This window comes from Erigeron canadensis, chromosome 6, assembly GCF_010389155.1.
Source record: "Erigeron canadensis isolate Cc75 chromosome 6, C_canadensis_v1, whole genome shotgun sequence".
NCBI lineage: Eukaryota > Viridiplantae > Streptophyta > Magnoliopsida > Asterales > Asteraceae > Erigeron > Erigeron canadensis.
In genome coordinates, this window is record NC_057766.1 from 39419561 (window position 1) to 39491649 (window position 72089).

The 72089-nt window shown below is 32.4% G+C and overlaps 6 protein-coding genes and 2 long non-coding RNA genes across 11 annotated transcripts; 5 read left to right on the top strand and 3 right to left on the bottom strand.

The window, feature by feature from the left end:
• Positions 1-10037: 10037 nt before the first annotated feature.
• LOC122603118 lies at positions 10038-10969 on the top strand. The gene is made up of 2 exons (XR_006324432.1): positions 10038-10565; positions 10727-10969. It is a non-coding gene; the product is annotated as an uncharacterized LOC122603118 (long non-coding RNA).
• A 189-nt stretch (positions 10970-11158) lies between these two features.
• Positions 11159-16664, bottom strand: LOC122603117 (DNA-directed RNA polymerases IV and V subunit 2-like). The gene is made up of 8 exons (XM_043775736.1): positions 16500-16664; positions 15571-16002; positions 15244-15453; positions 14234-15111; positions 13481-13772; positions 12406-13401; positions 11918-12189; positions 11159-11839 (listed from the first exon to the last, which is right to left on the bottom strand). Exons 2-8 carry the CDS (start codon positions 16000-16002, stop codon positions 11338-11340), a joined length of 3582 nt encoding a protein of 1193 aa, XP_043631671.1. The 5' UTR covers positions 16500-16664; the 3' UTR covers positions 11159-11337.
• Positions 16665-24017: 7353 nt separating this feature from the next.
• Positions 24018-30453, top strand: LOC122603086 (protein disulfide isomerase-like 1-4). The gene is made up of 12 exons (XM_043775700.1): positions 24018-24661; positions 24856-24985; positions 25465-25630; positions 25705-25823; positions 27175-27255; positions 28094-28180; positions 28259-28333; positions 28447-28515; positions 29571-29651; positions 29738-29872; positions 29943-29999; positions 30086-30453. Exons 1-12 carry the CDS (start codon positions 24084-24086, stop codon positions 30272-30274), a joined length of 1767 nt encoding a protein of 588 aa, XP_043631635.1. The 5' UTR covers positions 24018-24083; the 3' UTR covers positions 30275-30453.
• Positions 30454-30686: 233 nt separating this feature from the next.
• On the top strand, positions 30687-31151 carry LOC122604871 (classical arabinogalactan protein 5-like). The gene has a single exon (XM_043777734.1). The coding sequence runs from the start codon at positions 30687-30689 to the stop codon at positions 31149-31151; it is 465 nt and encodes a 154-aa protein (XP_043633669.1).
• A 2671-nt stretch (positions 31152-33822) lies between these two features.
• On the top strand, positions 33823-35969 carry LOC122603670 (V-type proton ATPase subunit G-like). Of its 2 annotated transcripts, none has more exons than XM_043776439.1 (4): positions 33823-33950; positions 34973-35068; positions 35218-35318; positions 35680-35969. In XM_043776439.1, exons 2-4 carry the CDS (start codon positions 34978-34980, stop codon positions 35821-35823), a joined length of 336 nt encoding a protein of 111 aa, XP_043632374.1. In that variant the 5' UTR covers positions 33823-33950; positions 34973-34977; the 3' UTR covers positions 35824-35969. The 2 variants fall into 2 exon arrangements, with proteins under 2 accessions (XP_043632374.1, XP_043632375.1); XM_043776440.1 differs by having other exon boundaries at positions 33823-33946.
• On the bottom strand, positions 35924-38590 carry LOC122604872 (tyrosine-specific transport protein-like; the record flags this gene model as incomplete). Its single annotated transcript, XM_043777735.1, has 8 exons — positions 35924-36315; positions 36392-36538; positions 36618-36765; positions 36851-37010; positions 37096-37233; positions 37433-37826; positions 37998-38217; positions 38349-38590. Coding segments are annotated over 8 exons (1641 nt in total), but the record flags the coding sequence as incomplete, so codon positions are not given.
• Positions 38591-45847: 7257 nt separating this feature from the next.
• Positions 45848-49654, top strand: LOC122603705 (patatin-like protein 6). Of its 3 annotated transcripts, none has more exons than XR_006324490.1 (3): positions 45848-47162; positions 47914-48659; positions 48928-49654. XR_006324490.1 is itself a non-coding variant. In XM_043776481.1 (3 exons), exons 1-2 carry the CDS (start codon positions 46047-46049, stop codon positions 48169-48171), a joined length of 1374 nt encoding a protein of 457 aa, XP_043632416.1. In that variant the 5' UTR covers positions 45848-46046; the 3' UTR covers positions 48172-48207; positions 48928-49654. The 3 variants fall into 3 exon arrangements, 2 of the variants coding, with proteins under 2 accessions (XP_043632416.1, XP_043632415.1); XM_043776481.1 differs by having other exon boundaries at positions 47914-48207; XM_043776480.1 differs by having other exon boundaries at positions 47914-49654.
• A 12358-nt stretch (positions 49655-62012) lies between these two features.
• On the bottom strand, positions 62013-65851 carry LOC122606031. The gene is made up of 3 exons (XR_006324785.1): positions 65705-65851; positions 65212-65317; positions 62013-62643 (listed from the first exon to the last, which is right to left on the bottom strand). It is a non-coding gene; the product is annotated as an uncharacterized LOC122606031 (long non-coding RNA).
• Positions 65852-72089: the final 6238 nt, after the last annotated feature.

The following is a 72089-nucleotide window of genomic DNA, read 5'->3' on the forward strand; positions in this document are numbered from 1 at the left end:
TTGTGAATTACATGCTTGTATAGTTTACTCCACAACTTTGTATATTGTGCTAGCGCAGTGGTTGAAACATAGGCAAAAGTCTTCCTGTTTGGGATGAGAGTTCGAACCAGAGGGAACATGATTTTATCTCTAATTTAGTGTCGTGCTTTCGGGACGACTAGTTATTGATTTTTCCTCTGCTGGATATTGAAAGGTGAAAAGTATATAAAACTAGCTTAAGCTATATATTCTTCGTTGTGATTATTTATCCATATCATGTATCTATATATAAAAAATTTCCTTGACACATGTTAAAATGAAAATATGAGATTAACCAAAGAGAAATGAGGGTGGACACATGTCAACACCTCTATATGATGAAGTAGACAGACATTGTAAAAATTTAAAACACATTATGGTTCAAATCCAATGAATAAGATTATATTTTGAAGATGCCAATGAGTATACATTACTGTTAAATGTCAAAGCTATCTCGTGTTTTATATACGAGTAAATTGGATTTGACTTTGCAAACAATCTATATTCATAGTCATATTCATGATTATTTTCTTAGAAATGAGAGTGACTTTTCAACCATAAAAGTATTCATGTCAACACCTTGATAACGTCTAAAACTAATGTTCCCAATATAAAAAAACAAACCGGCATTATTCTTTCCAGCCAATTGTGTACGTCATTAATATTCCAATCATACTTAAAACCGCCCTAAGGGACGGATATGACAACTATATATATAAAAAGAGATACATAATTAAGCTCAAAACAAACAATCTAATGGCACCAGTCACAACTTTAGTGCACATCCTCGTTAATTCAATCACTTCAATCTACCACATTGCGCTTCAATATTCTTCATACGCTACATATAATCCGCATCGAAATGTTTACCTTCATGGTTATGGCCACCCATTTTAAGATCACTATTGTTACGGGTGACTCGTTTGTTATGCAATCGATCAAATGCATATCTTGATACATACCGGGATCAAGAGTTAATATATCTACAATGGGTTGATCTTCAAATTCCAGGTTTATGACAAGTAGTTTAATTTACAATACTTGTTTGTACATAAAGTGTACAGTTTTATTGTATTATATTCATACACAAAACTATTTACGGAGTAATTTTAATCCTCAATTTTATTTTATTTTTAATTATTGTATATCAAAAGACTTTCACTGACTAGATAAACACCAAGTCTTCGATGAAAAGTTGGAGCATCCACATTGCATCAAAGTCTTCAATTCGTTACTTGTTCTTAAATATATACGAGTATTTTTTATATTCATTTTGAAATTTTCTTTAAAAAGCAATTACTCAATTCTTCTCCAACGCAAATAACTTGTTAGAAAGTTATTTCTAAGTAAAATATGTACAAACATAAATGAAATACTAGATAGAAAACTACTCGTAATAGTTTACTAACCATTAAAGTTTGCTGGCACAAGCCACCCTTTCTACCTTTCTCAAAAACGAAAAAAGGTTTTTCTTTCCAATGCCTCTAAAGTATTTGAAATTTTTTTAGATAAAAATAAAAAAGTCTTGGAAGATCTTGCATTGAAGATGCTTAAAAGTTACCGGTTAATACTAGTTATGTGCAGTGACGGATCCATAAATTTTAAAGGATAGGGGCCAAAATTGTTTTTTACGAAATTATAAGTTTTTGATTAGGTTTTCTTTTGTTTTTTTAGCTTTTGTGCAGGGGCATAAAGTATTATTTGGTTAAAATCTAGTGTTAATTTATTTATTTTTCACTTTGTGCTTTGATTGTGGGTGGGCCTATCCCCCTAATTTGCTTGTTGATCCGCCAATGGTTATGGGGTGTAAACAAGAAGACACAGTCTGTGAGCTACCCAAAATTGACTCGCAAGTTATTCGAAATCAACTTGGTCAAAGTCGAGCCGAGCTCGAGCTACTCGAGTAGACTTTTGAGTCGAGCTCAAGCATCAAAATAGCCTACTCGAAAAGCTTGCGAGCTTAATCAGGCTTGTGATATTTACAATTTTACCCTTGAAATAACTACTATCCTACCAAGTCGAGCTTAATTAAATCGAGCTTGAAATGGTCGAGCTTATAACATTAATATGATTTAAAACTTAGTATAATACTTAATCAAGTCGAGCCGAATCGAGCTTGAAAGTATCTTTTCGGGAGACGAGCTCAAGCTTGATCTTAAAAATAAAGGCACGATCGCGCTCGAGTCGAACTTCGAGTTTTATAATCCAGTCGAGCATGAACTTAACAGTATGTCGGTTTAACTCGGTTCGACTAGACCCTAAAATCTCTCCTAAATCTATTCTTTCAAGAATTTAATTATGTACTTTTAATGACTTTTGCATAAAAAGTTTGCAAATAACTTTTTCCAACTTTTAATGAAAACCTTATTATTGATGAGTCTCTAACAAACATCACGGTTATGTATTGCACTTTCTTTATATCTTTCTGATAATCTTTTGAATATAATGGATGCATAATAATTTATTTTTATTTTTTTTAAACGACATTCTAATCTACTTTTACTTCTAAATTAGACGTATGCTTGGGATAAAACCCAGGATTCCCGAAAAATCTGTATTAATCTACCCCTACAAATGTGAAAAGTGGGACTCGAACCCAGGTGAATCCCCAAAGTCAAAGACCTTATCGATGGGTCACCAACCCCATTGGCATGGATGCATAATTTATTTTATAATCTCATCTTTTGATTCAAACAAATATCATGATAAAAGAGTTACACGTATTTGAAAATGAGCAATGCTCTCTTCAGTTTTTATCTTTTGGCAATCCTCTCTAGTTCGTTGAGAAAACCGGTCTTCGGGTATCATGATCATATAAGTAGAAAAATGTTAGAAGAATGTATCAATTTTCATTAGTATATTGAAAATACTTTATATTGCTCCGTATTATGTTTTGTATTTTACTTTGTCAGACTAGATTTCATTTTTATTTTCATTTTCAAATATAGTCATTTTTATTAGGTCTCATGTCGACAACTTAATAATTCATTCATCCACTAGTGAAGTTATAAATCCATACCAGAGCCCACATTTTTCTTAAAGCAAAGGGACCTTATATATATTATATATAACCGGCCCAAAACAATCTAAGTTCCACACACACATATCATATACATACACATATTTACTTGTTCGAGCTCTCAAATATATGATACCAATCACTAACTACTTGTTCATCATGATCTCCTCGATATATGCATTATATTTCTTTACTCGACAACACCCTTTTGGAGCCATAAATCATTCCTATATAGATCTTTTGGACCGACTTAATGCTATGATATGTCCGCTGGGGTGCCAGCCCGTGCTAGTTCCAAACTTTTGTCTACCTCGATCATCTTGATCTTGATATCTGGAATTTTAGTCGTATGGGTTGATTTTGCAATTTTATCTTTAGTGATGTAATGTGTTAAAGATCCGTATGAAAGAGGTACGTCTATAATATATTGTAAGGATAACCCATCAATCCGTCATTTTAGAGACATTGTTGTGAGTTCAAGTTTCACAATTGAGATAAGTTGTTTAACTGTCAAAAAAAGTAACAAACTTTCTTCTCCAAATTGTTAAGTTTTACCCGAATTACAATACATGCACTCTTAAGAGTTATATAAACATTTATATTGGAACGGACTATTTTACCCTTTTTCCAATTTTGATATTTAACCCAATTATTTTCAATGTTGTGTATGGACAATAATTGTTGTGTATGCATGTATGGCCATATGGGTCTACTATTATGGAATATTTGATATACGGAGTATTATAATTAATATGACTTTATAAAATGTTTCGGTATATCATTTTCAAAAACTTGATAACTTCTGTTTTATTTTTTAGATTTCTTTAGTTCTGAGAATTTTAAAATTTGAATTTTTATACTTATTATTTGATTTTAAATAAGCTTTTCTCGATCGTTTGGTGAAATAAAAAAAATTACCAAATAAATCAAAATCACCCACCATGAGAAAGATCCACGTCCGCAACTCTCAAAATGTTAATTAAAAAGAAAAAAAAAACAAACATCTTAGTTTAATTACCTGAGTCTCTTACATATCTATATCTATATGTATACTATCTATACTATATTATAAAGCAAATAAGCTTAGTCTAAAGTTTTAATTTCAACATTTACTTTCCTAAAATATCTCTTCTATCTATTCTATATTTATCTAAAATAATTATAATACCATTTTCTCTCCTCAAATCTCAACCGCTCATTTTTTTCTCTCCTCCACAAATCATTTTATTCCTCTAATTCATTCAAAGTCTTTTATCTCAAAAATTATATGGGTGTTCTTAAAATTTCATGCTCTTTTATTAGAGAGGTCATTTGATATAGTTTCGACGAATTTTTAAATCCAATGGCGGAGCCCGTCAGGTAGATCACCCTTTCATCGCCATCACCTCCATACTGCCACAACACGCGGGTACATTTCTCTCGTATCTATTGAAACGTAGTAATCTATAACATAACTAAAAGAGGGGGTTGGGGTACACTTGGCACCCCTAATCCCCCTCATTTAACATAATCATTCATCCTTATTAATCCTAAAATTTTTTAATATTAATCTAAATTAATTTACACTTTTTGGTTTCTCCATCACCAATTTACACTTTATCCCCAATCTAAAATAACTAATTTACATTTTTTGGTTTCCCATCACCAATTTACACTTTATCCCCAATCTAAAATAACTAATTTACATTTTTTGGTTTCCCATCACCAATTTACACTTTAGCCCAATTTAAAAATAAATAACTTACACTTTTTGATTTTCCATCACCAATTTACACTTTAACCCAATTTAAAAATAATTAATTATACTTTTGGGTTTTTCATCATCAACTTACACTTAAAAATAATTAATTTATACTTTTTGGTTTTCCATCACCAATTTACAATTTCACCCAATTTAAAAATAATTAATTTACACTTTTCGTTTCTATTGATAAACTATAATATAACTCACGTACGACAACAAAAAAAAAAGATACGATCAACTACAAAAGGGTTTTTCTTTTCATATTCGCTGCACATAATTAATCATTATTATTATATTTTAACATTGAATTTTTATGTTATCATTATTATTATTATTAATTTTAATTTTGTAATTTTGTTGTGCATTATAGGTTCATTATAGCTTCTTTTTCAACAACAAAAAATATAACCACATTAGTTCATCTTGAATATCTTAAGCAACACATGTTAACAATCATTTAGGAATCCGTGTTGTGCATGTATGGACTGTTTCGGAGTGGAACAACCCGAAGAAAATCAAAACGTTCGAGATGGTCTTTGTTGATGAATTGGTATATATTTTTTAAAATTATATAATTTACACTTTTAGAATATAAGAAACTGTAAATTTTTATTTAACTAAAGTTATAAAAAAAAAGGGTAAACTTGAATTAATATTTATATGGTTAATTTTCGTATGTTTCTTCTTTAGCTTTCGTATTGATTAAGTTGTGATATATGACTTAACTAATCTAAATATTATATATTAAATTTTGTATTTGTAACATATATTAACTCTTAGGGTTTACGATTATATCTTTCTATAACCTTTTAGATATAAAGTCTAAATTTGTTATGAGCATGTTTCTGATTACTTTAATATATTGACTTTGATTATTTTGATATCGTTTTGAAAGTAGCTCATTAATGGTGTATACTTTAGATTTACGATTATATCTTTCTATAAGCTTTTAGATAAAAAGTTGAATTTTGCTATGAGTAAGATTATGATTATTTTAACATTTCGACTATGATTATTTTAAATCTGTTTTGAAACTAGCTCATTAATGGTGTAATTTTTTTGCCGCTAGGGGAAAATGCTACATATTGAGATGGTATCGAATGTTTTAGTATGATTATTTAACATGGTGGAACAATTCATCATTTTAGTTTGTGTATGACAGATATACTTCGGATCTTATGAAAAGTATGATATCAATTTTAAATAATACCTTTAGACAAAACCCTTTGATCTACATTATGTTCAGGATTTAACACAACAAGAGATTGCTTTGCAAGTTGATTTCGATATATCGATTTAATATATTTGAATTCTAATTTTTTAGCTTTGATTAATATATTTTAAGACTACTCGTTCATTGGCTGATACCAGCGACGGATCCATACATTTGGGCTTGTGGAAGCTAAAAAGGAAAGTTCATCGGCCCATCGCATGGGTTTTTATTCTTCTCGAGTAATCCTATATACGATGTAATTTCTTATGTAATTAGAGTATTAGACACCATGATTAAAATTATTATTATACATATGAAAGGTAATTACAAAGAAACAAAGTCCTACAAAACTTTATGATCAATACTTTTTTATAATAAAAATAATAAATTAAACTTTTTATTGCCATATCATCATGACACTTAAAAATTTAACCCTTTTATATGATCAATACTTTTATACACAAATATAATAATTTTAAAAATCAAAGGAATCTCAATGAACGTTATTGGGAGTTAACAATATAAAGGAGATGCCTATGAATATACATTGCAAACTAATCACCCGTCTGTTTAAAAACAAAGCTATCTGATGTTTGACTTTGCATACAGAGTAAGTAACAATTATTATTCATGATTATTTTTTTCAATAGTGACAGTGGCTTTTCAACTATATATAGAAATATTCATTATGTCAACATCTTCATAACTTCTAACACGTACTAACGTTCACAATCTACCAATATAAAAAAAAAACCCGGATTGTTCTTTATATATTTTCTTTATATATGATACATATATAATCCACATCGAGATGTTTATATATATTAATAATTAGTTGACATTGAACAACGAACATTATATAACACTTAAAAGTAATTAAACTAGTCTATTTTCAGTTAATCTACTTGGGAATATTAGTTAGCATCAAACGTAATTGGATTATTCTATTATCGGACAAAAGAAAATTAGTGGAGTATGGAACAAAGCACAACCAAAGTGGCCGTCAAGGCAGTGAAACATAATGGGAAAACTGTCCCAAAAAAATGATGACGTCATCCCCAGCTGGAAACAAGGCCATTAAATTATTAGCCAATTTCAGTTAAAGACCACGATTCTAAACATGACATATTATTTGGTTTTTTTTTATTTTGAGGCTGGATCTATATTTTTCTTAGCTTCTATTGCTGGAATACGTGCCGATAAAACTTGTCGATGCTCCTAACATTATATATCACCCTTTCCGGTGAGATCGGAAACCCCTTTTTGGGATTTTCGGTGGTTGCCGGCAAAAAACGTTCACTTTTAACGGCCAAAACTTTGTTTGGCTTGTGCAAGGGTGTAGTTGGCTATTTGACTACTTGTTGGTTCGGGTTTTCGGTGACCCCTTTTTTGGGGTTTTCGGTTTAATCGATATGTTTCCTATTGCTTTGTTGGTTCGGTTTTCCGGCGAGCCCTTTTTTGGGTTTTCCGGTTTAACTGTTGTTGTTGCTGCTGCTTACGGCGGTTTGTTTTTCGCCCTTTCTTGGGTTTCCGGTTAGACTGTTGTTGTTTATATGTATATTTATGTATATTTATCTTTTTACATTGTCGTTAATTATATGTTTGTGATTAGCTTGGTAGTGTTAACTTAGCGGTAGCATTGCCGGTTTTTTCCTTGGTAGCGTTGCCAAATTTTGTTCCATTAAAGCAATAGGTAGTCAGAAAAAAGTAGTTTTTTGTCGATGATGGTATCGCTGAACAGTTTTAGGTTGCCGGTGTTACGGGTCAATGATGATATAAATGTTCGTAAAAATGGGACTCGGATGATCCGAGGCGTATCTTGGCGGGGTAAACCTTCAGGTTAGCAGCCATGGCATCTCCGACTTCCGAAATTCCCGACCCCCAAATTCTAAGTCCAAGTTTTATTTTTTACAAAAAACGGTCACTTTTTTAGTTTTCCGGCAACTTCGATTAAAAATTCCAGTTACCTTTTATTGTTTTCAAATTGGCAAGTTTGGCTAGTTTTCTTTGCTGCACCACTTGTTTTGGCTACTTTTGGCTAGTTTTTTGTTATTTTTTGGCAACGACACGTGACGAATTGCGATTCGTCGATAATTTGTCAAACTTGTCAATTTGTCAAAACTTTGGCACTACACCCTTGCCCCTTAGGCCTCTCCCATCCCTCGTCCACCCCACCGTCAACCACCTCATCGACGAAGATGAGGTTAGCATGGCCCTCATCCACGGCTATTCTTCAACCGCCATCGATCTATCGATGAGTGAAGACGAGTTAAAGGAAGCGTCTGTGTGTAACCGTTTGAAATATTTATTTATTTAACTTTTTCAAACTAACGACTAGTAAAAAAAAACTCACCTTATTTAAACCACCATTTCAACCATTCTCTCATCCACTCCATTTGAATCAAAAAATACACACAAACACATACAAATTTAAAAACAATCCATCATATCATAAAATAAAAATGTGAAGTTTTTGACGAAGATTCAACATCATACATTCGTAGGTACACAATAGATCCGAAAATGTTGAGCACATTTGTTGCTTTTTTGGAAGATGAAGAAAGAGAAACCGAGAGCTCCACACGGATGAACATACCAAGAGAACCAAGAAGGGTCATACCCAGATACCACGCCAAAGTAGCAACCCGTTTATTTAATCATTACTTCACCCCGGAACCCGTCTATCCTCCTGATTTTTCGAATGCCCAATAAAATATTTCTCCGTAATAATGTAAAACTTGTCTTTTATTTATGTATCGTGTTGTTTTTTGGTTTTCTTTAATTGTAATGTGTTTTAATTTTATGAATGTAATGTTTTAATTATAATAAAAGTAAGTTTATTTTCTGTAGGGATAAATATAAATATAATATAAAAAAATAAAAAAATTTGGAAGAAATGAGTAAGAGGTGATTTAAGAGAAAGAAAAATTGATGTGACAGTGAAGATGAGGTTAAGGTTTAGAAAGACCTTATACAAAAAAGAAAAAGGAAGAGAAAAGAAAGAAAGAAAAAAGAAAGTAAACATGTGTATATAGTATACTACATCCTTACTAAAATTTTTTGGAAAATTATTTATCCTCCTAACAAGTTAGCCTACAAATTCTCTTAATAGCTTTAAATGGTGACATATGGATACCACTAATTCTCTAGTCTAATCACCCCCTGATTTTTTCACATGTCCTCATCTAAAAGTTAGAAGGATTTTCAAGCTATTATATTAGGAGGATTAATCATTTCCTAAATTTATCTTACCTACCTTATAAAGTATTTGGCCCTCCTATTTTCTCAAAAAAGAACTTGATTTACCCAAATTAGTCATCTAATTTATTTACTTATTTAAATATCTCACATAATATATCTATAGTACCTTTAATAAAGTTATTTACAACATATATCCCTTAACCCTTAAAACAATTACAATAACTTATTTTATATCAATTACTTTTATATTAATAATAATCACGCCATAGAGCCACCGCCACCAACACCCGTTGCCGCCATCATCACTACCGCACCGCCGCATCACGCGGGTATATGACTAGTATATATACAAAGTAAATTACTTTTTCTCTTTTTAATTTTTCTACCTTTAAAATACCAAAAATACCTTTACTCATATAAGTAAACATTATTCATGAGTTTATTGAAGATCTAATATACATTTAATAACACTAACTACAATATCTATTTTTAAATTTTTAAAATAAATACACTACCTTTTTAAATCAATAAATTACACTGCTCATTGTCAATACCAATCGCCGTCATCACCACTTTGCCGCTACCTTCATTGCCTTCGTATTGTGCAGACATTCATCAATGTGTGAAATACTTTTTACCATATGTATTGAATCATGTGTATATATCATATCCATAATCTCGAAAGCTGTATAAACTTAATCTAGTTATAGTTCAAATTACTAAAGTGTTCAAAGTGCTATAAACATGGGATAATGTTTTTTTTCAATGAGTTTTTTTTTTTTTTTTTTTTACGTTAATACGTATGAAAAAAGAAGTTTTCTTTACGTTAAAAGGATAAAAGATTAACCCCGGAATGACTGAGTCATTTTAGAATCGTTGTAATGGTCTAATTAGTTAGGTTTGTCCATGGCCGGTTCCAGCCATTTCCAAATTATACTTGGGACAAAATTTGAAGTTAAGACTTCTTGTAAATCAACATTATCATTGGACCAAATTCGTGTTGGTTTAAAAATGAAAAGATTCAGTGAGCTACTATATTATATTAGTCGAGGTGTGCTGCCACGGATGCATATTCATGTCGATAACTTCATTATTGAAAAACCAAAACTTTCCACAATAATAAATTTGAAGTAGACCCTACTTATTCGTTCCCACCTTTTGTTAAAATCAATCCAAACCAGTGAACCACATGTAATACATTAGTACCACCACAATATATAAGTCAGTTTCAAGAGTCAAAAACACTTGTTGAAGCTGCTTCTCAAGAATGACACCAATCACCAGATTGTTGTTCATCATCATCTCTTCAGTTTCTTCAATCTATCGCATTGTTCGACAGCACCCTCTTCAAGTTTCCTACAGTCCTCTTGGTAATATATATCTTCATTTTGGTAATTCTTCCGAATAGTTTGAATCAAGGTTCATTTGGTTTGGAAAACCGGATTTGTAATCTTTTGTACGTCTTACATAATTATGAGTGTGGACATTGTTAGTTCTTCGCTGTTGTTTGATATATGTCTTGGTTGAATAGGACGGATATTACGGAGGCACATCATCAACATAATCATCAACACATGACCAAATTTCTCAAAAGTTCAATGGTTTATATAGTATGTATACTCTAGCTGTGCAGTTCATATATTGTATCTAAATATATACCCAAGTTGCCATGGGCTGCTGGAAGTTCCATAACTGGAATCAACTACTTTAGCAACCCTGTTTATGATGTATGTTTATACAAAAATGAGATGATAAACTTTGCTCTGTTTTTTCATCTCCACATTCTTTGTGTTTTTGGCTATTGATCTGTATCAACCAATCATTTGCTACTAGTTATCGATCAGCTATATTTTTAAGAGACTGGACATACAGAAACTTCATCGAAATAAAAGACAAAATGATATACAAATAACAAACAGAATGACATGGGATACAACCATCATCAAAGCGATAAACATTTAACTTCAGCATAAGGCATGTACCGTTAACCATTAAGTGCATAGAATGACCAGTACCGGTAGAACCAGCAACAGTTAGGACCAAGGATCCATTTATCGAAAACCAGACCAGATAACATGAGCCTAGTAAAACTAACTACAGGTACAACAATATTATCCCTAATTTATACATCACGAAAATCATTCAGCAAAGCTCTGATCCGAACTCAATAGCGATTCCCATACTAAAAAGCTCCTGCCAAATTAACTTGGCTCCATAAGGCACGTTCACCTTGACAACATCTTCGACGGAATCACAGAACCGGCAGTATGGCCCACGAATCTTGGGTCCACGTGGGACCGCTCTCTGAATCACACTTGCCATGTTTTTGCATTTCCTACAGATGTGCATATGTGAAGCATCACAGAGTGAGTAGAGGCGTTCAAACAAGTTAGCAGTTGAGCCATGGGCTATGACACAGTCCCTCTCCATCTCCCCGAACTTGATCCCACCAAAACGCTTACGGTCTGCCACCGGTTGTCGTGTGAGAGAATGAACGGGCCCAACATTACGGAACTTGACCTTGTCCTCAGACATGTGGACCAGCTTCTGGTAAAATGTGGGGCCCATGAACACCATAGACTCAACCATTTCACCCGTTCGTCCATCGTAAACTCTCTCATTGCCCCATCTTGAAAACCCACACCTGCAAATCAGATAACACTAAGCATTTCTTTTAAGTTATATTAAAATGCAGCTGAAAGACAAATCAGCCTTTTTATACCTGTGAAGTTGGTTGGTTATGGCGTCAACAGAAGGAGTGGAGAAAGGGGTGGCGTATTTCAGTGAGCCACCCAACGCAATCCCCTTACCCAACGCAGCCTCCAGCAGCTGTCCTGGAGTCTGTCGAGAAGGAAATGCGTGTGGGTTTATAACAACATCTGGAACTATTCCTTCAATGGTGAAAGGAAAGTTTTCCTGAGACTCCAAAAAGCCCAAGACGCCCTTTTGCCCATGCATGCTTGAAAACTTGTCTCCAAGATTTGGTGAACGTACCTATAAGAAGTGATAAATCGTAAGCATATGTTTATGTGAACTTCAGTTTGCCATTTTACCTTATATGAACATTACGATGTATTACAAACAAAATTAGATGATACTGATCTAGATCCACAGGACGCCAATGGTAGTTGCCACTGAAGGGTATTTTGGACATTTGAGTAAAGCCATATCCACTGTTTATGAAATGTTGGAACACATGGAGAAAATTACCTGTCTCAGGGATACTGTGGCAAAGTTTTTACCATCATCATTGGCGGATAATACAACTTTTTGTACTGATCCACCTTCACCTTGCCTCAGTTTGATGCTATGATCACCCCCTGATTCAGCATACTTCCCTATGATTATGTCACCACTTTGTAAGCGAACACCTGCCTCTGGAAGTCCATCTTCCTCTAGGTTATCAACAGGGCCAATTTTACTTAGAATTTTGCCGAAGTTTATATGGTCATCTGACTTTCCCTTCTTCCCAAACGAATCCTTGTTAAAAACATCTGCCTTGTAGCTTCTAACATGTTCTGATCTAAACATACCACGCTCTAGTGAAGCACGATTCATCACCAACGAATCCTCTTGGTTGTAACCAAGGTGCACATTTACAGCAACAATAGCACATTGGCCATTGTAATATTCATCTCTTGACTGCGTTCTTTGACCATTATCATATTTGGGTGTTCCAAGGCAATTGGAAAGAACCGTTTGACAAAGAGGCTTTTGGGGATAAAATAGATTATGTGTGAGGGTATCAGCTCTAATGTTTGGATTTGTGGTTGAATATCCAATGGCTTGTTGAGAATGTTTCTGAGCCTGGAAAAGGACTCGTTTTCCGTGGTCATGATTTGTAAAAGGAATTATTCCACAGCTTATACTTAAAAGGAATGACATATCAAGCTCACAATGTGTGTAAACAGGTGATTTTTTCCCAAAAGGATCTTTTGCTCTTCTAGATGTGTCAGATCCCATAGAAAAACCAAGCTCAGGGTGGAAGAGGTATCTAACTCCCCATGCTGTATAGCAATCCTCTTCCTCTTCAGTCCCAATGAGCTCAATAATTCCATGGTCCAAAAGAGTTTGAAAAGAATATTCCACACCCTTTAAAAATCTAATGTTTTTTAAATTCTTAATGAATAAAAGAGGTCGCATAAGCCTTCCAGCATCAGAGAATATACGCACTTCCATATTCTTGTCGTCTCGTCTAATCTCCACCTACATAACAAAAAATCAATTAGCTTCATTATATACACTACACACAGTCACACACTAACAAGATGAAGAGAGTTAGAACCTGATAATGCACCTCCTGTCGGCGCCGCTTGCTTCTGATATGATCAACGAGTGAAGCAGCATCATCACATATTCCAACCCAGACTCCATTGACAAAGACTTTGTATTTTCTACCAAGTGAAGTTGAAGTATCGTCAGCCAATTCTTCCATTCCGGACTGTATCAATATGTCACGGATATTCACTTGAATGTTGGTGCTCACAAGACCAGCACTAGAGAAATTTTTTACCAAACCACAGTTTTCTCCATCTGGAGTGGTCATAAAACAGACTCTTCCCCACTGTGAAGGATGCCTGCATCCAACAACTTCTGTCAGCAAAGCTTAACCTTGATCAAAGAGTTATAGTATACAAGCATTTTACATAATAAGGTAACAAACTTCTGCTTGATTTCGGGTGTCACACTTTGTTTTTGCCAATAAAAAGGCTTGAACTTCAAAGAGTTTCAGTTATGGTAATCTGACCCAGTTACCCGATCAAAACGATGGCATGTCCGCGAATTTGGCCTTGGCCATTTTAAGATAATTTTTATGTAGCCCTCAAAAACCTACTCAACTCCTCGATTCCCTATTTTGAAAAGTTTTGATTATTCGACTCATGTTTTGAATGAAATAGAGTGTTACCCAAAATAGAAATCAGACTAAGGTTAGTTACTTTTTCATGTGATAGCCCTAACATAGAAAACTGAAACAGAAAACTATATGCCGCGCAAAAGAGAGGCAGTAAAGTTAAGCCAAAAAACAGAATTTACTTACGGATATCTAGCATCTGCAACTTTCCTTGTGTACTGAACCTGTTGACGTGTTCTCCTCATATCAGCCATCATCTGCAAAGGATTGGCCCTCCGAAGCTGGGCCACCACACCCGAGATTCTTTCCATACGTTTATAGGGATGTACCCAAGCGCCGGTAGAGAACGCCCTTGAAAGACCATTAGTCACAACAGATGCATCCAAATAGTGCTCAATCGGGTGTAAAGGACGATCTCCCCAAAGATCTCTTTGCAAAGCTTTGGTCATTCGCCTTACAGCATGTTTCAAGTGAACTCGCATCTCTCTCTCAATTAACTCACCTGCCAACTCCACTCTCTTGCTTCTAAAACTGTCTCTATCATCGACTTTCCTACGACCCGTATAACCTTCCAACAGACATTTCACCATGTACCCTAGATACCTAGCTTTAAGATTAAACCCATGAAGATTGGGAAATAACATTTCTTCTATGAATTCTTGATAGGTTTTTTTGGGTTGATAGGTCCATTTTTGTTTAAGTGCATCTGAGAGATGTTTAAAAGCTTTACCTCTGTCCCTGAAATCCTTAAACTTTTGGTCCGCATCATAAATTGATGCAAGAAGTGTATTGAGAATGGTATTATCTTTAGTATCGGTATCAATCAACTCGATCACTTGCTTGTCTGTGGTTACATCAAGAGCAAAGAATAACATCCATATAGGAATCTCCACCGAGTTAAACAAATACACTGTAATGACTTTTCCTCCACCTCTAATATGAGTGTCGACAAGCTTTACGTAGACCCTTTCACTTGCCATAGACGACCGATATTTGACTGTCCAGATTGGATTGTTGACCAGCCAAAGTCTCTTCAAACACATTTTTTCTTGGGCAATAAACGTCTGTAATAACCCCAGAAAAGATATATGACATGATCCAATTAGTATTTATAATGATCCTAAATTTATTCATGATATGTATGAATCATCATCAACAACGCAAAAAATTTGTCAAAAGAAGAGATATCTTGCTACCTTTTCAGCTCCCTTGATCAAGAAATATCCTCCATGGTCAAAATCACAATCGCCATTCTTCATTTCACTCATCCAGCACAAGTCAGACTTGACCATCACGGGCAATCTGCCAATTGTGATAGCTTTACTATCATCCATTAATACCTTCTTTGTAACATGCTCTTTTCCAGTTTCCAGGGTCAGGCTTTCATCTAACTCCTGAGTGTATATCTGGGTGACCACAAGACCAAGATTTGCTTAATATGTCACACATATAAGTTAACAGAAATAACAACCAGACCTGTATTACACACAAAAAACAACTTAAGGTAAAACAGGGCTAGGAACCTGAAAGTCAATATGAACGCTCATCCGCGCAGAATAGGTAATATGTTGAAGGCGAGCATGTTTGGGCAAGAGCATCAGGAACTCGGTATGAGTTTCATTTGAAAAGCTTTCACTTGGCCTAAACATCGGCCTCTCTAAAGTGACCTTTCCAAGCTTGATGGTGGCATACCTTGGTGCCGTTTCAGTTCCAGATGGGTCAATGCCGGGCTGAACATTGATCTCCCCCAAAGAATCAAACAGATTTTGAATTCCAGTACTGATAAAGTAATTGTAAGAGTTAATCTGGTGACTTAATAGACCATACTGTCTGAAGAAAGACGCCGATGCTTTTTTACAAAAACTATCTAAAAACTCCTCATTCAGACCATGCTGTCTGAAATAAGACGTCAACTCTGATTCCACAAGACCCTTCTCGCTACAATATGCATCCATCTGTATCAATATATACCACTTTAATCAAAAAAAACCCTTGCTACTAGAAAACACGAGAGGCGTCCCAATCTGTACGAATGAAACAAATTCTGCAGGCAGTTAAAAAGGAAGAGCACGATACATCCAACAATTACGCTATTCAAGAAAAGTCGCGAAAAGTAAGTAAGTAACAACTAACAAGTATTCGGGTGTGTCTGATGCACCATTTTTACACTTTGATGAACCAAAAAACATGTTGCACCAATATATAAAGGAATATATATATATATATATAAAGCTTCATCAAACAATAAGACTAATGAGACTTTTTTTTTTATATCGAGAACCACACGCTTATGTATATGATCATGATGCTACTATAACTTAAAACTATAAGTAAATAATAGATAATAATTAAGTAAAAAACAGTAAAAGGGAAAATTGAAACTGCAGCAGTTAATATTACAAGCAATAAATGAATGATGAAATTGAATCCGAATAGAGAAAAGAATGCTTACAGTAGGAAGGAAAATGTACCTATCACCTTCCGGTGAAGTTTTCCCCCAAATTTGTGCGAATAATAATTGACGGATGGATGGGGAATTAGGTGCTCGAGAATCGAAAAAGTGAGAGAGTGAAGCAAAGCAGGGTTGTAGTAGAGTGTGAGTGATCCTTCGAATTGTGTAGCTTCACACTTTTCGAAAGATATTAAAACTATGTATAGTTTTACACAAACCAACGATATTATAAAAAATGGTTTCATACAACTTTTAGAGAAACAAAAAAATACGATCACGAAAATACAACTTAAGAAACAAACGATATGATCGTCGTGAGAAAACCAAAACCTTCACATGACCTTATAATAATTTATTAACAGTTTTCAGAATTAACTTAAAATCAAATATTACGTTTCTAAGCTAAAACTTTTCTTCCAATTTATATTCACGACCTTATTATAAGAAATAGGGTAGTCCGGGCTATATACGCTAAATTTAAACAAGTTTTAAATGTTTACAAGATTCTCCAAATAATAAAACTTAAAAACACATACCTGTGCAACTAGATGAGAAATAAAAACGGCTGAAAAACTCTTAAAATGGGGTTTAAGATATTTCAAAGGATATATTTTTACCTAATACTCCTTAAAATACTTCACGACGACACTGCTACTAACCAACATAAATTATCGTTATCACGCAAATATCCATGTTATAAATTATCGTCGCTCCAACATGCAAGTACCATACTACTCCCAATTAAAACGTTTTTAGTTTTTTATAACCAAAAACTAAACTATCATCATTAGTAACAAAACATATATCCCTTGAATTTCATTCTCATACAAGGAAATTGGGGAAGTAAGATACATATCATGATATCAATGTTCACGACTTGCTAAATACATTAAAGTTAATTAGGACAATTGCAGTCTCCATCACAACACTTGCAAATATTGTCACAACATTGCGGTACGCCAATTCGACAAAACATATTGCAAATATCATGATCAGGATCACAAGGCGAGCCTTCTTGGACTGTTCCCATGAAATTAAAACCATCATTTTTGGATTGTGTATGTTGATTCACGATCAATGATCCCTTTTCTGTAAAAATTATAAAACAAATTATAAACCTATAAAGTATTTTTTTTTATATTTCATTGATACAAACTCAAAAACATGTTATTAACTAAACATACGAATAGTACCATGTACAAAAACCAATAGCATAACGAAAAACATCATCTTAAAATAAGCTCGTACCATGTCAAATGGTTTATCTTGAAAATTCCCAAGAAAAGCAAATATATAACCATCGATATATATAACCGTGATATAAATTTATAACGTTAACATCAATTTAATCTTTATATTTAATCTATATCTTTATTGTTATTAATTATTATTGTTAACAAAATTTTTATTAAATTTTCATAAAAGTTACATTATAATAATGATACTAGTATTCGTACTAGTATTGGCTATGTCTTTAATATACCATAATAATATACAAAGATACAATATCATAATACGATAATACCTTTCGTAGAACAACATATTATATTATGGGAAAAGTGAGTATGGGGTTGTTCCCCATTTAAGCTTAGATGGGGAACCTCTCACATACAAATATTTTATTATTTGTTTGAATTTAAAACAAATACATGACCCCATGATTTTCATGATTATAAAAACTAAATGTGAGGAGTTCCCCATATAAATTTAGATGAAGGACAATCTCATACTCATTTTCCCTTTATATTATATACACTATAATAATGTACAATTGTACAAATACATTACCATTCAAAATACAATACATTATGGTATATTACGATATGATACAATATCATATGATATGTTACCATAAAAATATAACATTTTTAAAAATAAAGCATTGTTTGTTTTTAATATAAATAATATAGATAATTCCACAGTTATTAGTCTTGTACGATACACACGTTATGTCTCGTACAAGTCATATCAAAACTCGAATAAAAAGTAACGTATCGGTTAGTGTCTCAAACTAAATTTTGACTCGGTTCATTACAACACGGTACGTATCACTACGATACAAGACATTTCGATAAAAAGATAACATTAATTTTGTCATAAATACTTTTAATACAGTGTATTTATTATGAATAAGCATTTAATAACACTTGACAAAATCAAAACTTACTAGATTGGTGTCGCACAATGCAGCAGCGGTAATGACGACGGTGATGGTGTGGTTATTAACGTAAAAGTAATTTCATTGTCGCCGGAGATGTGATGAATTGTTGCGTGGAATATTAAAGAGGGGGGGTGAGGGGGATGAATTTTGAGTTAGGGTTTTTGCTATGTGTTTCTGCGCGAGGGAGAGATAGAGGTTAATTTTTTTTAAGACAGTTTAGTCACAATCCATAAAATAAAAATAAAAATGTATTAAAATAGAGGGTAAATATATCATTTCAGGTTCTTAAAATTAAAAAAGAGAAAAAGAAGTTTGTTTTATAAATAAGTATAGATATAAATAAGCATCCTATTTAAAAGTCTTAGAATTTTCTATTATGGTGGAAATAATTATAATCTTTGTGCATCTAATAACACTTGACTAATCAAAACTCAATACTTTCATTCATATTGAATTTTTACATTGAGTATTTGAGACTACAAGTTTTTTTCTAAATCTCATTTTTGACCTATTAAATCTCAATCTTCCAAAAGTCAACATTTTTCATTAAGACTGATACCAGTGACTCTTTACACGTACGTGGCAGATGGCAATTGGTGAACTTTTATTAGTGGGCATGGAATGGACAATTAAAGTCATATATAATCCGCCACGTTAGATAACAAAAAAGTAATACTCCACAAAATGCTGTTTGCAATTTCCCCCGTATATATGCTTCATAACCAGTTTCGGTCCCTTGTCTTTGAGAGGTCTTGATTTTACTTGCAATTTGTTTGGTGTCAGCAATTTAAAAAAAAAAAGACCCTAAGGGTGGGGGAGAGCTTCACCACTCCTCCCCTCCCCTCCCCGATTTTTCTTCTCCTCCCCTCCCCTTTTGCTAGGAGCACCTCGCCACCCCTCCCCTCCCCACCCCTCCCCTCCCCACCCTAATCTATTTAATTTCATTTATATTTATTTTTATTTTAAATAATAACTAAAACTAATTTTAATTAATAATAATAGTTTTAATAATATATTGTATAGAAAACAAAAAATAATAATTTTGAATTAGTATTATATATAGTTTAAACTTTAGGGGTATAAATTGTAAACTTAAATTAATAAAATATATATATAGATGGTCACGAGTGGGTCTTCAGTCTTTTTCCCAAAGATTCCCTACAAACATATAGATATACTATATGTATATATACATCGAAAATGGCAGCTGGTGTAAAAAAAAATAATAATAAAAAAACATAAGCAATGGTCATCAAATCGGCAGGGAAACCGGCACCACCCTCCCCACCCCACCGGTACCGGTTGGACGGGGCGGTGTTCAAACCGGTACCGGTCCGGTACCTATCCCCTCCCCTACCCACTCCGTCCACCCTAACAAATAATACGTATCAAGTAAGGAGTTAGTGATTGAGTTTTTAGTAAGAGAAAAGAATGGGGAAGAATGGATAAGAGAGAAAATGATAGAAAATTATATAAAAAAAAAATCGTTCTCCAGTTTAAAAGAAAAGAAAGGAAAAAAAGAAAAAAACCCTGATATATATCCTCCTGCCATCTCTTTGATGCTGCTGCAAATACAACCAACCACCGAATACAAGAAGAACAAAAAAAACTTCAACATGGGTAAGCAAGAAAATAATTACTTTATTGCTTGTGTGTATGTCCAATCAACGCCTGCAACCTTTTTGCATTCTTGACAACGCAACCACGCCTAGAACCACCTGCAACCGCCACCTTCAACCACTAGCTGCAACCACTCCTTCCACACAACAACCACCTGCAGTCACCCCTTCCACCTGCAACCACCCTTCCACTTTCTTTTCCATCTAAATCAGGCCAAAATGGTCAGAAAATTTTTTGGGGGAAAAACCCCCGATTTTTCATTTCCTCCACTTTCTTTTCATTTGGAAAAAAAACCTTAAGAATGCAAAAAGGTAAAAATTCTTATCTTTCCCTTTCCTTTCCTTTTAAAAAAAACTCAAGAATGAAGCCTTAGTATATACACGGGTTGCAGTTGTCTTACATTTTTTACGCAATAAAGTTTTAAATAAGAACGATATATAATAGTATATATATTCTATATATAAGTAAAAGTTCTATCATTGTAGTGGCAAAATTGACGCTTTCTCGACGTTTTATCGATGAGTACTTAATAGGATTATTAAAATACTTAATAGGGTTAATTACTTTAGTAGGGTATATTTATGATTTTATTTATTTCATTATGTATTTTACACTCATATAATAGAGTGATTAATTATTAATATATACTGATTATTAGTTTACTGCACATGCAATTATCGTGACTTAATAGCAAGTTTATATTGTGTTATTATTGTGACAAGTTGTACATATATAAGAAAGCATGCAATAAAATCATATTGTAATTAAAATTTAATCAAGAACAAAAGTCCAGTAATTGAAATCAACAAGAACAAAAGCTAAGTTGATAAACCCATTACCCAAGCCAAATAATATCCATCCATTTTTTTAACCTTGCCGTTCATTAAAAAAATAATCCCTTTTATTTCCTCTTCCTTTCTTTAGCTTAATTAAAATAAAAAAAAACCTTTCATATCCTCTTCGTTTCTTTCCTTAATCGGGTGGTACGATCCATGGCTTTTGGCTTTCAAGTTCAATAAAACGGTCATTCAATCCTTTTAAGGGTAACCGATCACACTTTACAGCATATGAATGGTCCATTTTTATGATATTTAATTTAGGTCATGTAAGTTGTACATATGTTTCTTCCTTTTTCTATGTTATTTCAGATTTTCTCTGCCTTCCCGTTTCTAAAACTTTTCAACTTTTCATTTCACTTTATTTTATATTAAATGGGTTCCATTTTCAGGTAGGTTGATGATGATGAAGACGTGATTTGGCTTGCAACAAAGTTTGTTTAATCTATTTTTCTTTTAGAGATATTTTTCTTTGACCTACAGTTATATTATGGGTTAAATGGTTTGTAGGTGTTTGTTGCTTCATAATCTTGATAAATATTATGGGTACTAATCTTATTTAAGAAGTCAATCATGAATATATTTGATTATTATTGATGATATAAAGTTTTGATATTTGATTATTCTTACAATTTGTGCAAGCTTTTTTGAAGAAAACATTTGTTGATCACTCTCTATCTCAAATCATTCACGGATATTTTCATATTGTCATCCGGTTGTATCTCTTGGGGTATTTTATTTTCTTCTTTGTTAATCCCATCAAAAAATTAGACAAAGACTGTTCCATATTATATCACTTGCCTATGTTTTGTTCACTTATATATGTAATTGTTTTATACGTATAAGATGTTCGATGAATTGCCAAAATGAAACTTGAGTGTTTACCAATCATATTTTTGTGGTTTATTTCATTATCGGTATGCCAAGGCATCTGGAAAATTGGTATACTTTTCCAACCCGATGCATTATCGGATGCCTTTTGAACAAGCAACCCAAAATGAAGTACTAATGTTTGCACGTTTATTTCGTCAATAGTAATTACATATATTATACGGGATGTATCTGATCATAGTTAAAACATTTATGACGTCTCTCATTTTTTATATCGACTTTTGATTGTAAGAGTCTTTTTGTTTAGGTGACAATATCGGCAACGAGAAAGATAGGTGAGTTGATTGCCAAGTCCATGGAGAAAGTTGGCAAAGAGAGTGTCTTTAAAAGTTTGGAAAGAAACTGTATGTGTTTTCTTACATTTGTTAAATCCCGAATAGCTCTCCCGTAAGATAGACTTGGTCATTTCCCCTGGTTTTGATGATTTGACAAGCTGTATGGTTGTCACTTAAGTGAGAATTGCCAATTGTGTGGTATGCAGACGGAGAAACGACGATCAATTGCTTATTAGCTTATGTTTAAACAATTATAGTGGTTGTTGTTTTGTTACATTTCGTAGTTAAAAATGAATTTTTATTTTTGCAAGATCCTTATATATTGATTATTGTTTGTAAATATGGGAGTTATCACAAATGGAAGGAGATTCTTTAAAAATAATAGTGATTACGGGTTTTGGTAAAGCCAAAAGTAAGATTATGCATTTGTTAACTACTATGTAAACCCGGTGCATGATCAAAAAACTTCACCGAAGACGTGAGACTAACCAATTTATCCGGCCGTGCATCGCACGGGCCTTCACTCTAGTTAGTTTAATAAACATACATCTATGTGATATATTCGAACTCAAATTTTAAAAAAAGGCAAAAGAATATGTAACACCAATAAGAATTATAAGATGTATAAAAATATAAAATAAAACAATAATTATATTAACGCAAATAAAGGCAATTAGACAATGGTGAATTAATATAGCATCTTGCTTTTAATGTTACATGAGTGTGAGATGATGAAAATTACTATATAAAAAAAATTATATATGGACAATAAAAAAATCAAATGTATAAAAAAAAGGCAAATGTTTGAACATATTTGGATGGAAAATCAAAAATTTAGTGTCAATAAATGAAAACAAAATCTCTCATGTGGGTAAAAGTTAAAAGATATATACTTTGAGAGGTAAAAATGAAATGAGTCAAAAGTCAAAATGTGTTAAAGTTATACTATGGTGGGGGTAAAAGTCAAAAGATAAAAACGTAAAGGTATAATAAAAAAAATTGGTAAAATCACAAGAGTGTTGCATATCATGCAAAACATTTTTACAATTTATATTAGTTTTTAGTATATATAATGATAATGATTTATTCGTGCATCAATTTAACCATGATTTAAGGGTCAAAATTTTGTCCTATTTGTTTTATTTTAATATTTATTTTACAATACTCAACCCTTATGTAATATTAACTTTACATACAAAATAACATAAATATTTATAACAATTCATTACACTTGTTGGTGTGGTTGTTATATATCTAAAATTACCTTAATATATGTTAGCATCTTTTTATATGTTTTTCAACGACTTAATAGAAACTTCGTAATTTGATAAGCTAATTATATCTTTAATTTTTATTGAAAATTTAAAATTAACACCAATAACAAATACTATTTTTTCTGTCCCACCAAAAGTATCATATTTTGAATACTCAAAGATTTTTTTTATAAAGTTTTGGCTTTAAATATATATATTTTTTGTATTATATAATATTTGATAAAAGTTATATGAATTGATTCATTAATTAAGTATTATATAACAAAAAAAAATATTTTTATGGTCAAAATTGAAAGACAAAAACTTTAAAAGTTGAATGGGATGGATGAATTATCATTTTTACATTAAACATACTTTAAACGTAAAGAGTGAACTTTAGTACCGAACTAAGAAACTTGTTAATCTTAAAGGAACGAAACAAAACTTTTTCAGTAAATATACAAAAAAGTGAAAATCACACACTTGAACACTACTTAAAAGTGTTTGAAAACCTCCGAGATCTTGTTTGTGTGTTTTCAGCAAACAAAATGGCAGCCAAAAAACGACTTATAATTTCTCTATCAATCTTATTTCTTCTTTGTTTCACCGCCTTTTCAAAGCAAGCCCACGATCTCGAACTTGAAGACGAAGATCTAAGTTTCCTCGATGACGAACACGACCAAAACGACGACGAGTTACACCACTTCGACGACGACGACGAGGATCACGATTTCGAAAACTACGACGATCTGGACGAGTTCTCCGCCGGAGATTCCGAATACACAGATTCCGAATCTTCATTTTCGGAAGCCGAGATCGACGAGAGTGACGTGGCGGTATTGACGGCGTCTAATTTCAGTGAGTTTATTGAGAGTAAAAAGAACAGGTATGTGATGGTTGAGTTTTATGCTACCTGGTGTGGTCATTGTCAAGCGTTGAAACCGGAATATGCGGCGGCCGCGACGGAGTTGAAGAAGGCGGAGGAGGGTGGGGAAGCGGTGGTTCTGGCGAAGGTGGATGTCGGTGAGGAAAATGAGTTGGCTCAGAAGTATAATGTGGAAGGTTATCCGACTTTGTTGTTTTTTGTTGATGGCGTTTTCAAGACTTATAATGGTGCCAGAAACAAGTATGTATCTATATATATATATATATATATATATTGTTGATTTATTTGCCACTTGGAGATGATGTTAATTGCCACATGTATATTTGATCAATAAGTTTGAGTTACAAGTCAAATGGACTTATATTTGATCCAAGTGTTGTTTTTCCTAACAGTTAAGAAACTTTAAAATTTTAATTGTGGCATTTTGTTGATAGGGAGGCTATTGTGACATGGGTGAAGAAGAAGATTGGTCCTGGTTTACATAATGTCACGACCACCGAGGAAGCTGAACGTATATTGACCAACGAGTCACCTGTAGTTGTGGGCTTTGTCGAAAGTCTTGTGGTACTTTTAATATCTGTTACACTTGGAATTTTAGTTTTCATTTCTAGCTATATGTAATGTAGTTTTATATTTTGTCGATCGTCTACAACTTTGAAGGGAACAGATTATATATATTCTGTTATTAACTATACTAATGGATTAACTGATTAAGAGATAATTAACTTCTCCAAGTGGGAAATTGTTGTGTTAATTTCTATGTTCTTCCAAGTTAATACCCTTATAACTTTGAACTGATATGCTATACTTTCGTCGTCATAAAAGAGTCTTGTTTGCACGGTGGTCTTTTTCCAAAACAATATAAGATGACTTGGTAGTGATTCTTGTTTTAGATCTTAATAATTTTTGGGTGAGATGATCTTTAGTACATTGTTAGATTATTCAGGGAGGGTCTAAAAATATATTAAAATGCCTAAATGTGATATTTTGGTATTGCAAATGTAATCTTATGATATGTTCCTTTTTGTTTTTGATGTTTGTAGGGTCCAGAAAGTGAAGAACTTGCTGCAGCATCAAAACAGGAAGATGAAGTGAGCTTCTACCAAACTTCCAACGCAGATGTAGCAAAGCTTTTCCATATTGACCCACTGGGGAAACGTCCAGCTTTGGTTTTGCTAAAGAAGGAAGATGAAAAAGTTAGCCACTTCGGTTAGTTCTTTTAACTCGACTCTTCTCCTAGATACTACATTCCGTGCTATATTCTAACCAACATGTACCTACAGAGGGACAGTTCAAAAAGTCAGAAATAGCTGAGTTTGTCTATAAGACCAAGAATCCTTTAGTGATTTACTTTACTCGTGCAAGTGCCTCACAAGTATTTGAGAACCCTATCAAGAATCAGGTAGGCTTCTTTTAATTTAGCTGATATCAGTTTATGTAATTACATTAGACGTTAGAAGTGGCATAACAGGCATGTTGTTAACTTGTCAAATCGTTTGAAATTGGTTATTGGTCCTTTTTCATCAAATTTTGTTTCTTCTAAACAGCATTAACATTAATATGTGTGTGTTCTTGGTTTTTAATACGGGAAGAACAAGAAGTGAGAATAGCTGTAAAAAACTACATTTTTGTTCCATTGAATCAATTAAATGCTTTTGGTTTTTTATCCTTCCAACCGGTACATCATAACCAGTGTAACTATACAAATCGACACCAAACCTATAACCAACTGCAAAGAACCGATTAGTTACAAAGGCTCCTAATTGTGACCCTTTATGTATGGGTATGACTTATGGTTAATATAATGGTTAGAATCATATTTAACCCTTATAGTAACACATATTTACATAACCGACCTGTCTGTTACTAAGACACAATAATCTATACTATATTACTATACTTCTTTTTAACTTTGCTATAATACAACTAACAAATATAGGTTAAACTTTGGTAGATTTCAGAATGAGCCATGTTTTGCTGACCTGAAATTTCTTGAAGTTCTATAGATGTCTAAATGCAGTTAGTTTGTCAAATATTATACAAATATTTTAATTATGAAAATCTACTTCTTGACCGATAAATAGTAGTTTTTATGCATTGAAAGAACATTTGGTCAACTTACAACCCGTTTGATGCGTTTTTTTTGGAGCAATTATATTATCTTACTCGTTTGACTAGTGTGAGATAAAATATAATCCACAATTCCACATTGACCTATTCATAAGTAAATGGACCGGAATTTCCATCTCTAGTTTATATATCACTTTTGCCTACAAAAGGTTCACGCCTTCTTTGTACCTGCAACTGAGTTCATGAACTATACAATAGTAATCCCATCAATGACTACGGATGTAGATGTACTGCTAAAAGAACCATGTGTTTTGGTTTTATTTCAAACAACTGTCATTCCGTGTCTTTGATTATTAACACTGATAATATGGCCCTTACGCATGTTAGACAGAGATAAAACATAATCCGCATCGACCCATTCTAATTAAATGGCCGGAATTTTCATCTTCAGTTTATGTATAAAGCTTTTGCATTTCAAAGGTTCACACCTTTTTTGTATCTGCAAACCGAATGTCGTATACTCTACAATGTTAATCTTAGTAATGACTATGGATGTAGGTAGACTGCTAAAAGAACCATGTATTTTGGTTTTCTTTTCTATAACATTATTCCGTGTCTGCGACTATTAATGCTGACAATATGGCTCTTACTTATGTTGATTTACCTTTTTTTTTCTTTCACAGGTGATTCTTTTCACCACTTTGAAAGATACTGAGAAGTTCCTCCCCATATTTCAAGAGGCAGCAAAAGGTTTCACAGGAAAGGTTAGTTTATATTACACATCAAAGAGAAAAAAAACAGCTCATTCTTCTACTAGGGGGAAATGAATAATGAAACAATACTGTCCACAATTGGGTTCTCCTCTAAAACCAATAGCCAATTGGTGAAGCAAGAGTAGGCCACAATTGGGACAGATTTCAGCCCAACTCATCATGACCAATTGGGTTCTACTCTGAAACCAATTGCCAATTGGTGAAGCAGGAGTAGCCCACAATTGGATTTTCAATGTGGGATTGGGTTTCTATTCAGTATTTACCTTCAATACGGAATTGGGTTCCTATCCAGCATTTACCTTCATAGGTCCACTATTTATACACAAATCACTAATACAAAATATAGTGTTCTTTTTACATTTAGTGATTTAGAGCAACAAGCCAACAACGGCAGGTTATTTGCAACAAAAATCCTGATGTGATGACTTATAAAGCTGAATTAGTCTAAGAGAATTGGTTTTTATTCTAGTTCTATTTGCTCCGTTCATTATTTTTCTGGATTACAAATTTACATGGAACATACATAGACAAATCAGTGTAACATTACATTACTTGGTAACTTTTTTCTTAATAAATGAAATTCTCTCAAGTCTGTAGAGCGTGCTTCTACATTAATACATTCTACAAGAGAATTAGTTTATAGCAAATGTAATTGTATACTAACTAAGTTCTAGAGAGAACACTAATGTTTGTGAGAGCGAGATCTATTAGCGAATCTATAATTGTTTCTGTTGCAAGGAATTATAAGTTTATGTTCAAAATCGTTCACTACAGGAATATTAATGTGCCCTGTGCAACTTTGACCGTTTACATTTTTGGAATGTTGTAGATTCTTTTTGTGTATGTTCCAATGGACGACGAAGATGCTGGTAAGCCAGTTGCAGAATACTTTGGCATTGATGGAGATGTTCCAAGAGTGAGTATCACCACCTTCATTATGGATTTCCGATCCTAATTACTCCAAAAACATGATCATGGAGCCTTCTTCATGTAGGTTATTGCATTCACAGGAAATGAAGATGCTAGAAAGTTTTTTTTGGAAGGGGAAGTGACTTTAAACAACATTAAGGTTTGCTACGTTAGACTGCTATAATTGATTTGGCTATAAATGATTTGGCTATATTGGAAAACTTAAGGACCATAAACTAATTGTGTGGGTGCTATGTGTTTTATTTTGTTTAGTTGTTCGGTGAAAACTTTTTACAAGACAACCTCAAGCCCTTCTACAAGTCTGATCCCATCCCTGAGACAGTAAGTTGTAGATTCTACTCAAGTGCTAATTGGATATCTATTATAAAATGCAGTAACTAACTATTCTTCACTTGATCAGTGTTCATTGTTCTGGATGAAATGATTATGAGTGTGATTTAATCTGATTATATATGATCAATTTCATGCCAGCTGCAAAAAAAAACTAGTTATGTATTTAAAAAGTTTAAGAATCTTTTTCTGGAGCAAGGGTATTCCCCTAAAGTTCTTTGTGCTAATCATCCTTACGGAGTAACGGATACTTGTCAAAGAATTATTAGCCTATAAAATTCAACCTCACAATGTCATGTGTGCGTCAAAAAGATATGTAAGAACAAGTTAAAGAGGATATGTAGTTACTTTACTTGTCTACATCTTTATGTACCCCGATTCATTGGATAGTATGCAAAATATGATGATGATAATTATTGAATTTTGGTAAGAGAGTTTTCCAACTTCTTAACAAGTCATAATGAAATATTATTAATTGTTGATAGAGAACAAGTTGGCATATCATACATGTAAAATATTAAAAAAAAACATAACTCAGGTCTTTTTGTCGTTATATATATATATATATATATATGGGAAAAGGGAATATAAGGCTGTCCGACACCTAAGCTTAGGTGTGGAACCCCTCACATACTAATATTTTATTATTTCTTCTTTAATGAATAAATGCATGGGCCCCCATGATTTTTATGGATTAAAAAAACAATCTGTGAGTGTTCCACACCTAAGCTTAGATACCCGACAACCTTATATTCGCATCCCCCTATATATATATATATATATATGAGTTTTCTAAATAATTAAAATTTTCCAAACTCTCGAATAAATTGTTAATGTAATTATTGAAGAAACAAGCAATAAAAGCAAAATATCTCCTACATCATTGTTTTATCACAACTAACTATATGGTTCCAAACTTAAAAGTTGCTCAATGTCACATTATTGGATGGAAACACACATCCAAACCCTTTAAGCTTGTGCTCTAACATTTTCATAGACATATATGTGTTTGAAGTTGTAATTTTTCGTGTTTGTTGCTTGTCCAGAATGATGGGGATGTAAAAATAGTTGTTGGTAATAACTTCGATGAAATAGTTTTGGACGAGTCAAAGGATGTTCTTCTGGAGGTACGTTACTTTATCAACCTGCTCAATAAGCATTCCTACAAGGTGATTGTGACGAGTTTTTTTTGTTTTTGTTTTTTGTGTTTCAGATATACGCTTCCTGGTGTGGCCATTGCCAAGCACTCGAACCAACTTACAATAAACTTGCAAAACATCTTAGAGGCATCGATTCTCTTGTTATAGCCAAGATGGATGGCACCACAAATGAACACCCTCGAGCTAAGGTAGTTTTTAAGATTAAACTTTGTATTCATGAATTATTCGGTTGATGGTGTATGTTTTATAATTTTTCAGTCTGATGGATACCCAACACTACTTTTCTTCCCAGCTGGCAATAAGAGCTTTGACCCGGTTAGTGCCAGATAAATGACTGTCAAATTTACTGCTTTTTCTTAATTTTATATGCATTTATGTGACTGTTAAATCTGGTTCTCCAGATCACAGTAGATACAGACAGAACGGTGAAAGCTTTCTACAAGTTCCTCAAGCAGCATGCTGCAATCCCTTTTAAACTCCAAAAGCCCGAGTCAATGCAGAAATCTGAGTCAACTCCGGAACCCGAGTCTACTCAGAAATCTGATTCAGTTAGGGGAAACAGCAATCAAGAGCTGAAGGATGAATTATAAGGTCACATATGTTTTGTCTTAATTTTAACATTTAGCATATGTTTTTTCCCAGATTGAATAATGTTATAATGTAGTTGTCCTAATTAAAAGGTAATAGTTTTACTCGACCCATCTAAAAGTCAAAGCAGTACTTCAGAACTGTAGGATATTTATTCCATTTAAATTATATTAATTAATCATACCACAGTCCAAACAAACTTAGATTTGTGTCTTGTTATTAATTTATTATGTATTTGACGGGTACTCCAATTATCCGGCCCAAAGTTTGCTTCTTTCGGATTAACATATGCTTTGACACTTTTTTGTTTTGTTTTGTTGTCATTGAAATCATTGTTTTCATCACAGTTTTTTTGTATTATATATATATACACACACAAAGCCCATTTCTCATCAGTTCCGAAAGGCTGCAACCATGGGAAAACAGTTTCAATCATTTTTCCTTATCTCTTTGATTCTGGTTATGGTATCACTCCCCACCTTACAAGGTTTAAGGAGAATACTCCAGACTATGCCGCCTGCACCTGGGCCATCCCCCGTGGGCGCCCCTACTGTATCTCCATCGCCCGGGCCATCAGCCCCTAGTTCGTCTCCGTTGCCAGGACCTACACCAGAACCATCCCCATCCCCATCACAGCAGCCTCCAGCTCCTCCGACTAGCGGAGGTGGTGGGAGTAGTGGCGGCGGCGGCAGTGGCAGTGGTAGTCAAGGTAGTAGCGGTGGGTCTTCTCGACTGAGCGGGGGACAGAAGGCTGGTATAGTTATTGGAGTTTTGGCCGGTGCAGGTTTGATCGCGTTTGCAACGCTTGTGTACATCAAACGTCGTAGCAATATCCGGAGAGCCCGTTTTGGTGTATTAGCTCGAAGATCTCAACTCTAAGTCATTTTACTTTCGTCGATTGATTGAAAGCTATTATTTTCTAGATATATACATCATGGGAAATGATATTCCTACAACACAATTTGATAATCTACAACAATATCTGCATTATACAGTTGTACTGGCAAAATTATGTTGTAAGAATATCACTCCCCATACATCATATGGGTTCAAATTTTCATTTTATTTTTGTGTACACTATGCTAGAGAAATAAAATTTCAGATGGTTTAATTAGAATATCTGTTACATTCACCATACGTTGATGCATGGATTTTGGGTGGTCTTCATATTTATATCTTATATTCTAGAGCACCATGGGGTGCATAAGTTTTAAACAATTTGAAGTGATTGTTCAAGTTTTTTCTTTACATAGTCATTACATGTGAGTATAAACCATGAATAGTGTAATTTAAAGTGAAAATGTTGCATAACGTTAAATGGATTAGACGCAAGTAAAATTACATTTTCTGAATGGTTGCGGTTCTTTGTTCAAATTTCATAATACGAAGTTGAACTAGCCCGTGGTTTGTGATTTGTGGTTCTTTGTTTTGTAGTCTATGTAGTTTGAACTTTGAAGTTTGGTTCATTAATTATAGACTTATAGTATTTGCTTTGTAACGCGTCATTATGTTTGAACATATAATTAACCTCCTTAATTGGTGTGTTTTTCATTTCCTGTTGATATAGAAGAACGGATGTATGAAATGCATTTAAGTAACAAAATTAAGTGAAGAAATGATACATTCTCATGATGTGCAATACAGTTGATGTAAATGCTATAGACATAACATAACAAACCTATTAGCAGACGTGTGTGTTTTTATTCTCGATAAGAAGACCATTTCTTTAAATTGCACGTTTAGCATTGACTTGTTTAAGCATACTAAGATACTAAACGCTAAAGAATGTTTAAAATTATTGGAAATATATAGATAACTGTTGTAAAGTGAAGTTAACTTAAAATACTGTCAAGGTTCCACAAAATGTTAGGGTTAATTTTTACTCTCCATTTTGAAATTCGAGTTTCAGACTAGTAAAAAAAATATTTGTTCTTAGAATATCATTCTAACAACAAGATCATTATACATGCATATGTCAACAAATGGTTATGTTAAAAGGATTTTTAAAAGGATAATGGTTGATTTAGAGGATTTATCATTTTTCTAAAACAGAAAATGAATTTTATTTTATAAGTATATTTGTAAACTGGAACATGAAAAATGTAATTTGGTTAAAAATAATTGATGAAAAACTATGTTGTTATATTAGACTCGATTTATTTTTTATTTTATTATTATTTTTTCTATAAAAAACTCGATTTATTTAACTTTATATTTATACATAGAAAATAATTAGACGAGAATTAATTTAATATATATATATATATATATATAAGGTGATCATCTAATAAGAATACATTAGAAATAAAAACAAATAAGAACACTTTTAGGTCTTAGGATATTATGATCAATGATTGAGATTAATTAAATGGAATTTTATTTAAAATAAAAATAAAAAGGGCATTATTAGAAAATAGAAATTTACATTTAATACAGGGGAGAAAAAAAGAAAATACTAAATAACTGTCATGTAAAACCGTCATGCATGTTGCGTAAGATAGTTCTTTCCTTTCCTTTTATTTGCATTTAATCAATTATCAATTTGTTTTTATTTCTTATGCAATGATTGTTGTACTTTGTTTTATGAATAGATGCATGATGCTTTGAATTGTACAACCATTGTATTTTATGTGTATGCAAAATTAAGTGCATCCGTCCTTTATATATATAAAGTATTTTGTGCATCCATGATTCCTTATATAAAAAATTGTGTATATAAAATTGCTAACCTTAAAAAATTTATCAACATATATAATTTGTTGCATAAACCATATGTAAAATCAATTATGCATCCATTATCTATTTTATTAATTTGATGCATCCATTATTTGTCATACAAAAATTTGCCGTAAAATTTGATGCATCCATATGTAAAAATTGATGCATCCACCTTTATGTGTTTATGTAAAACTTGATGCATGCATCCATCATTTATAATCTATGCATTCATAAATTTATCCTATCAAAATAAGCAATACTAGTCTCAAATTAAAGATAATTAAAAACTAGATTTTTTGATACATTGGGATGGAAGTTTTTTTCACGTACAAGGAGTTATAGGTGGTTACATATTCAAAGTTAATAGAAAATAATATTTATATTCCTTATTAAAGATTATACACCCCCTTAAAATGAAAAGTGTTACCAAAATGTCACATACGAAATTACCAAAATGTCCTTAATAAACACCCCATCATGGAAGGTTTTATAAATTACCAAATTTACTCTTAATGAATTAATTTACATCCTAAACCCTTATCTTGTTAATTTACATTCTAAGTCCTTATCTTATAAAATAGTTCTATTATCTTAACATCAACTTACACCATTCGACACTAATTGTCGATGTCATCACCACGCGTCACCAACCTCACTATACCGTCGTCGCCGTTACCGCCGCTGCATTGCGCGAGTACCATACTCGTTTTTTTTTATAAAAAATCAACCCCATGTTAAAATTTCTAATCTTATTTTAATTCTGTTTTTATTGGATAGCTAATATATATATATATATATATATATATATATATATGTTTTTACTCCACCCGTATTCGCGGGTAGCAATCAAATTAGATACATTGATACATACATAGATACAGATCTCCGTCCATAAGCAGTTTCTCGTCCACATCGTCGTCATCTAAATCATTTCTCAACATTTTCTCTTTTGTAAGGCAGGTATATTCCTGTCTGATCTCTTCATTTCTGTACTTTCCCCCCAATTATTTTCTCATTCTTGATTCTATATTTTTGTGTATCGACATTGCTTGTTATCACTCTTCATGATCTTAAACTTCTAATGCTTGATCTGGGTTTTAGTCTTTTAATGTTTATAATATAACATAGTGCATAAAAATCGAATCTTTGAGCTTCAAGATTGTTGATATTGTTAAATTTAGCCATCTCTTTTAGTTTGATTTATGTTTTTACTATTTGGGCATTTGCCCATTTCGATCTTGGTTTCATAATTGTAGTAGTTGAATATTGTTTAATTATTCTAGGTGTGTTTAATTACATACAAGTAGCTGATTACTATTAGGTCTAGGTTTGCTTGGATAAAAAAAAATTAGTATCAAGATTTATATTGATTCATTTGGTGGTGTTAAGGGGTGACTCACAGCTTGTTGGTTTTTGAATCAATGCTAATACACGCGACAAACCCGTAGTTTACAGCTTGTTGATTACTATTTTGTAATGACTAGAAGCCTTGTGCTATAAGCCTATAACAGAATTTTGTGTGTAACTTATGGGGTGTTTGGATGCACTGATATCGGATAACTGAGATGAACAACTATCAAGATAACTAGCATACTTAGGTAATCTTGTATTTAGTACAGAAACTCTACAGGATGTGTTTTCGGGTCTAGTTCAAACTCATTAGGTTAAAGTTACATCTCATTTTGAATGAATTTACTTTCGAGGTTGTTTGATTTTTTAGCATCCAGATTAATATGGGATTGTTTCAACTCTTAGAAAATTTCTTGTGTTATATGTCAAAAAATTATGGTGATATTGGATATCGAAGATTGGTATCCGACTTAAAAATCAGTCTCCTTTTCGGAACAAAAGGAGGGAAATAATATAGTACTAGTTATTGATGTAACAGCATATACTCCTACTTGACTAATTTTGTCCATTTGATGAATTAATAGTTGCGCGGAACACGTAATGATATCTTCTAACATTTTGGAATCATGCAGCTAACATGGATGGTGGGAACAGGGGCCAAAATGGAATCCAATCACTGTTATCAGCAGAGCAAGAAGCTCAGCAAATTGTCAGTGCTGCCCGAAATGGTTTGTATTCTTTGCATCTGCTTAAATCTTTCATGTTTCTTACTTCTTAGAATGACAAGTTTGATTTTAAACTTTAAAACTCATCATGAGTTACCAAACATGCATTCCATGAGTTTTAGTTTTTGATAGAACCCTGTTTTTTCTATCAGCCAAGTTGGCTCGACTAAAACAGGCCAAGGATGAGGCTGAGAGAGAAGTGGCTGAATTCCGTGCTCAGATGGAAGCTGATTTTCAAAGAAAAGTTGCTGAGGTAAACTTCCAGTTTTATAAAAGAAGCCTATTTCTTAAATAAACCGAGATTCTCAAGGTTATGATTTGTAGTTGACGACATAAAGTTTTAGCACTTTTTTGGTAGTTGATTCAGAATATTCGACCAAAAACTGACTTCTTTAATGGCTTAGATCATATAGTTGTAGGACACCACTCTCCAGACCATAATGATCCATCTAGTTTATTCCACACAATCTTGAAATTGTCATGTTTTTTAAGAGTAAATCTCGAAAAATGTTCTGATTAGTAGTTGATTTTTGTTACTGCTCCTGTTAGTATTATTACGATGTTGGAGTATTGCAAAATTTATCTCGGGCTAAACTATAGATTTTGATAAACAGTCGAGTGGCGACTCGGGTGCCAATGTGAAGCGTCTTGATAAGGAAACAGAGGGAAAGATTCAACACCTGAAGACCGATGCTGATAGAATTTCACATGATGTTGTTGAAATGCTTTTGAAGCATGTCACCTCCGTTGGCTACTAATAAATCATCTCCAAAGTTGACAAGACGTATGATTGTCTAGTGTTAACGTGGTTCTCCCTGCGTGTATTCTAGTATATTCAATCATTTAATCGTACAATTCTTGAGTTCTTGAATAAAAATTCGTTATTGCTGCTTGTTTGAAAAAACATTTCATAAAGCCCTAATCCATTCACATGTGTTGTATTTAAGGCGATTAGAGGTTGGTCAAAAGGCCAACAAATTCTAGCAGAATGACATAATAAAATACAAATGATAAGGGACTATATACAAAGTCGATACTATGCTACTACCGGATCTGTCTTAGGAGTGAAGGATTGAAAGATCGAGAAAAATTTGATCCAAGATGATCCCACACGCGAATAGTCCTACCCCGAGTAGGGCTGGTTTTGCTCTTGATATTCCCTTTCTGTTATCAGGTTCCTCTGCAGTATGCATAGCCCATGCCATTGCTGGTGGAAGGACTCCATACAGCATTGTCATACAATACCCTCCCTGTTTTAAGAACACCCATGAAAAAGGCACTTTACACGCACAAATATACCTTCACATAACAAACATACAATCTTACAGCGATGTCAGTAGCAGCAGTGAATACATCTGGGACAGCAGTAGACACGATGAGAGACGGACCAACAACCAAAGCTGTGGCTGTGAAACCAATTCTGTTGCCTTTCCACCACCTTTCCACCATTCCATCTAAGTCGACTCTACATTTCTGCAGTAAAAAATTATAATTTTAGCCCAAGCATAAAAATGCAGACTTTCAGATACAAATGTCAAGGAGTTGACTTTGCCTGTGACGGAGAAGTATCCCAAGTCATATTGTTGACTATTTGTTCTTTAAAGAACTGGGAGAAGCCCAGGAGAGTCCCTATTAGTGATGTTCCTACTGCTAGAAGTGAAAATGCTTCTACCATGATCTCAATTCCGTCCCATCTTTGCCTGATTTTACAGTCTCAAGATCATATAAATGAAGTTTAGTCAAGGTCAAACACAAGTAAAATACTTGTGGGCATGTGATCATTACCTCATAAGCAACTCGACAGGATCCATGAGTGATTCAGCTTGGCTAGAGAGATTAAGAGCTATCACATCCCACACCAAGAGGCCCACCAAAGGTACAACACTACCAAGCATTACCGAAGTCCTTATACGTCCAATATCACCTCCCAGGTACGCACAGAGAACTGAAAGTCATAATTTGGCTGAGTTTGAGGTAGAAAAACTTAAAAGTTTAATTCAAAACATATAGAGTTGACTGTCAAGTATTACCTGGAGCTAGATCATGATAAACCAAAGAAAATATCATCACTGGAATAGTTCCCGGAACTTTTGTCCAATCACCATTACCCTGAAACCCTGACCACCCTCCAAACATGATTGCCAGAACCTCAATTGCTACCAACAAACCTGTTACAGACCATAGAAGCAGTGACAAGACTTGCATCAATTTGCCGACTTTTTGCAACTGAAAATTGCATAAATCGTAAATCCTTATTTTTTTACCAATATTTTTGCTACCATAGATATACTTATCAGAGAATGTGTTGGGGAAACAATTGACAAAGTACTAGATAAGTTTTTGCGCAGCTTTGATCCTGAAGAATACCTATCATGGAGACTGTAAGAACTTGATTTACTTGATCTGTGGTGCGTGTTCCTCCAACGGATATCAGAATTGCAAAGAGCATGGTAAAGAAAACCCCTGAAACCGATTCTGGAATGTTGATCAAATGGTACAGAATTTCACCCGATTTCGAAACATAGGCGATCATCGACGTGTATCCCAAGAACACATAGGTCAAAGTAGCTAAGGTTCCTCCCAATTCACCTAATGTCTCTTGAGCCATAGTTCTAATGGAGATAACTTCCAACTCATTCTCATTGACCACCCTGGTTTTCTTCTTTTTAAGAAGTCCCACATTGATCTCAACTAGTAACAATGCTTCAATCAATAGGAACCCCCAACACAAAGTCAACGATATTGAACTTGGAAGCAAACCCTGTTAAAAGAAAGTCAAATCTTATGTGGAATGGTGGATTGTTTGACATTTATCTAATAATCACATCAAATCTTAACATGTTTTATGAAATATGATTAATTTCATAAAAAAAAAATATGAAAGTTAAAAATACAGTACTACTTCTAACACACCCCTTTGCTAGTGAGTTACCGCAGGATAAGTTTTCTTTGGAAGAGCAAGTATCCCGGACCCGATACTTGTACCAATGATCAAAGCAACCGCACCGGCTATGGTACCCTTTTTCTTCGTGTCGGAAACTGCAATCGGAATAATGGGATCATCTCCTTTAATCTCCTTTTTTGAAGTTCTTTTATCTGGTGAATGCTCTCCTTGCAGTTGGCATGTTATATATGCATAATTGTAGTAACTCCTGTTGACGAAAACAAGAAACAGAAATCAAGTGAAATCTTATTTTTCCTCACACAAACACATATATCTATATCTATATAAATGTATGTATGTATGTAGATTGTAGAGAGATAGAATGAGATACCAACATACTTATAGGGTCTGTAGCAGTAAAGTGGGGTTGAAGTTCTTGTGTGATGAAATCTTTTAGTCCATAAAGGTGAATTGATTAGATAGTTTTTATGGGGTTTAATTTGATGGAAACTTGAATAGGAAGGAATGTACTGAATCTTCATAACACTCACACACAGAGTTAAGATATGAGTGTGAGTGAAATGGAGATGCAGCTTTTTTCTCTTTTTTTTGCCAAATATCTGGGAGAGAATATGGAATCTTTAACATGTGGAATTGTTGACAAATAACCTTGTGAACTTGTTCATTGAATGTTGTCCACATGTCTAGTTTCTAGAAAGGACATTCCTGTCGTTGCTTTTGCTTCACAAGAAGAAGTAATTAACGTACATCATTTGTTTTCTTAACTTAGGATTGATCCTTTAAAGTTAATTGCTTAACATAGCCCAGTTTATTGGTTAATACACAATAAAATGTTGTACGTGATTGCTGATAATTATCTTTAGGATGATATTCTAAGAAAAAGTTTGAAATATGTAAGTTTTATTATTCATATACAGTGTTTAGCAATATAATTTTTTCCAATCTTTTTGTCTACCTTTCTAGACTAGTTTAGCACGTTTATGCCATGGATGATATATATCTTTTAATAATTGCCTTGGGTCTACTTATTATGGTCCAGAGGTTATGAATTCATTATCTATGAAAATCGATGTCTTGGTAAATATGTCATTCTTAACATTATTGCCACCCTTTTTATTTGAGCCAACATTTAGTAAGACAACGTGTTTGAAATAAAACACCCTTTTTATTGTTCGGTGTTTCTTATTCATACATATTTATCACATCAAACCCCTGAAAATATCAATAAGAATTAAGTGATGTTGGCAAGTTGCAAAAATTTGAAACCCATTGACATATTGAGATGATCATTTAAAATACTCAAATACTAAAAGTAAGGGTTTCATAAAACATCAAGGGGGTATATGTAATTTGCTCATACATAACCGGGCCAAAGGCCCAATATATATCAAAACTCAATAATAGTGTAGTGCAGTAGTGCTATGCCTGGTTTGGGCTCAAGAAGGTACTATCAAATGTTTAGGAAACGTTTTTTTCTTTCCATTTTCAAAAGTTACTTAAGAAAGTACACAATGATCATATATCAGTACACAATCTTCTTAAAAACAAATTCTATGATTCACTACTTGGTGCCTTTGTTAATTTGTTTAATACAAAAAAAATATAATATTGTATATACAAATAGTCCGACCTCTGTTTTTGTTGAAGTGAGCCATGTTCAGCTTAACCTAAACGTCATTTAATAATCGGGTTTAAGCTCGAGCTTGAAATATTAAACTCGATAATGATCGAGCCAAATCATAATTTAAACGAGTCCTAATTTAGTTAATAAAGCTCTTATAAAACGTAAGTCAAATATTCGTTATAATATTATTATATAGTTTTATATTTTTATAATTAATATAACCCAAAATAATCTTTTCCATATATATATATATAATCACCTTATAGTTTTAGACTTACTTGTTAAGTTCACTGCATTTTTACAATATTCGTGAATACAATAGATGTTCTGAAAATCCGTATACACTATAACTTTTCGATCTAAATTTTATGCATTTTATCTTAAAATATAACATAGATCCTTGATCTCCATCTGAGATCGGTGGGTGAATTGAAATGCCCCTAGAAGTAAAAAGTTGAATAACAAATTGAGTTAGGGGGAGTTTGGCCTAGCTTTTTTTAGGGGGCTTATAGCTTTTTTGCTTATTTTGATGGAAAAAAGCTATTTTAAGTGTTTGTGTGGGCTTTTGAGCTTATGGTTTTTAGCTTTTATAAACCACTTTTTGAGAAGCTAGAAATCAAAGCTTTTTAGCTTTTCTTCTTATTTTCCTTTCAAAAGCCAAAAGCTAATCCAAACACTACATAAAAGCTTATAAACTTAAAGCAAAAAAGCCAAAAAAAACTTATATTTTATAAACATAAGCCAAAAAATATAAGCTAAGTCAAACACCCCTTAAATATAATAATTGGTAATATACTTTCGGGTAGACGACATTTTGATCATGTAAAAGGAGAGAGGCACGTACCTCTGAAGAAAGAGTAAAAACATAAGACTATTTTAAGATGGGACCCAAAATGATATCCAGAGAGACAGCTAAATAACTTAGTGGGTCTCCATTTGTCTCGCCGACGGCCGGTGCCGTATTTTGTCTCTGTTATGGAAATGAGCTCCACACGTACACCACTTTACCACGACCCCCACGCACCCTTCTGGTCTAAAATTGGATTTCCTTTTTCTTTAACTTCGATTTTTATAATAAAATGTCTTTGAACATTAAAGCTTTAACTAATCATTGTTGACATTATATATGTTAAAATTAACTTTTATTATTACATACGAGTATTTCATAACGAAGGAATTTTATTGACATAGTTATATATATATATATATATATATATTTTCTTTATTTTGAGAACTATTTTTTTTAAGAACCATGAGAACTCTTACTTTATATGTTTGTTCACATGTTTTTTTTTGTTCATTCACATGCGAGAATATAAAATTTAGGAGTTCTCACGGTTCTTACAAAAAAAATGGGTTCTCAAAATAAGGGTCCCCTATATATATATATATATATATAATGGGGTGAGTTATATTAGGAACTCCTTATTTTAGGGACTGTTAGGGACTCGATCTAGACCGTCCATTTTCATCAGATCTAATCACCACTGATCATCTCCGGCGACATCTCCGGCCATATTCATCGAGCGACATCTCCAGCGAGACTTACACATGTGTAAGTAAGTACAACTAAGTTGAATAAAAATTATGATTCGGAGCGGGTTTCGCCTTTAAGAATATTCATAAACCAAAGCTGGTGTGGGTAATAGGTCATTGAGGGTGATAAGTCATAGTGTGATAGGTCATAGAAGGTGATAGGTCATAGGGGGTGACCGATGATGGGTGATCTACCTAAAAAAAATTGTACTTAAAACATGTGTAAGTTACTTACACATGTGTAAGTCTCGCCAGAGATGGTCGCTGTCGCCAGAGGATCATGGTGGTGGTCGGAGATGATCATGGTGGTGGTGGTGGTGGTTAGAGATGATGGTGGTGGTGGCCGGAGAATTAGGTAGAATGAGTTCCTAACAGTCCACACACACATATATATATATATATATAATATCATATTATATATATATAGGGATTAGTGCGTCGAAATGCAACAAACTATGTCCAAAAAGTTATAGTATGCACGAACTAACGTTTTTTTCTATTGTATGCATAAACTTAGTAAAAATGTTTAAATCATGCAATGTGTATACGTGGCAGCCCGTATGAGTTGCCACGTGTAAATTTTTTTTTTTTAACAGACCACGTGTAAGGTTTTTATTGGTCGGTCACAAAAAATTGCATAATATAAACTTCTTTATTAAGTTTATGCATACAATAAAGAAAAATATTAGTTCGTGCACACTATAACCTTTTAGGCATAGTTTGTCGCATTCCGGCACACTAAACCATATATATATATATATATATATATAGATGTCCCGTTAATGTTCAATTTTAAAGTTTCATATACACATAGTACTCAATAAAAATACTTATATATGAAGATAAATACAATAGTAAAATGATCGACATGTTTATTCAAAAACATCAACAACGTACACTTGATGATCTTTTACGTATCACTAGTTCGTTTTAATACAATAATGCAATAGAACATCAATTCAATTCACAGTGTATGGACAAAAATAATAGTACACCTATCGGGGTGTATGTATTGATTCTTCATTATTAATTAGACGTGACAAGATATTATTATTTGACTAGATATTTTACCTTAAAAAATATGGCTAATTAAAAACACTAAACACATACAAATATACAACACAAGGTTTCTTAGCTCTATGACAACCCTCGAGCTCTTTTTCTCTTTTCCTCACTATCACATCAGTTTTTTTCTCTCTCATAAATCACTCATTCCTCAATCACTATCAACCTTACTTCTTGCTCACAAAAAAATATATATCATTTAAACCAAAAAGTTTTTTTTTTTGTTTGGAAGTGAACCGTACCCCACACAAGTTTGCTTTTCTCTCATCTTCACTTGACGAGGGGAAGGAAGAGCCTTGAAAGAGGTTGTTGCCAACCTTGGAAGTGTGGAAGATGAGAGCATGGAAGAGGGGGAGGAAGGAGCGTTGACACCGTCCATAATGTTCAAAAAAAGATTTACAAGTTATTAGCTAGTCACGACTCACGTGTAGCCAGAATAGTTATAAAAGTTCACTAAACTTATACTTACTATGTCATCATCTAAATCAGTGGCGGCTTAAGGCTTTTTGAGGCCTCAAATGGTATCAATTTTTGAGGCCTAGTTCATTACCATATAAATTAGAGTAAAAGAGAAAAACAAAAAAAAAAAAATTAACTTGATTTTTATTATAAACTACTAGTAATAAAAAAGATATGGATGATACCAAAACCAATAAGGGCGTTACTATAATGCAAATTATATATCGTAGTTAGTCCAAAATCCGAATATACATAATATTGAGGCCTTAAAAATATGAGGGCCTAAAACGACCGCCTAGTTTCATAGTACTGTTGAGCCACCTCTGATCAATCTTTGATGGAAAATGATACGTATGTGTCAGTCTGTTCAGCTTTTAAACGATCATAGATTATCAATATACATGCTTGCGTTATGATATCCTTTAAACTTGATTGTTACTGGTCTTTCTCGAGAAAAAACGTTTGTAGATGTTTAAACGACTTTTGTTACCATCCGCCACCATTTCATTTGATATATTTATCTATATATCTATACTATATTATAAAAAGAATAACCCTCTTTATTTTTAATAATATTGAAAATATGTAATATTTTCACTTAGCACCCCTTAAAATGTTTTCACATACACAATCCCCTTAACATTAATCTATACTATATTATAAAAATAATATCTCTCTTTATTTTTGGTAATGTTGAAAATATGTAATATTTTCACTTAGCACCCCTTAAAATGCTTTCACATACACAATCCCCTTAACATTAATGATTAAATTACACTATCAATCATTTTATCACTTAAAATATGTCCATTAACCTTTACATCAATTATATACACAACTCAACGCCGCTCCATCACCAAAAGTCGCCCAAGCATCACACCATCGCAGTTACGGCCGCCACGCATCTCGCGGGCACCGTGCTAGTACACTAAAAAAAATATTCATGGATTCATACCATACCTTTTTCGACCAAAGCAATTGTGTCGTATTTCAAAATCAAATATTTCATATGTTCCAAAAATGGATACAATACATTTTTCAAAAAAGGGCAATTAATGTACATGCGTCGTTATAAAGAGTAATCTTATTTTTGTGACAATAAAAAGAATCAGTAATTATGCTAAAAATAATAATCAATAATCTAATTAAGTAAAAGAATCATTAATCCACATTTTATTTTATTTTTATGTTCAAAACAAAAAAGATAATTAGAGCATAAAAGGAGATAAACACTATTCAGGTGTGACGGTTTATGTTGCTTTTATGGTGTTGCTTTTACGTACATTGATGTTCTTTATTTATTTCAATTTGATTACCTTTGAGTATATTTCAAAACTGAAAGTGTTCAACTGGAACATGAAAATGTGATTAACATTGGTCTTAGTTACTCTCAGAGGCGGATACAAGAATTTGTTATAGTTGGGGCAAAAAAATTTACTTAATGGTAGATGAGCGTCATCAAAGTAATTAATCGGCCTAAAGAAACTGTAAAACTAAAACGAAATAGTCTTAAATTAATACAACCTCAAAATTTTGCACATTTATCGCAATAATACAACTTAAAACTCAACAAAAATCATCTTAAAATAGCCAAAAACAGCTTAGAAGCAACCAATAAACAACAAAGAAAACTTAAAAACAATTGATAAACAGTAGAAAAAAAAACAACATAAACCCCCGTTAAAAAAAAATATATAATAATAACTAGTAATACAAAACTAAAAAAAAAAAAACATACGAAAAGCAAAACAAACAACTAAAAACTAGGTTCATAAGCTTTTGGTTGTGAACAACGCATATAGTAAACTTCGTTAAACCATGATTAGTAAATTACAACTTTAAATAATAAGAACCAAGTAAAGTTCGTACAATCGACCTCTACATTTTCAACTTTGGAATCGAGTCATTACAACTTCAATCTTAACCCACCGGCGCTATCGTCTTGTGACACCGTCGCATCTTGCGGGCATATGTATAATTATAATAAATAGCCAACAAACTAATATGAAGATTGAAGCCTTTTAAAAAAATTACATCATCTTCATATACGGGCTACAACTAACACTTGTACTTCTTGTTATTATTTGGATTTATAAAAATCAAGATTGGAGAGTGGAGTCATGCATGGAGATCACGCAGGCAACACAAGAACTTGGCAAAAAAGGGAAATTGTAAAATAATGTTTTTTAATTTATAAATACTTATGTTCTCATTTTCAAGTTTCGTATTAAAGTTGGAATTAATGGTTTGGGTTGAGGGCATTAAAAAAATGGAGCGAGGGCATCTTCATAAGGCTTGGGCTTTGATGAAAAATATTACATTTGTAAATTAAAGTTTATGGCAGCCAATAGGGGGCATTACCCCCCTCTACTTGCAACATACATCCGCCCCTGGTTACTCTTCATGTCAGAGTGGAAGAAGCGAAAAGATTTTAAAAAGTAGAAAAAGATCCAAAAACTTTGAAAGAATCATGAGGAGCCTACATGAGATGAAAATCTTATGTTATCACAAAATTTTCATATCATTTTTCATGAAAAAAAAACATTAATTGCCTTTTTTAGTTATCCGTTTAGAATTCCGTTAAGTTGTGATCATACGTACGTCTTGTTTTAGCATAAAAGATTTCAAGTGCGAAACTTTTATTAATAATTAAATATCTTAAATAAGATGGTAAAAAAAATATGTCAAAAAATGTCACAGAAGCACGTACGTACGTTGGCTAAGTTGTGTACGTTAAAAATGACGAGCATGGTATCCGCGTGTTGCGACGGATATTATGGACGACGGTGGCTGATGATGGACGACGGCGGTGGTTATTCACGAAAATAAAAGGGTTGTGTATTGTTTTGGAATATAGAAAGAAAGAATATTTTGTGTGTTGATTTGGAGAGAGAATGAGAGAATAAGAATATTTAGTTTTGTTTTAAAGTAAAGGGTAAAAGGGTAAAATTACATGTCCTAAACATGTAAACTTTTCAAACACCCCATATAATTTTTAACAGGGATAATGATGAAATAGTCATCTTACTTGAATAGATTAAAAGCCCGTTGGATTTAGCCATATACGGAGCAATATATATAATATCCAAAAAGAAATAGTTAGATTGAAGCAAGTCACAAAACGGCCTCTAAATCCGTTTTTATAATAATTTGTGTATAAAAGCAAAAATCCTCTACAATCAATGTGTTTTTTTTTTTCCCTTTCCTTTTTGCTATCTCACGTCTTCCTTGGCTTCTTTCAATTCATTCCAAATTCCATCTGATCATATATTCATCACTTTTCTTATTTTCAAAGACATACATATATACATAATATTCAATTTCCAGATAAATTACTAGTAATATTAATACGATCGATCATCATATATATATATACTACGTACGTACAGAACATGAATTCAACTCATCCCTCATCAGAAGTAGAACTTGTACAAGAACCAAGTATCGATACCGATAAACTCAGCTATGAAATATTTTCAATCCTCGAAAGCAAGTTCTTATTTGGTTACGACAATCATAATCATGATCATGATCACGATAACAACACCCACACTACTCCATGGAAACCGAAACCCGAAAACAACAACGACGTTGTTGTTCCATCCTACAAAAACCAATCAAGAGGCAAAATCTGTGTTTTGTCAATTGACGGCGGTGGAATGAAAAACATTTTATCTGGCAAAACCTTGGCCTACCTAGAAACCTTGTTCAAACAAAAGTCTGGTGATCCGAACGCCCGTATAGCCGATTTTTTCGACGTGGCAGCTGGTACCGGAATTGGAGGGGTGTTTACGTCCATGTTGTTTGGAACTAGCGACAATTCGCATCCGCTTTATAGAGCGGATGACACGTGGCGGTTTTTGGCGACTCATGGAAACCAGTTGTACGGTAGTCATAAAAAACCGTGCAACGGGTTAAAAAAGTTATTTAGTGGATGCGTGTCAAAACACGCGGCCACTGGGTTTGAAAATTCTATGAAAGAATTGTTTACGGTCAATGGGAAATGTTTGACTTTAAAAAACACATTAAAGCCGGTTTTAATTCCGTGTTATGATTTTTCCAGCTCGGCTCCGTTTTTATTTTCGCGAGCGGATGCGTTGGAGACAGATAGTTATGATTTTAACCTTTGGGAGGTATGTCGTGCCACGTCAGCTTTTCCGGGTTTGTTTGACCCGGTTGAGATGAAGTCAACGGATGGGAAAACAAGTTGTGTGGGTGTTGACGGTGGGTTGGCTATGAGTAATCCAACAGCTGCGGCTATCACGCACGTGCTGCATAATAAACAGGAGTTCCCGCACGTGCGAGGGGTGGAGGATATTTTGTTACTTTCACTTGGGACTGGTCAGGTTGTGGAAGGAAGTACTTGTGATTATGAAAAAGTCAAAGGGTGGCAAGGTGGTCAATGGTGTCGGCCCATGGCTAGAATTTCTGGTGATGCTTCCGCCGACATGGTTGACCATGCTGTCGCTATGGCGTTTGGCCAAACCGGTAATTATGTCCGTATACAGGTAATCTTACCATATATACTTCTTTTGGTGTAAAAAGTTGATTGTTTTTACTTTACTAGTCGATCATTATGGTATGTTTTTAAAAGTGTAACAAATTTGAAATTTCTTTAGGAAAAAGTTGAACCTTATACTCACAAACAAATTATGGAACGTGCTAAATCGACCTCAAACCATAGGAACCGTTGGCGCAATTAACTCGTGACTATAAGTGTACGTAACATATCTTGCGAAGTACAAAATCTTTACCAAAAGGGCTAGAAAACTAATTAGTGAGTAGTACCATGGACCATATATATATATATGGTGATTATTGGAAAGATCAGTTTACGACTTCATTTATCTTATTTGTAGGGTTTAACCATATTTGTAAATACACCTAATTAAGAAAGATTGCATGACTATTATTAACTTACTAGCTAGTATCTTACCTTTTGACTTTTGTTGTTATGGTCCTATTTCCCTTTTTCTCGTGCTTTCCTCCATGATCCATTTTATAGAGTAGCACTTTTTTTCTAATTTGATATAAAATCAATGGTATCTTTATTTCTGATTTCATATTTAAGCTTGTAATATAGGTGTTGGTCCCTTTTGCATAATTTTGTCTTTATCATTAAAATGTTAGACTTTTTTTTTTTATCATATACTCCTAAAAATACTTTAATTACTAGCTAGCTGCTAGTTTGTGTACAAGGTCCAGTACTACAATTTTGATAGATGTTATAAGCCTTGTTATTTTACCTTAAATTAATAGGCAAATGGATCCAATATGGGTCGTTGCGGGCTCAATGTTGACTCGGACCCTAGTCCCAGCAACGTAAAAAGGTTGACAACAATGGCCGACGAGATGCTAAGACAGAAGAACGTGGAGTCTGTGCTGTTTGGGGGGAAAAGGATCAGTGAGCAGACCAATCTGGAGAAACTAGACTGGTTTGCTGGAGAACTCGTGTTAGAGCATCAGAGGAGGAGATGCCGGATTGCTCCCACTGTTTCTCTTAAGCAAGCCTCATGATCAATTATTGCACATACATAATTCTCTTTGTAAAAGGTACTTACTTTTCATTTACTCAGCTCCTATAATATAGCTAGAAAGTCTAAAAGTCAGCTTGTGTCAACTACATATTGATCATAGTGGAAATAATTACTCCTAATAAGGTGAAAGCCAAGTGTGGAAGTCCTAGCTAGCTATAGCTAAGTAGCTCTTCTAACCGTTGGTTCGCCTATACTCTACCGACACACACGTGGGCATTTTCGGTATTTCTAACGTCTGTTTCGAAAGTGATTGTGGGGCAAGGTGCGTGTATTGTCAATTCCTGCCTAGCTTGTGGTGGAGGATATGAGCAAGCTCGCGATTCTTGAATGGCTTGTCCGTACTCCAGAACAACAAAAAGACAATAAATCGATCAATAATACTACTTTTTGTTGAAAATTCAACAATGTGTTGTTGAACCGACAACCAGGGCAGATATCTTTTCAGGGAGGTCTTAAAAAGATTTCAGGGTAGGTCCTTAATTGTTTACCGTCATATATCCCATTTTGTTATTGGTCAAGGCATATATGGTTAGAATGTTAGATACTTTGCCAACTTGCCTGAGAGGATTTAATTAAGACTGGGGTTGAACCAAATGTACGTTCTATACTAGAGTAGTTTATGAACTGTTTGATGGGAAGCTTATTTCTATACGAGAGAGTTGTGTGTGAACTGTTTGATGGGAAGTTCGTTTATATTTAATTTGTACCTTTAGTTATAAATTGTTGTGCAATGCAGGCCTGATGGAATATAAAGTAAGGTAAAGAAAAAAAGGAGTTTGTCTTTAATTTACAACAATAGAAAGAGAAAAGTGTACAGGATAAAGTTAGGGGAAAAGACACGACTCGACCAACAGCCAATTCAAAACAAATAAGAAAAGCTGAGGTTAGGAAAAGAATGGATGTTGGTGAATTTTGTCTTGGGCTTCATAGATAGAGTACAAGTAATGTGGTGTCCACTCACCCCCACCCCCACTCTGTTTTGCTTTGGCAATTAAGTATGGCAATTAAGTAAAAAAGGATTATTATGTGTGGATGATCATTGGTCAAAGGAGGCTGTTGAGTGGATGAGAACTGAGAAAGTGAGAAGAGATAATTATAATTTGTATCTTCTTAGTACTATTGAATATTTGATTACTAATATTATTGATACAATTATTCCTAACAGGCCCACTTGTAATAGTCCATTATTATTGAACTCTTTGAGCTATTAAAGTCCTTAGAAAAGATTATTATAGTGTAAAGGAATGAAAGGGCTAAGATATAAGGCCCACTTGTCCCCGGGTCTTTAATACTATTTGTTTAATGTATGGTTGTGGGGTGGAGTTTTCTACATGACATAAAAACTTAGTGTGGCTGATCATATCGATCAATTTGTTCTTCATTGACGTTTTTATGTATCTTTTGTAAGCTTTTTGCTAAATTAAAGTATAATATACACTAATCATTAAAGATCATGCCATCAATTATATCTTCACTAGTTCATGTTGGATCTCTCACGTACAAATTGTTCCAAAATAGTAATAAAGTATTCTTACCATTGTGCTACCAAATGCAAATAAACACATCGATCATGCATGGTATTGTAACATTCACGTCCGCAATTCGTATACCTTCTAATGACAAAATGAAAAAGATTTGTGTTTGATGACATTAGTGTAACTTGCGAAATACATTGAATATTACCGCCTTCGCATCCATCCATTTGCGAGTCATTTAGTAATGAAAAAGGTCATTTGTTGTTTGAAACCGAATATGGTGGTCTTGTGAAGTCAGAATATCTATAGAAACTATATATCCAAGGTCATTTGTTACCTTCTCAACGGCTAAATTGCTCTATTATCAGTCATGCAAGCAATCATATCCATGATAAGAATCATTTAAAAGCTACTATAAAGCAACCATACGCCAAAAGGCCCAAATCCATGAATCTAAAACTTGTACTTCTAATATATTTTTTGGTCATTTGGTAGGAAAAATTTCTTCTAGCTTGTTCTTTTATGTAGCAAAAGAAAAGAACGTATTATGGTTAAGGTTATGTTGAATTTGGTGTATTTTGTTGATAAGAATGTATTATCCTTTCCATCGGTGACAATTCAGTTAGCTAACTTTTAAAATGAAATCCAGGTGTATGGATTAGTGTATTTAATAATGGAGTTTGTGGGTTGATAAGAATTGAAATTAGTTAGTGGTTGCTAATAATCATGACCCCTGACTATTGAAAGGGAAAACACATTTCCAATCAATCCTCTTTTGTTCTCGTCGATTTCTTTATCACATAAATTCAAAAGAGCAAATAAATTAATTATATATGCAAATTTAGAAACTTGGTAGTCAAAGATATTTGCCTCTTCACACTAGCCAATGTTTTATGAACAAAATCTCCTTGTTATATATATGAGGCATGAGTACATATGTCATTCATAAATGACAACTTCGCCCTCTCAGCATAGGAATTTTTTACCGTTTTCTCGGTGCGAGGACACAGATGGCACCAAAGCGTTATGGGGGCTTTGTCGTGTGGAGGAAGGACGAGAGACGGTGAGGTTCGGGCCAGCCGGGCGGGGTCAATCAGGTTTTCAACCAATAAAAAAAAAAAAATGTTTCCTAAGGATATATATAATAATATATTAAAGAAAACAATAACGTTGATAATAATATGTGTCTTTAAGAGAAAAGTATGAGAATTGAAGGAGGTTTGGGTTGGGATAAGCCTAAGTGGTATCTTAATTTAATTTGTTTTAAATCTTAAACATTGCTTTTATAAATTTTGAGCATCCGAATGTTTGAATATACTTTAGTTTATTGTAAGTTTCGTTTTCAGATTACGAATAGTCTTTTCCGATTATATAAAGAGATCAAACAAGTAATTAAATAACCTTGTCAACCTCAATTTTTTAGTGTGGTTGAAAAGTTTAAGTGGCGTGAGTGGAAACAATTCGTGAGGGATAGTCCGATGTTACGTCAGAGAGAATTGGAAGTTTGATTCAGACAGCCACTCAATCCAAAACCTTCGACACGACACGCTAACAAACTATAATAATTTATTTAAAGTTAAACATTCAAAACGTTACTATATTGTATTTGTACGTATATATATTAGCCACCTAATATACAACGCTAGAGAGTCCCTTCACCTAATATCTAATAGAAGGAAAACCACCTAATAATTCGTCCAAATGTACAACTACATATCAAGAGAATACCGTGCTTTTGTAAGACTTGAACCTAGCTAGGTCTCCTCAACTTCAAACATTTATCCCATGAAGAATGTAGAAGTTGGATGCTAGAAGGACTTCCTTATGGGTTATAAACCCAATGGTTATTAACTTAATACAAGCAAATGGTGGTATTATTATAACAAACCTCCTAATTTATATGTACGTATATAGTATATCACATTTTTATGTGTGTGATATATGTTATATATACATAAGTATAACTATTAATATTTTTAAGGTTGTTAATTAACTTGTTATTATCAGATTTCATAATTATATGAGTAAATATCTGATAAATTAAAGCATTGATCGGAAAAGAGTCAAATAGAACGCTTTGTTTTCTTTTTTCTTTTGAACGGCAGTACTCAAATAGTAACATGTTAAACTTTAATGTTACTATAAAAATATAATTTAAGTTATTGTAGAAGAACAGTCGGCTCAAAAGAATTCTCGAAACAAAAAACTTTACTTGTTAGAGAATCAAGAGTGTTGTTCTATTTGTACATAGATCTACGAATCTCATTTCAAACATCCATCAAAGATATATCATCTTTACATCCTCTTGCCGAACCTACAAAATGATAAATGTTATTTTTCTTCCTTTCTAGAAAATTTTTTTATACGTGTAATTAACAAAGTTGTTACTTTATAAAAAAGTTCAATTTATATATGTATTTAAGGTATATTTGACTTGAAAGTTTGTAATAACGATAATAATTAACTAAGGATATGATGGGTAAACGTATAAATAGTTGATCAATTTTTAAGAAATAAGACAATTATTTTGAAACAAACAATATGGTATTGTGGAAAATAAAAATGGGATGGAAGAAGTATTTGAAATTTATTTTATTTAGTTCGAAACGTCATATTTTGTTTTAAATCCTGCGATTAGCCTATGTATTTTGCGGATGAAGATACAACTATGCTCACTTGATATTCATTTCTTCTTTATTTTTTTTAACCAATATGAATTTATGGTGATCACTTGTTATCTACTAAATTTTAGATAAATTGAACACGAAAAATGCAACTCTTGTAAACCCTATAGATAGTATTTATTTATGGAAAGTTATAGATCAACCTAACTCATTGTGAGGATCAACCCATAATACATGAAAGCAATTTAGTTACGTTCTTGACTTCTTGTCATTCAGCCAATCAGCCATATCACTGAAAGAATTATCAAGGTCGAATTCTTAAACCAGATTATATGCTTGTTGGGATTCTCACAAATTAAAAACTAGGCCCACTAAAAAAGTCCAACAGACTACGAGCCTGATTTTGGGCCCAATGTTAATCATTAGAATTCATCCTAATCTCGTTTATGACAACTTTAATACTTTATTTATCAGTATGGTAGCGCTTATAGATATAGATATTTAGATTTAGATTAGACTCCCAGTCTCCTAGATTTAGATTTAGATCAGCCTGACTTTGGGCCCAATGTTTTATCATTAGAATTCAGCAATGTATGAAAACTAGACATTCATAATCACACTTTAAAAATATAAAAAGTAAAACAAAAGAAAGAAAAAAAAAAAAAGTTTTGATACACTGCTTCTCAAATGTCACGACGTCATTTGAGGCAGAGATGGTTGGAGCCACAATGAGGAGGAACTTGGGTTGACGTATTCATTTTTTGTTTTTTGTTGGGCATTATTTATAAGTATATAGTGGCAGAAGTTGAGCTAGAAAATTTATAGATCCGGTAATGGATAACATCAAGGACTTCAAACATAGTTTCATATAAGTTTTTATGTAAATTAGTACGGTACCCGCGCAATTCAGCGGTGGTTGTGGCGGCAACGATGTGGTGGTGGGGGCGACTGTTGGTGGTGGAGGCGGTGTTGAGTGGTGTAGATAATTAATGTAAAGGTAATTGATGTAAAAGGTTAAAAAAGATATTTTGGATAAATGACTGATATGGTAATATAATCATTTATGTTATTTTAGATAACTTTATTTACTAAATAGTATAATAGTATAGATTAGGTGTATAAGAAAATTAGAATAAAGAAATAAGAGTATTTTGGATATAAAAAAGTGCTGAATTTTCTAAAATAGAAATATCAATATGCTCTATAAGGGTTTATAGATTACGCTAAAATAAGGGCGAAAAGTTTTGTTCAATGAGTTCAAATTATACATTTTCTCAGGTGTATATAGCTCCATCCATGTGTAGTGGAAATGTGGAATATATTAAAATATTGCAAGGTTCATTTGTTATAATTATATAATACTATAATGTAATGTTGTGTGGTTGTTGGGTGTTTATTCGGTGACGACTTTGAAAATTTAAGTGTTCTGATCAAAGAGAAAAAAAAATTCATAATCTTAACAAATTCAAATGTATAAACTAATTTTATTTATAAATAATAACTAACGTTATAACAATAAAACTATATATTTTATATACTTAACAAAATCATAATATTAGAAATATATATATATATATATGTTATATTAGTTTTTAGTTAATTTATGATTTGTGAAGCTTTTATAATATTTTTCATAATAATTTGGTTGCTTTAACTCTTTCCAATTTATAGTATATAATATATGATTTTCAAATTTTTATGCCTTAAGAATATATGCGGCTGGCTGGGAATCATGTTTGACCCCTCTCTAGGCCTCCCTTGTGTTTATTGATGTGTCAAACTTTTTTGGGGTGATTCTATGAGTAATCCTGTATATATTTAAAAACTATATATATAGACGGGAAACGCCTCGTATTTTGTTTTATTAATAATAGAATTCATGGGGTGTCATTCAAAGAAAATAATAATAATAATAATAATAAAATGAAAATTCATGGAGCCAATGGATTTATTTAAAATACAGAAAATATTAAAATATTTAAATGTGAGAAATTTCGTCATCTAAGCTTAAATGGAAAACAATTCAAAATTCAATTTTCCGTATAATATAATATTCTTTAGTTAATTTGAGAGAACATATAGGTGGTCAAGTATCTACACATGCAATACTAGTGTCACTTTGTTGGTCAATATAGGTACACATGCCCTGCCACATATACCTTTCTTTATCCAGCAGTTCTGTTAAAAACGTGTAACTGATACAAAGCATATACGAAGTATTTGTTTAATTTAGCAAATAAGACTAGAAATTAAGGTGGTCGAGCCATTCGAGCTGTAATCCATGTAACAAATAGAATAACATTAGGCTATCCTCAAACATAGTGTAACATGTAACATGTTAACAAACTGTTTTAAAATATAAAAATAAAACCAATATATAAAACTTGTTTTACCTCCAGTATTGAAAGTCAATTTGCAATTAATATCATGTCATCATCTATATTATATAAGAAAACATTATGCATACACAAATATGCTTAAAAAATAAAATAGAAAAAGTTTGTAGTTATATAATATGTCTTCAACTTGTTTGGAGACAAAGTAATTAAGCATTTTAGCTGTGATATTAACGTTATAACCATGACATACTGATATTACACTATGCTTGCTTTGGATTTTGGCAGGTACATTGTGTTTGGAGATGATCTTATATCCGTTAGATCAAGTGGTCACTTGGGCTCTCTTTGGGGATTTTAGGAGAGGGAATGTTAGCTTAAAACCAAGGATCCAATCTTAATTCCTCATGCTTTCAGGTACTTACCTTTTCAAACGCGTAAGGTCCGTGTTATCGCACCTTTGGTTTCCAGGGGTGCCTTCGGGTTTCAACAGCCAGCATACTGTCCGCTTGGATGTCACTGTTAGGGTTCAAACCATTAATCAATTAACACACCGTTTTATGAAAAACAAAATAATAATAATAATATAATTTCTTTTGGCTCTTATGTCATAAATTGTGTTAAGTTTATCCAGACAATTAAAAAAAAGGAAAATGATCTGTACTGTAGACTTACCCAAGCTTAGATACTGTCACTTTAAAAAAATTACGAATTAAACCTTTGAATTTGATAAACATACTTACCTCCGAATTTTACATAACATCCCCTGAATTTTACATAATCTTCTTGTTTTATACTTCATGTTTTATCTAATATTTTTCCTTAAAAGAAAAATTAAATTACGAAAAATAGTATGCTTACATTATATTTTGGGCTTTATTTAATTCACTGGTTTCATACCTGGAAAATACGCCGCGTAAATATTTATTTGTGTAATCTAAAAAATTAGAAAATACTCGTAAAAACACGGGAGCTGCTATCTACTATTCTAACATGCCATGTCAAAACAAACAAAAGAGGTGATAGAGATATGGCTACATGGGATTCAAATACCAAGAAAGCCATCCGTTGGTGGACCCAAATAATGTGAATATAAAAATAAATAAAACCAGAGCCAATAGACATAAAGAATACAAATCTCAAGATAAACCCGCATACAATATCTCTAAATTAACATTCTTTGTTTGCTACAATTTTCAATAAATCAAACTAAAAAGAAAAAGAAAAACCTGCAAAAGCCTGTTAAAGGGTGGAAAGGTTGAATATATAAGGCTACAGTTAATTAAATTAAAAAATGCTATTAAAAAGAAACATTAAACTCAAAATATAGTCTACTTCGTCCATCAACATATACTTGTACATCATTAATTACCTCCATACATGACACATCTAGTACTCTTGTGTACATCATTATCAAATGTCGTTCAAAAAGAAACATCATTATCAAACATCTTGGTTTATTTAATATGAAAAAAATATTATTAACTAGTAAAAAACAAGCATTCGTTTAGGTTGGCTTATAGAACAGATTCTAGATTTACATAACGTGAAGGTATTAACGGTAAGAACTGCTTGTGATGAATAATACATATAATGTCCGATTGTACTTGATTTTTTATTCTTTTTGAACATTGCGATGGTACTTGATAGATAAATGGCCAGGGAGTGTGGATTAATTTTTTCAGCATAAAAAACAATAATTGCAAATTTTTATCTCACTGTATGCTCCTTGAATGTATTGTAGGAAAAGTTAAAATGGAGAAAACCCTTTAATCCAAATGACATTTCAGGATGTCTTGTGCGATGATTGGATGTATGTTTACTTTATTGTCTAGAGGGGAGATAACATTATTCTTCTATATATTTGACGTTAGCAGAGATCAAATAAAAAAATACATTAAAGAGAGAATGGGAAAAAGATTTTTTAAAAATTACGCCGTGGCATTATTGTAAATACTATGTGTTTGTTTTAAAAGCCAGGCGGTGACAATTATGTAATTATCTCTTCCGTTAGTACGTTCGACTCTCTGTCAGTCTCCCTGTTCGCTTATCATCGGTTTTGTTTATCAATGTCACGTTTACAACTCCAAACTAACACGCTTTGTCAATTAATTAAATAATTATTATTTTTTACTCGATAGTTGAACTGGTTATGGGGTCCCACCATGTCGCTTTAAAAGCACTGTGTTGGTTAAAACTGGTACCAATTGAAGCGGACACTACTGTGAGGACAAGTCATAATAATCATGAACATGTAAGATTTTTTCGTAAATTTTTATTAAATTTTTATTGAACAACAATAATTTTATTAAAATGCATTTGCAAAGCACCTAGCTAGGCAATAAAAAGACTAGTACAAACACAATATAGAACAAGGATTCATCACCCATATGGGTGGATGGTATGCCTCCCTAACCTTTCCCGGTTATCACTCAAGCGTTTATTCCTTTCTAGTTATGGGGAATGTCTGCCTATTTTTCCCCAAATTTTTTTTTTAATTTTCTTTGTTTTTCTTTTTTTAACTTTAATTTATTATATACGAGTAATATTTATTTTTATCAAACAAATATAATATCAAGCTTTGACAAATAACAAAAGTAAGAACTAAAAAAAGTTACATCTATCAAATTAAATGATATTACAGTATACTTGTTGCATTATAAAGATATTACACTTTAATAAGAAACATGTAACACTTTTAATGTAATTTAACATTCCACTTCTCAAGACAATCAGATAGTAATGCCAGTTATTAATTGTATTGTAAAAATATAGGGTCAAAAATGTAATGTCTAGATATTGTTATGATTTAAACGAGAAGAATTAAAATATAAAAGAGAAGGAGGTCAAAGGGTGCCGTCTTCTTCTTCTTCAACATATAGATCTGGAAATACTACTTAAAAAAACTTCATTAAAATAACCTGGAACTTAAAAAAAATTAACGTTGATGGGAAATAGAAGAAAGAGGCTTTAAAGAAACGGTCAAAAAGAGTAGGGAGGGGATTAGGCACAACAATCACGAAATGGCTCACCACCCAACCGGTGCCAGATGGGCGGAATGGTATTCTCTCCGGTACCTATTCGTTGCCTATCTCCTCCCCAGGGCATACCGTGTAGCCTAACAGCCATGAGAGATTAAATTTCCTATCACAATTAGTTCCAACAATAAGATGTAAAACCAATAGACTGAAACACATTGAAGTGGACAGTACAAATCATACTAATCATGAACATGTGAGACTTTCCATATTTATTTTGTAATGAAACTTATTACCTTAATACATGTAGTTGTAAACAAGACATTAAATTGGAAATTGATGATGTCATTATTAATTTGATTATAAATAAAAAATCCTAATAATTATTATACAAATATGTTAGTATATTATATTTAGCTCTTGATTTTATCAAATTGGAAATTAATAATGTCATTATTAATTTCATTATAAATCAAAAATCCTAATAATCATTATTTAAATATATTAGTATATTATATTTATATTAGTGTTTGTAGAAAAAATCTCACTAATTTATACTTTTTTTAATTTCCATCAATAATTTATACTTTTTACCCCACTAAATACTTAGTTTATAATTATTTCAATCTACACTTTTCTGTTTTCAATCACGATTTTACACTTTTTACCATTAATTTCAATACAATAGATAATGAATAACAACTGATATATATCAAATAGAATAATAACTAATATATAATCAATATAATAGTTATTATATATCTTAATTATACGTTCTATCATATAAATATATAACTATTTACTAAAAAAAGTAATAAAATCTAATGTAAATATATTGAGATTTTTGAAGTAATTGTACCGTTATCTTTTTTTAAAGTATTGATAGATGAACAGGTAATCCACTTTCATTAATATATTATTCATAACATGTATTTATCTTAAAAATTGACTGTAAATTTATTTATTAACATGGCATAAAGATATGCTGCTCAATCCATTATTCATTAATTCTGAACTTTGGACATCTACTTAAAGAAAGAGTATCCCGATTAATCTCAAACTTTCAAGTAAAATCCACTCACTCAATGTTTATGCTAGCTAAACATGCATGTAAGCTCAACTTTTTGGATGAAACATCTATATTTATTTTTAATTACATGGTTAACATCTTTCAGGATTATTTTTTGGCTATTTTTATTTTGAGTTAATAAGGCTTTTTAGCTTTCATATAGTTAAACTTTGATAATAATATAATTTTTATAACAATGTAACCCCGTGTATTTGATATGATATATGACACAGGAAAATCTATTAATATGTAAATCCAATAGACTGTAAAACATTGAAGTGGACGCTACTATGAGGACAAGTCATACTAATCATGAACATGTGAGGCTTTCCATATTTATTTTGTACTGAAAATTATTACCTTAATACATGTAGTTGTAAACAATACATTAACATTTGAGAAAAGTGAATATGAGGTTGTTCGATACTTAACCTTAGGTGTAAAACCCCTCATATACTAAATTTTAGTAAAAATTTGGTTAATGAATAAATGTTTAAGTCTTTGTGAATTTTATAGATTAAAAAGCTAATATATGAGTGTTTAAAACCGAAACTTGAATACCTAACAACCTTCTATTATCATCTCTTAACATTTTTCATATGTTAGTTATCAGTATAGTAAAACTACTATTCCTGTTAATTAGTTGTAAACAATCTTAAAATAATACGAAAAATATAATAATATTATTACCATGAAACTGAAATAATTTGAGGCTGACTTATCTAATTTGATTTGAAAGTTGTCACATTTCACTTCAGTTAGAATCTTCGTACATTGAGTTCTGTCCGTGGCTTTTATCAAGCTGATGTCTTCAATCCAGCTTTAACGTATGAATTAGTTTTACAAATGATAAAGGAGAAATGATTGATACACTTAAGATTTTATCCCAATAATCTTTTTAATACAATAATGAAATTTGAACACATGTAATCCATTTATTATTACCTTTTTTATTTCTTTTTTTTTTTGATAATTTTATATAGTTTCATCTTACGACTACGAAAATTATCTAAATTGATTAATTAAGAGGACCTGTCAGTACTCTTATAAATCTATTAATTAGGACTATTAATTTATTTGTTCTTTTCCCCTAAAAGATTTTCTCAATGTCATTATACATAAAACTCGTTTAATTAAAACGATATAATATACCAATTAAGCATATCAAATGGTCAATGGTACACACGCTCACAATATATATGGTCTAATTGGATGAATTCTGAGAGGATTTATTAAATAAATAATAGCTATCTTTAAACCATTTCACGAATATAACAATGATTTTTGAAGCTTTTATATTTTAACAATGAACTTTTGTTTATTGACAGAAATACTAACATGTGACATGCGTAATAGCTACCGTGGCCTCCTTTTTAATTACATGGCTTTTAAATACGTGACATTACTTATTTAATTATATGATGTGAAAGCACACATTACTGACATACAAGGGATATTTGGATATAAATGACATCATTGGTCTTACATAAGACAACGTGTTTTGTGCGTGTTGGTTGTGGATGAGAGCAGAACTCCACAGATTAAACATGCTAGAGTGGCAACAGTGCCATATGATTGACCCTTTTGAAAAGTTTGCTCGAGCAACAAAAAACTAAGTCGTGAGCCTACGGGCAAACAGACAATATTGTGTTGTAGTATGGCGGGGTGTTACAAGTAACTTAATGAACGCTAAGTTATGTTGAGGGGGTGTGAAAGCACACATCACTGACATACAAGGGGATCCCGGATATAAGTAACATCATTGGTCTTATATAACACAACGCGTTTTGGGCGTATTGACAGTGGATGGTAGGAGATTTCTACAGTTTAATGTGCTTGAGTAACCAGATACAATGCTATGAGTATGCAAGCAAAGCTGACAATATTGTGTTGTGATGAGACGAGATGTTAGAGATGTTTTCTATTTTTTACAATTATCTCTTTTGAAAAATATAAAGGTTTTGTGTTCAAGTGCTAAATTTGACATTATTTTCCATTGCGCTAAGGGCGGTGGCAATGGGTAAAAGATGACACGAGATTCACCCCATATCAAGCAGGAACACCACTGTGGTTAATGTGGTATGGGGTTCGATATGGTGATTTGTGTACGACATGTCGCACGAGAGATAGAGAGAGATGTTGAGTTTGTTTGTGTATCTATTTATCAATTGAAGTACGTTGTAACAAGGTATGTGACGCAGTGTAGCATGATAAGTGAGAACGTGAGATGATATAAAAAGATTAATTGAGAGTGATAGATGTGATATAATGTGAGAGACTTATTACTAACCCATTATATGGAATTATTTTTAAAAGTATATATTAGAGATTGGCTGATGATTTGATGCATAGAAAACTATGAGGTTAAATGTGTATGTTATTATGACTGTTTTTCGGAGAAAATTTAAACTTAGCGGCATATTTCTCGATGTACCTTAACTCCTATTCTAAAGAAATTTATTTTAGGGGAAATTGCTACTATCATGGTTGTTAAATTCTAACGAGTCACGGTCGAATCGATTTACACCAAAAACGAGTCGACTTGTTAGGTGAATCGTTTTTGTCCTGACCCTTTACGAGTCGCTGTGTAAACTTGGACTCAGTCACGAGTCGCAGACTTATAATTATTGTAGTTCGATACTATGGTTATATATCATATATTATACTTAAATTGTTACATTATTTTGTGTGTTATCTATATAGTTTTGATCATTTCATTGTGAATTTAGAGACAAATTATAATTATATATCTCAAAACTATTGAATATGTAATATTTTTGTAAATTTATTAAGATAACGAACTTATATTTTGTTCTAAAGACGTCAAATATATATAACTATGATATATTATGTAGTTTTTAAAAATATACTGACTCTTATGAGTCGAGTCACGAGTCAAAAAATCATGTTTTCGAGTCGAGTCAAAAGTTACGAGTCGACAACTATGCCTATTATATTCATTTTTAGAAACATTGTTCATAACGAAATTTGAGCTCAAACTTATATTATGGATTATTATTTTTTATCAAATTAAACTAAGTATTAAATACTTAACAAAATTTTTCAGAAATGGATAAAACATGTTAAGTACTTAAGTATACCAAAGTATTAAGTTATAATGCAGCCACAACATTATATGTATATAAGTTAAAAAGTTATTAATCATAATATAATAAAAGGTCACACCAATTTATTTATTTATTTTTGAACACCAATAAGTTTATTAACATATATAAATATAATATTACTTAGAAAATCGAGAGTTGTTATAACAGATCTATCTATTACATTAAGGTGGTGATATTCGTATCACGAAAGTTGATAAATTTACTACAACTGTTCATTAAATACTTGTACAGTATGCTATATAATTTATATCATGTGGTAAGTTTATCAATTTTGATGGTAGTATTATCACTACTCATTACACTAATATTACCACTAAGCAAAATTGAGCGTCAATCTCCATCACTGCATTCTTAGAAAAGAAATGTTCCTACGTAATTATCCTTCAGAAAAATAAAGAAAATACTTTCCCTTCCTTTATCTTTTTAAAAAAGTTCTCAAAAAAGATATCTTAAATTTCTTTATCCTTATGTAAAACTCAAATAAAACATAAGTCGTGTATAAACATTTTCGTTTTAATTTTTAAAAAGATTTTAAAACTTTTAAGAAAATATTCATACCCACACATCCATCCAGTATTCCGGCCAGTCAGTAATAAAGCATACAAAAAGGGAAATTCACCTAAAGTATCCTACATAAGGAATTAGAAAAACCAATTAGAGTCAAAGATTAAAAATAGCCTAAAACTCATCAAAAGGGTCCTTTACCAACAAGCAAAAAAGAAAACCCTAATCACTAGTGGAATGAAGTGGTCCACCTGCTCCTTTGTTCATTTCACTTCTCTATCCTTCCCACTCAACCATCTTTTTCATACTTTCTCAAATCGATGAGAGAAAGTCATTTCCTAACCAAAAATAATAATAATAAATTGAAAAGTAATTTAGTATAGTACATATATTGGTTATAAAAAGTCATTCACTTGTGACACTTTACAAGTATTAATCTTCCAACTAGAAGTTTCAAATTCGAAATCAAGTATAATTTTGGTGGAGGTTATATTAGAAAAATATTAAAAGATTGATCATAAACAATCACGAGATATGAAATATACCTGTTGAATTACGTACATTTGAGTTGAGAAAAAACTCCTCGTTTTCAAATTGACAAGGCGGTTGATCAGATAGGCATGAGCGTTTTCATATTGACGAAGATCAAAATCTTACGAGTTAATCAAAATTGAAAAATCCTGCTATAATGCTGTTACGGTTGTTAAGAACTACTCATAATTCTTAATTAACACCAACAAGCATGAAATTTAATTGGCGAGGTACTTTAATTAATTTGGTGTAAAATAATTTTATTTTTTTAAAAGGCAATATTTGGTGTTAAAAATGAAAGAGTAGATAAAAGAAGGTAAGAAAAGAAAAGAGAGAGATTCTCTTGGTGCTTTTTCTCTTTCTGCTCAAACACATTCCCTGTTAGCCTTACTTTCACCAGGATCCATATCTCTCTCTCATCATCATGATACTACCCCCCCCCCCCCCCCCCCCCCCCCCCCCCCCCCCTTATTAACATGAAAAAGGAAATGCACATTCTACACCTTCACTGTGTGCATCTAGCACGTGAATATATATATATATATAAGTCTAGCCTTAGCCATGGCAGAATACACATATATATGAAATCCACCCCTAGCTAGCTAACTAGCTTAGTTCAAAAGCAAAGCAAAAGCTCTCACTTTCCATGGCAGATATGTTCCTATTATTATACATCTGGTTCAGTAGTTTTCCCTATAACATGTGCCTACCCACCTATACATTAGAGACAATCTTTTTTTGACTACCATGCATCTATCTATCTATCTAGGTAGTCAGCTTTGATGAGTTTTATATATTGACTAGTCAAATACTAATGATTATTATTACGAGTATCATTTCTGATTATATTCTTTCCCTTTCTATTTATGGTTTGTTATTTGACTATAAAAACATATTGTTAGTTGGATCCAAACAAAATGGACACTTTAAGTTATGGATTTATTTTGTAATCTATTTTGTTTTATGTTTAGAGATCGAACAACTTTCTTAATCAACTAATCTTGCTAAAGGTTCTCATAATTAACTTGTATGGAGCGATATATGTATATCTTCTAGAAAAAACTTTGCAAGTCATACCATATTTCACTAGCTAGGAAAGATGCTGATGAGATTTTTTTTAACAAGTGATTTACTTACGGGCATTTGTTACACACATAATTTAGCTATTTATGGAACTTGGTATTTACTAAAAGAACTATAACTTAGAAAACCATAGTTACGAGTTCAATTTTTGCATATATATATGAGATAAATGAAAGAGAATACATACAAATGTTTTTCGTTTGAAAAAATTATTGCAGTAATATATATTTTGTAAATATATAATACTAGTATTTTGTTAAATTTCTCGTATCTATCAAGTTTACTATTGAGTCATGTTCTTGGGATGTGGGAATTTGACGACAAGATATGAAGTGGAATAAAATGATGGTACATAAAGCATTCCTATGGCCGAGTCTTTAAATTCAAATAACTAATTACTAAACCATATAATAGTACATATTTTCCTAATACTACTTAAATCAGAATATTGACTACTCTAGAACTTCTTTTTTAAGGCCCTAAATCACACATATGATGTGTATGGTTCATACTTTGTGTGTTCAGGGAAGCATTATTATTGTTGTGTAAATTATTATAAGTATCATTATAAAAAGCTGGTTAACAAATCCATAATTAAATTCAAACACATGCATTTTCAATTCATAAAAGCTTTCATTACATGTACTCACACATATATGGCATGTCTCATTACATGGTTTAATTTGTGGTATTGGATAGAGGGCCAACATGTAGTTAAAAGAAATTTTTATCAAGAAAAAGTGCTTTAAACATAAAATTTGTTTACATAAATACAATAACAACTACTATGAGATGTGAATAATGTTATGAATGGGACTATATCCATGGTTTAATCAATTTTATTGTTGTAAAATCCCCATTTCGTCAAGTGCATTGTATGTGAACCTTGGAACCCAAAACATTTTTTAAATATGCTAGCTACTCTTAATAAAGTTTTGAAATCATCTAATTAAACAAGTTTTGTTGTTGTAGCTAGATATGAAGATTAATAAAAGATAGTAGTAGTGGTTTAGGGAGTTATCCAAAACACACATATATAGACAATGTTGTGAGGTAGAAGAGACATAAGGGGTGTAAAATGATAGTATTAAAAAAAAAGATTGTTGAAGAGCCAGGGTTTGTGTTATGTTACTATCAACATTTTTGGAATCTTGTCCAAATTGAAGAAAAAAACATCACATCATGGAAAAGTAAAGTTTCGAAGCAATTTCATTTTATGTAACAAAGAAAACCCTAAAATGGAATGGTGACCAAGATGATCAAAAAAGTCGCAGAATTTTCTTTTACTATACCTTAGGGCTCCATTGGATCATTCATAATAGACAGCTAAGTAGATTTAGCTCAACACGCATCTTACTTTGATTTTCTAAGTACAGTTCATCTCTTCAACGTGCACCTCTACAAAATCTCACATAACAAGAATATATATGATATATGCAGGTTATTAATTAATTACAAGTCCCTATTTAGTGCAATAAATCATAGGAGTATTAAGTTTTGAGCAATAGAATCAAGACTAAAATAATATATCTTATTAGATAGATATAATTAAACATGCAAGCTAGCAAATAAAACACTAAAAATATAGAAAATTAAGTAAAGAGTAGAATGGAATGGAATGGAAGTTGGACATACAAAATGAGGAATATGCTTGGCTCCTCATACGCCATCCACGGAGGCCACCGAAGAAACCGGTGGGCTCTGAAAATGGCATACAGGGAGCCAGGCATATACTTACACTCACCGTGTATGTATCTTTGTATAGTTAATTGAATGTGTTTTTACCTCATAAATTGATCCATAGCTTATAAAGAATTGAATCCATGAAGCTAGCTAGGGGTGTATGAACAAAGAATAAACTATATAGATACATTTAGTGATAAGGGGTTTCAAGAAATGGCAAAAGATGAGCCAAAATCAAAATTGAAAGTATATATTTATACTCAATTATTGAAAAGGGTTTCAAGATATGGCAAAAGATATATGAGATAAAAAAAAAAAAACAAAAGTGGTTAATTTTTAAGATGAGACACAAACAAGATAGAAAGAAAGAAAGAAAAGAAAGAGAGATGTAGGGTGCATGTTACACATATGAAGATAAAAGATATTTATAGACAGAAAGCTAGTGTAATCTTTCTCCTTGTGTCTCTCTCATGAGAGAGATAATATGATGAGAGGGATGGTGGTGGATGGTGGTGGCCGGTGGTGGTTCTGGTTTGAAATCTACAATTTGTTGTTGTTTTTCTTGGGTTGTAAAGGAAAGGTTGCTTTTCCCTTCTGAAGCTTGTTTGTCTGCAAGTGTTTGGAAGATATTGATTCCCTTCTCCCTATCCTTATATATATTTGCATAAAGTGATACTCCATATCTTCATTTATTATATTACACACTGTCACGCCGATTATATATATATCTTTTTAGACTTTCCCTAGACCCTCTTTACTCCAAAACACAATTTTATGGAGTAGTTAATTATAATGTCTATATACTGTTTTTCATAATGAAAATTTTACATTTTAAACAAAAGTTATTTTTAAACTGTCACATTATAAGTATACCACAAAGAAAACAGATTCGGATGATATGTATATGTTATATATGAATCTAAAATTCGGTCCAATTCCAATTCCATTTCCATTTATCCCTCGACCCGACCCTTCATGTATCTCCTTCTTACACGCAATAATCTTTTCATCCAATATGGAAATATAGTGAAAGTACCACAAGTTCAAACCTTGACAAAAGCAAGTGAAGAAATATACCTAGCTTGTGCTCTATGGACGAGGATGATGAATTGTAAGACATGAGTTCTATGTGGTATGCGTTCTGAATATCAAAATGATACATGAGACCATAAAGTTTCTACCCATTTATCCTTTTCTAAAAAAAAAAAAATAATAATAAAAGTGTTTTCCATGATAGTTCTTGGTAGAAGAACTCCGTCTGTCACACCATCAACCACCACTCATGTATTACAGCAACAATGTTAGCCTTCTTCACTATCACCCCGGCCATTTTCAACAACTCATTATAAATATCACCTTTTTACACTTATTGCCATTATATGCAAGAAAAATATATATATATAACCTTTTCAACTTGGACAACTGAAGCTAGCCCATTCACATTGGGTCTTTCGCGTCAACCTTTGAACCAAAGGGTGATTATCGGATCGAGCATTGGAGATGACCCGAGATATGTCACAGACTGAAGTACATTTTTTCCTAAATGCAAATTTTGATTGATTTATATATCATTGAAATTTAATAAACTATTTTTCTATAAGGTTTTAGAAGAGATTTGTTTATTCACAAAGGGTTTCAAGTTTCAATCTTGTTCTATGGAAATAACTTGGGACGACTATGATAGTTGGAATCGGTGATAGACTGATAGTTGATAAAATAAAAGTTAGCCAGTTACATTTTAGTCAAAAAAAATAAAAATAATAACTCATCATTCACCAATATCATGAATATTTGCCTTCTAGATAATTGAATATAAAATATGATTTGTGTCACTTGAGAATCATTTAACTATTTACAAGATTTTATAAATATTACATAGTTAATTAAGTAAGTGATATGTTAAATCGTGGTAAATTTGATTAATTTATCAGTTTGATAATATTATGATGCGATCTATCAATTTACCAAAAAATGTTGCACTTTTGCCAAACACATATTTTGATTAATTTCACCTAATCCAATAATAAGTCGTTTTAATCAAAAAAGGCTTAGGGTAATTCTCATTTATTTTTATCAGCTTTCTTATTATATTTACTGTTTCAAAACAACCAAACATATACTGAACCAAACACCGGCCCCTAAAGAAGTGAGAGAAATGAAATTTAGATTTCACTAGCTTTTGGGGAATTTCAACTAATTCTACTGAACCAAACACCCTTAAAAGCATTTGTCTAGATAGAGATAATAATATTATAGAAAAAAATTAAATATAATTAAAATCATTTCGACCGCATGGACGCATGGTGAGTTGGTGACTTTCAAAATCCACATTTTTGGCCCACTTGACTTATGGGTCAGAGCTCATCATCCCAGCACTAGCTTGAAGTTTGGAAATTTGGAAAAAAGTATATTGACTTAAGTCAGTAACCATTCATTAATATTTAACAAGGTATAATCTGAAATATTTGCTAACCATTTGATCAATTCTATAATCTAATTTACTTCTTGTACTTTCTAAAAGTACATTAGTATCATTGTGTCCATTTCTTGTCATTGTGTGGATGCATATATGCCCGGCCATTTCAAGTCTCTAGCTTTGTATGTAGGCCAGCTTGTTTCACCATCATCCGGGGCCTTACGTGTGCTGTTAAGAATAAGACTAATCTGTCACACAAAAAATCACGTATTGGTAATCATGGATTAACATGTTAATTTATATATATATATATATATAATTTATGAGAATAATTATTCCTCCTAGTTCTTTAGCTTGAAAAATCTTTCTAACTCGATGACATGTGAAAATTCAATTGATAAGATTAAAAAATAAATTAAGTGGAATCTACTTATTACATGCATATGATTTTAGGAGGATTTTTAAGTTAATATTCAGAAAGATTAATTATTTTCCATTTATATATGTTTAAGAAAAAATATTAGATTCATTATATTCCAAAGCAAAAAGTAAATTAGGTGTACCCATGTGTGGCCATGTAGATTTTCCATCATGTTGCTCGGTTAATTAGGTAGACAAATATTTTTTGTGTATGTATATGTGTAATTCAGGCACTATGAACTTAATGAGAAATGCTAGGTTGACAAACAATTTACAAACAAAAGTCTACAAACAAATCTTCAACGTATCAATCAAATCAAGTCAACTTTTCTCTTTCTTCTTTCTCTCTCTTTGTTGATTGGTTCACATCATATGACATGTACATGTGTTTGTAAATTGTTTGTAAATGTAACATTCCTCGTTTTTAGCATATCTTGATCATGTAAATGTTTATAAATATATAGAAAGTTTAAATTTTAATTACAAATCAAGTGATTAATCTGGCATAATTAAGTAAATGCACATATATATACACAATCAAGCGTATACGTCTAAATGTATCTATGTATACAAATTAAAACACGTATATAGGCATATATAGCAACACATTTTTAATTGTCTAGTTCCTTTCCGGAAATAAAGACAATATTAATGAAACAAAACTCTTTTAGCTAGGTAATAAAGAACTAGAAACAGCTCTATCCCCCTAAAGTGTAAATACTAGGCGATCAAATAAATCAAATTAAGTTAAGAACGGTGCAAGGAAAATGAAGCATATTATTACTTCCACACGACTATATGTACCGTTTGTGTATTTTAATTTCCGAGTGATGGCTTATTGTTCCATGTATAACTTTGCGTTGATTTGTTTTGACTTAATTATGTGAGTTAATTATGACAGGACATGGTTGGTACTGATCTGACTAAGGATCGGATTAATCAGCTGTTTGATTGGATCATGTATATACATATATCGATTGTAACATCCCAAACTTTTTATGTTGAACATTGACCAAGTCGTTTAGTCAACGTTTACCTTTCGTTAGGTTTATGTGTTTAAATGATAATATGATAATGACTACAATCATAATATAGGATGGATGTGCCTATGTGTTAATGATTAATTTCATTAAATATGTTCAAGTCAAGACTTTAATAAGTCTTTATTAGATTACGAGATTAAATACTTATGCGTTTATTGTATGAGATGTGGGATTAATGTGTGAGTGTGTAATATGTTTAAAGTGATGAAAATAATAATTAATGCTAAATGATAAAGCATAAAAGGTTTTCGATAGGATTAAAAAGTCGTTAAGTGTTCTCGTATGCGTTAAACGAACAATTAGGTCAAGAAACGAGTTATAAGGAAGTGCAAGGGCTTAGATGTTAAGTTTTCAAAGTTGTTCCACTATATATAGGACCTCAATTTCGTGCATTAGGTCATATGATCAGATCTAAACCCTTAAAAAGTTTCACACACAAAACCCTAGCCTCTCTTTTGTTCCTATGTGGTTCATAAGCAATTCGGTGGTGATTTCTCTTAGGTTTTGATCCCTCAATCATCCCTAGAGTAATCCAATCATCAATTGATGGTTTCATGGTGTTAATTAAGTTTTCAATGATGTCTGTAACTGATCTACAAAGTTTGAGGTCGTGAGGGTTAGAGATGAGTTCGAAACGAAAAGATCAAGAAATCCCGTTTTTACATACCACAGCCCAGAAAACATCCGATCACCGGAGATTGAACCGTCGGATCATCTTGATTTTTGGACTGTAGCTTCCTGACATATAGGTGAAGATTTTCAACCGTTGAATTTGTCCATGGAGGTCCAGAAGTCGAGTTATAGGGCTGGCACAGTGGGCTGGAATTTAGTTGACTTTGGTTTTAGGTCATCACTAATCATTCTTTTGATTATCCTTCTGATTATAACATAAAGGTAATATATCTTTCAATTTCATCATGATTTCCCGATCTTGTATTGATGTCAAGTTGTAGATTATGGTCTTGAGGTTTGATTATGAATAGATTACGTTTTGAAATCATAATTGATAGTTTTTGAACGTATAATCGGCTCCATATTATGTGTAAGCGATTTGTGGATCAACCGATAACATCATGTCATCAATTGAGTCATATTTCAGGTGTATCCACGTTCTATAGGTCGTGAAGGTTTGCTATGTTGTTTGATGGTCGAAATAGTTTTCAAAACAAAGGATTCTTCAAGACTGAAACTTCTGTCATCTTTCAAAAATCATAGAAAGATCATCTGAATGAGTTAGAAGATAAATCTTATATTTTTGAAAAGGTCTATGTATCCTCTAAATTTTATATGAACTAAGTTTCTTCTGGTTTTGCCTAGAAATAGGTAAGAAATGTTGATTTCCGAAACTGGTCGGATTTAGGACGAATGATGCAGGTCTGTTTTGTAAAAATCATACCTCATTCAATAAAGCTCTTCAAGAGTCAAAGCTTACATTTTGGAAAAGGTCTTTGAGTGCCCTGCAAATGTCCATAACTGATTTTTGTTGTATCTGGACTTCTTGATTTCTAAAAGTCATTGGCAAGTGAATTGCGCAAAGCTGGAAACATGCTGAAATTAGCTTATAGGTTGATCTTATATTTGTTTTAGGTACCCGGGAATACTTTTCAAGCACCATAACTTGTTAATTGGTTGTTGTTGAATTCTTTTAAGGTAAGATAACATCTTTTATCACATGAGGGACAACAAAACATAGTTTTCATAAGTTAAATTCCCCAAATGAATGTTTGTACGTTTATATGTATGCGGGAATGTATGGGAGGTTTCTATGGGAATAATTATGTTACCATTGATGATGAATGGTAAGGTTACGTATGCTATGATGAAATGATTATATGTTTATGTTATGAAATGATGTTATGACAAATAAGGTAAATGATAAGTTGAAATGAATATGTTGATAATACGATAAGATGCTATGATGATATAAACGTATGATGCTATAATGCAATTGATGATATGATGACGCATTGCTATGATGTTATGCTTATGAAATTATATGACGATATGTTACTATCACTTAAGATGATATGATGCTTATATGACATGATGATATGATGTTATTATGTTATGACGATATGTTGATATAAATGATACGTTGATACGAAATAAAGTGATATGACGATGTGATGTTAATGTGATGATGATAAGTTGATGCATATATGTCGTATGATTGATTACATGGCTTGAGCACCTAGTCACTAGACTTCTATAGGTTTGTCATTACACGTGCACGATTAAGGGCCCTAAAGTAAAGAAAGATGAATGTGATTAGTTTAGGTGAAAGTGTAGCCTAAGCTAATATAAAGAAAAGAAAGATACATGTGATTAGTTTAGGTGAAAGTGTAGCCTAAGCTAATATGATAAAGAAGTCTCGAGCATATGTAAAGTCTTGTGTTAAGCTTAACTCATGCTAGTTCTTCGGAGCTAGTGTGTACGTGGTCATGTGGTGTGGGAATCTAGATACCTCCCTGATGTGCGAAATCTAGCTTTAAATTTATAACACGATTTACCGATTAATTCTGATTACTACACACTCACAGGCAGTGTACCTGATCGTATGCAGTATAGTGAATAACTGGTAAGCCGAGATCGTTCGCAAGGACTTAAA

Excerpts from the sequence above, each read along its gene's own strand:
- LOC122603117 (XM_043775736.1), bottom strand. The coding sequence starts at position 16,002 with ATGGATGCATATTGTAGCGAGAAGGGTCTTGTGGAATCAGAGTTGACG. Across the intron at positions 15,112-15,243 it reads TGATCAAGGGAGCTGAAAAG|ACGTTTATTGCCCAAGAAAA; the intron begins GTAGCAAGATAT and ends GGGTTATTACAG. Across the intron at positions 11,840-11,917 it reads ATAACCAACCAACTTCACAG|GTGTGGGTTTTCAAGATGGG; the intron begins GTATAAAAAGGC and ends TCTGATTTGCAG.
- LOC122603086 (XM_043775700.1), top strand. The coding sequence starts at position 24,084 with ATGGCAGCCAAAAAACGACTTATAATTTCTCTATCAATCTTATTTCTT. Across the intron at positions 24,986-25,464 it reads GCTTTGTCGAAAGTCTTGTG|GGTCCAGAAAGTGAAGAACT; the intron begins GTACTTTTAATA and ends TGATGTTTGTAG. Across the intron at positions 28,516-29,570 it reads CTGATCCCATCCCTGAGACA|AATGATGGGGATGTAAAAAT; the intron begins GTAAGTTGTAGA and ends TTGCTTGTCCAG.
- LOC122604871 (XM_043777734.1), top strand. The coding sequence starts at position 30,687 with ATGGGAAAACAGTTTCAATCATTTTTCCTTATCTCTTTGATTCTGGTT.
- LOC122603670 (XM_043776439.1), top strand. The coding sequence starts at position 34,978 with ATGGATGGTGGGAACAGGGGCCAAAATGGAATCCAATCACTGTTATCA. Across the intron at positions 35,069-35,217 it reads TGTCAGTGCTGCCCGAAATG|CCAAGTTGGCTCGACTAAAA; the intron begins GTTTGTATTCTT and ends TTTTTCTATCAG. Across the intron at positions 35,319-35,679 it reads TTCAAAGAAAAGTTGCTGAG|TCGAGTGGCGACTCGGGTGC; the intron begins GTAAACTTCCAG and ends TTTGATAAACAG.
- LOC122603705 (XM_043776480.1), top strand. The coding sequence starts at position 46,047 with ATGAATTCAACTCATCCCTCATCAGAAGTAGAACTTGTACAAGAACCA. Across the intron at positions 47,163-47,913 it reads GTAATTATGTCCGTATACAG|GCAAATGGATCCAATATGGG; the intron begins GTAATCTTACCA and ends TTAAATTAATAG.